We start from the raw sequence: 72,089 nt of genomic DNA on the forward strand, positions 1-72,089 counted from the left end.
GTGGGGTATTGTTAAAGTTTTGTCCGGTTTATTGCCCTGGCGAGCTTCCCCAATGTCTTCTCTTAGTAGTTTCAGGCCTTTCAGTATTTAATCCATTTTGAGTTTATTTTCATATATGGCAAGAGATGGAATCTAGTTTCATTCTTTTGCATATGAACATTCAGTTTTCCCGGCACCACTTATTGAAGAGACTGTCCTTTCCCCAGTGTATATTCTTGGAAACTTTGTCAAAAATGAGTTTACTGTAGATGTATGATTTTATTTCTAGGTTATCTATTCTGTTTCATTGGTCTATGTTTCTGTTTTTATGTCAGTACTATACTATAGTATCCTATTTTTATTGCTAAAGTTCTGTAGGATAATTTGAAGTCGGGTAATGTGATTCCTCCAGTTTTCTTATTTTGCTTAGTATAGCTTTGGCTACTCTGAGTCTTTTGTGGTTCCACACAAATTTAAGAAATGTTTCTTCTATTTCTGTGAAGAATGTCATTGGTATTTGGATAGGAATTACATTGGAACTCTTGAGTACCTAAGGTAGTAAGGAGATTTTAATAATATTGGTTCTTCCAAAACATGAATATGGAATACTTTTCCATCTTTTTTGGTGTCATCTTCAATTTATTGCATCAATGTTTTATGGTTTACATTGTAGAGGTCTTTCATTTCTTTTGTTAATTCCAAAATATCTTATTTTATTTGTACCAATTGTAAATGAGATTATTATTTTTTCAGATTGTTCATTGTTGGCATACACAAATACTACTGATTTTTGTATGCTGAGTTTGTATCTTACAACTTTACCGACTATGTTTATCAGTTCTAATAGTTTTCTTGCAATCTTTTGGTTTCTCCAACGATAAGATAATATCAACTGCAAACAAGGAAAATTTGACTTCTTCATTTCCAATTTGGATGCCTTTTATTTCTCTCTCTTATATGAATGTTCTAGCTAGGATTTCAAGTCCTATGTTGTATAACAGTGGCAAGAAGAGACATCCTTGTTGTGTTTCAAATATTTCAGGAAAGGCTTTCAGTTTTTCCACATTCAGTATAATAGCCGTAGGTCTATTTTATATAGATTTTATTATACTGAGGTATGTTCCTTCTCTACCTAGCTTTTGTGAATTTTTTTAAATCATGAAAGGATGTTGTACTTTATCAAATGCTTTTTAGCATCAATTGAAATTATCACATGGTTTTCAATTTTTGAAATCTGATTTGCATATATAGAACCATCCTTGCATCTCAGGGATAAAACCCATTTTCTCACTATTAATGATCTTTCTAATGTATTGTTGAATTTGGTTTGCTGGTGTTTTTTTTTTTTTTTTTAATTTTGCATCAATATTCATCAGAGCTACTGGTTTGTAGTTTTCTTTTTTTGATGTGTCTTTGTCTGGTTTTGGTATCAAGGTAATATTGGCCTCATAGAATGAATTTGGAAGTATTTCCTTCTCCATTATTTTTTGGAATAGTTTGAGTAGGATTGATATTAGTTCTTCTTTAAGTGTTGGGTAGAATTCAGCGATGAAGTTATAGGGTCTCAGGTTTTTCTTTACTGGGAGACTTTTTATTATGGCTTCAATCTTGTTACTTGTTATTCGTCTGTTCAGGGTTTGGATTTCTTCATGGTTCAATTTTAGTAGGTTACATGTGTCTATTTCTTCAAGATTTTACAATTTATTTGCATATATTTGCTCATAGTAGCCACTAATTATCCACTAATGGATTTCTGCAGTTTCAGTTGTAATGTCTCCTTTTTCGTATCTGATTTCATTTGTTTGGGCCTTCTCTCTCTCTCTCTCTCTCTTTTTTTTTTTTTTTTTTACTTAATCTGGCTACAGGTCAATTTTGTTTACTTTTTTGTTTTTTTTTTATTATAAAGTTTTAGGGTACATGTGCACAACGTGCAGGTTAGTTACATATGTATCCATGTGCCATGTTGGTGTGCTGCACCCATTAACTCGTCATTTAGCATTAAGTATATCTCCTAATGCTATCCCTCCCCCCTCCCCTCACCCCACAACAGTCCCCGGAGTGTGATGTTCCCCTTCCTGTGTCCAAGTGTCCTCATTGTTCAATTCCCAACTATGAGTGAGAACATGCGGTGTTTGGTTTTTTTGAACTCATCATTTTTAGAAAATATTTTTGTTTTGTTTTATAGAACTTTGTATTGTTTTCTTCCTTTCAATTTCATTTATTTTTGCTCTGATTTTTTATTTCTTTTACTAATTTTGGGATTTGTTTGTTATTGCTTTTTCAGTTCTTTAAGATGCATTATTAAGTTGTTTTTGAAGAGTTCTTTTTTATGTAGATATTTATAACTATAATATTTCCTCTTAGTAATGCTTCTTTGTAGCCCATACATTTTGGTATGTGATGTTTCCATTATCATGTGTTTCACTAGATATTTTAAATTTCCTTCTTTATTTCTTCATTGACCCACTGGTCATTCAGGAGCATATTGTTTAATTTCTACGTGTTTGTATTCTTATCAAAATTCCTCATTATTGATTGCTAGTTTTATTCCATTGTGGTCAGAGAAGATGCTTAATTGATAGCATTTCAACTTTTTTGAATGTTTTTTAAAACTTGTTTTGTGACCTAACATATGTTCTGTCTTTTGGAATAATCCATGTGCTGAGAAAAAGAATGTGTATTCTGCAATTGTTGCATGAAAGCTTTAAATACTTATTAGGTATGTTTGTCCTATAGTGCACATTAAGTCTGCTTTTTGTTGTTGTTAATTTTCTGTCTAGATGACCTGTCCAATGCTGAAAGTGTGGTGTTGAAGTCTCCAGCTATTATCTTGGGGTCTGCCTGTCTCTTTAACAATATTTGATTTATATATCTGAGTGCTCCAGTGTTGGGAACATGCATATTTACAATTGTTATATCTTCTTTCTAAGTTAACCCCTTTATTGTTATGTGGTACCCTTATTTCTCTCTTTTTGTAGATTCTGATATAGGTATACCTACTTCTGCTCTTTTTCAGTGTTTACTGGTATGGAATATATTTTTACATTCCTTTATTTTTATCATTTGAAGATCATTATTAGTGAATTGTATTTCTTGCTGGCAACAGATCACTGGGTCTTTTTTTTATAATCCATTCAACCACTCTACATCATTTAATTGGAAAATTTAGTTCATTTACAATCAATGTCATCATTGGTAAGTAAGAATGTATTCCTTTCATTTTGTTATTTGTTTTCTGGTCCTTTGGGGGCATTCTCTTCCTTTTATTTTCTTTCTTCCTGTCTTCCATTTAGTGAAGGTGGTATTTCTCTGGTGATATGATTGAATTCCTTGCTTTTCATTTTTTGCAAAAATATTGTATGTGTTTTGATTTGAAGTTACCATAAGGCTTTTAAATACTGTCTTATAACCCATCATTTTAATCTGATAACAACTTTAAAATATTTTTATAAACAAACAAACATAAACTTAACTAATAAAAACTCTACATTGTAACAGCATCTTTTTGCTTTTTATCTTTTTCTTTTTACTATTTATATCTTATTGTGCTTTCTATGCCTTGAAAAGCTGTTCTAGTTGTTAGTTTTGATTTTTTCATTATTTAGTCTTTCTACTTGAGAGTAGTTAATGCATCACAATTACAGTGTTATAATAGTCTGTGTTTTTCTGTGTATTTATTTTTACTGGTTAGTTTTCACTTTTCAATAATTTCTGACTGCTCATTAACATCCTTTACTTTCTTAATGAATGACTCCCTTTATCATTTCTTGTGGGACAGATCTGGTGTTAATGAAACTCCTCAACTTTTTTGTTTGTTTTGGTCAGGAAAAATCTGTATTTCTCTTTTATGTTCGAAGGGACTTTTCCCTGGATATACTATTCTTGGGTAAAAGTATTTTTCCTTAAGCAACTTAAATATATCATGCCACTCTCTCCTGGCCTGTCTGTAAGCTTTCCACTGAAACCTGCTGCCAGACATATTGGAGCTCCATTGTATGTTTTTTTGTTTTTTATGTTTTGTTTTTTGTTTTGTTTTTTATCTTGCTGCTTTTAGGATTCTTTCTTTATTCTTGACCTTTGGGAGTTTGCTTAATAAATACCTTGAGGTGGTCTTCTTTGGGTTAAATCTACTTGATGTTTTATAACTTTCTTGTACTTGGGTATGGATATCTTTCTTAAAATTTAGGACTTTCTTTGTTACTATCCCTTTGAATAAACTTTCTACCTATCTCTTTCTCTACCTCCTGTTTAAGGCCATGAATCTTAGATTTTTTCCACTTGAGGCTATATTCTCAATCTTGTAGGCATGCTTTATTATTTTTTTTTGTCTTCTCTGAATGTATTTTCAAGTAGCCTGTCTTCAAGCTCACTAATTCTTTTTTCTGCTTGATCCATTCTGCTATTAAAGGACTCTAATGCATTCGTTAGTATATCCATTGCATTTTTGAGCTATTGAATTTTTGCTTGATTCTTTCTAATTATTTCAATCTCTTCCTTAAATTAATCTAGTAGAATTCTGAATACTTTCTCCATGTTATATTGAATTTCTTTTAGTTTCCTCAAAATGCTATGTTGAATTATCTGACTAAAAGATCAAGTATCTCTATTTCTCCAGGACTGGTGGTCCCTGGTAATTTGGTTCATTTGCAGAGACAGTTTTTTTCCTGGATGGTTTTTATACTTAAGGATGTTCCTCTGTGTTTAGGCATTGAAGAGTTATGTATTTATTGCAGTCTTTACAGCCCGGGTTTGTTTGTACCTGTTTTTCTTGGAAAGTCTATCTACATATTCAAAAGGACTTGGATGTTGTGAACTAAGCCTTATGTATCTGCATTACAGTTTTGGAAACACAAATATCACTCTGTAGACACACATGTTACTATATCATGCTTTAGAAAAAGAAAACGGGCTTCCATACATTGTAGATTAATTAACTCATTCAACTATTCCACAAGCCAGGTACTTTAGTTGTGGTTTTGATAGATAAGATAATTAATGATGCAAAGGATTTGAAGCTATACTAGTAGAAAGCAATAATTCTGAATTTGAAGCTCTGGTCTCATTAAACTCAAGAACTTGTAATATTCCACTATTCTATAAATGTTTTGCCAAATAGTCAATTTTTAATTATCCATATATAAATTATCAACAGCAGTCACCAGCTCATAAATCAAAACTTTCTGATATATTATTCTTTAATTTTAAGTTTATTTATATATTTTTTATGGTGGAAAAATTGGCAAAAAATTATCATTTTATGTGAGAATTGTTTGTAATATTTTTAAAATTATTTTATAAAGCTTTATTGACCACTTTTGTTGTGTCTTATAACCTGGGGAATCATTTTTATTTTCAGTTCTAGACTATGAAGAATTGATTCCAAATCTTCATAGCATATCTGGATAGAAATGAATGAAAGTCTGGCCAATTTTTGAGTCTATGCCTATAGAGTTAGATGAGACAAAGCTGCCAAGTATTACAAATCAAGTCTGGTTTTTTTATGCTTGGAAAACTGTTACTCCTCTTTCACACATTTTTCATAGTCTCTACTTAAATTAGTAGAATGTAGGTCCTATTCAGTTACATACAAATGTGTAAATTGACCAAATTTGATAATTATTTCCAAAGACTAACAAGAAGTTGTTAAAAGAAAAATAACTGTTGACAAATCATAAAACTTCATACGATCTGCCTGCAAGAATAGGTCTAAAGAGGAAAACATGGAATGTGAAGAAAAGAAAAGGAAAAACAAGAAAGATTGCTTTGGAAGCTGTCAAATGTTGTTATACAGATGTTTTTTCATAAATCTACCACAGTATGCAATTATTATATTGAAATTCTGTGCTATAATATTTCAATCACCATTAACAGTGCTCTCTATTCATTTGAATTAATAAATACTGGAATAACTCTTTTCATTGCTCTGATAAATTAAACTTTCAGTCCTTTCTGAACTGAAAGGACTATTCATCAAAAAGTCATTTAATCTTTATTCTATTTACATGACACCTTGTTAACATTATTGGCTATACAGTTCTCCAATCTTTCCATTTTCATTTCCCAAATTTCCTAGTCTTGTAAATGGTTTGTCTTCCTGCCTTAAGACATTTGTGTTTTTACCTTTAGTTGTTATGAGAGTTTTGGTATTTTAGGTTCATTTTCTGCTGAATGAAGAAATAGGATCTATATACCTCAGAAAAGGGAACATTGGTGTTTTTTGTTTTTTGTTTGTTTGTTTGTTTGTTTTTGAGACAGACTTTCGCTTTTGTTGACCAAGCTGGAGTGCAATGGCGTGATCTTGGCTCACTGCAACCTCCACCTCCTGGATTCAAGCGATTCTCCCGCCTCAGCCTCCTGAGTAGCTGGGATTACAGGTGCGCACCACCACGCCTGGCTAATTTTGTGTATTTTTAGTAGAGACGTGGTTTCACCATGTTAGCCAGGCTGGTCTCAAACTCCTGACCTCAAGCGATCTGCCTGCCTCGGCTTCTCAAAGTGCTGGGATTACATGTGTGAACCACCACGCCCAGCCAGTATTGGTATTCTTAAGTAAAAGAAACAAGTATAGAGAAGATAGATTTTGCAGGTACAAGAAAAATAAATAACATTATAAAATAGGCCTCAATAAATCAGGCCACCATATTAGAGGATTACAGGAGAAGGTCATACCCCTAGGAAATTGGAGTGATATGTGTGTGTGTGTGTGTGTGTGTGTGTGTGTGTGTGTGTGTATGTGTGAGAGAGAGAGAGAGAAGTAAAAGATGAAAGAGAGAGGAAAAAATAGATAGTTAGACATACAGAAAGACTGACTAACTGGATTTGTTTTTGATCTCTTATGTCTAGCAATATTTAATGAACTCTTTTTTTATCAATTGGTATGTATCAAATGTGAAAAAGAGAATAATAATGCACTAATAAAGTATAAAACCCCCAACTCAGTTGGGTGATCCTGTGGGAGTGGGGTTACTGAAAATAGGAAAATTAGTATGAATTTTGTGTTTGTGTTTCTTATTGGAAGAAAGCAGACATTTTTTTCTCCAAAGATAGGCAAGGCCCCAAAGTCCCTTTTTATAGTACTTTCAAACTACAAACACAGCTAATGTTATAGAATGTATCCTTTGTTCATAAAGAACATGATTAATCGGAGCAAATCCACAATGAATTGTGTTTAAATGTGCTGTGTCATCGGCATGGCCTTTTCTTTTCAATTAAAAGAATGCCACAAATTAAATCATAGCAATATTTGAATGAATTATGCATATTTTCTAATTAGGAAGAGTGGTCTACTTATTTTTATGACATTCGTGAATTTTTAAAGAATAAAAGAAAGTGGACTGAATTCACAACTTAAATGTGCAGTAGAATTGATAGGTAACAGTCCATTAAATATGCTGCCACTGTGCTTTATCTATTTAATAGCATGGAGAATTAGATCAAATTATTTTCCAGCTGCATCTTATTTGTATATATGATCCAGTTTTATGTAGCATTAAGTTTTCTTTTTTTTTTTTTTTTTTTGAGACAGAGTCTTGCTCTGTCCCCCAGGCTGGAGTGCAGAGGCACAATCTCGGCTCACTGCAAGCTCCGCCTCCCAGGTTCACGCCATTCTCCTGCCTCAGCCTCCCGAGTAGCTGGGACTACAGGCGCCCGCCAACACGCCCGGCTAACTTTTTGTATTTTTAGTAGAGATGGGGTTTCACCGTGTTTGCCAGGATGGCCTCGATCTCCTGAGCTCGTGATCCGCCCACCTCGGCCTCCCAAAGTGCTGGGATTACAGGCTTGAGCCACCGCGCCCGGCCAGCATTAAGTTTTCTTAAACAATTTATTGGTGCTTCCTAAAATTATTTCCAGCAAAAATATTTACAACTGTGTTTATATAATAGAAATTGGAAAAATATGAATTTTTAATTAGTTCTATAAAAAAAGCAGTGATTGAATCAAAGTAATCAGTAATTGATTATCCATCTCTAGGTAGGTCAACTTCAAAATTATTAAATCAAGAAATAAGAAAAATGTTGCTGTAAGTTTTCTTATGTGCCTATTTAAAATATTACTTTTTAAATGTATAAACATATATAATTATATTTATTTTTTATTGATTAGAAGTGCCAAAAACCAAAATACCTCTTCAAATGGATATTTTGTTTTAAAACTTTTGTCTTCTCTAGTAAAAGTAAAGTATCTGAAACTTGATGATGCTTAATACATTTATTATGAATTAATAATTATTTTATTAGCATTTTCAAATGTCAGAGGATGTGACTAATATTCTAATGTAATAATTTTCCAATAATATTACTTGTCCAAATGTAATAATATAAAAGGAAGGAATTCCATTTTGCCTTCACAATTAATATGGTTTTCTAAAAATTAAAAATATAGATACAATTAATCTGAAAAATTAAATTTTTCTCACTGCAAAGCACATGAACAGACAGACATTGCTTCAAATTAGTTGTGTATGTGTGTGTGTTTTGCTAATGAGAGTACTAAAAAGGGGGCCCTAAGTCTAAAGAATAAGGAGGCTTTTAAATTAAAAATAAATGAGATAATATCTATAAGTGCTTCTTATTTTGAGCCTTTTGAAAAGTCCAGGTCCTTCTAATACTTATAAAAATAGAATATTATCTGTAAACTTAAATAAAATAAAATCAAATGTATAGAATTATAAACAATCAACAGTACAATAATTGTCCAGAAATGCTCCTCCAGTCAATTTTTCATCTTTTTTTAGAAGTATATGTTGACAAAAGCAGATTACATAAAACAAGGACTTTCTTAATAGTGAGTCCTTTTATATGCAAGGACTTCTTAAAAAAGGTGTCTTAGATTCAAACTTTTGTCACTCTGAATAACTTTGAGTAATTCCAAGTAATATATATAAGGTGTACTAAGTGAAAGAATTTTACAAGTATAAAGTTCACCCTGGAAAAATATTTACAGTATATGAATAAAATACCATAGGGAGTGAAGTGCTTTATATGGATTTTCTCTTAATAATTTTTTCCATATACAACTTCTAACAAAAATTAAAACAGTGTATTGTAATTTTTAAAATACAACGACTCCCATATTAAAAAATGCCTTAAGAATTTAAAATTATGACACAATTATAATTTCAAATATATACGTAGATATGTATGCATATATGTGTATGTTTGAGTCTTTACACACATATGTAAATAATTATTTTCAAATCATTCATTAATGCAGACTCAAAAGTGAATATTCAACTTTTAAATTATATGTTATTTGTTTGAGATATTCCCTATATCTCATTAGATTTCAGAACTAATTTGAATCTTTTAGAGACCATCTTTACTACTGTAAAAGATCTAGAGATTTTGTATTAAGACAATCTGCTGGAGACATCTTTGTGTCCTGAAAGAGCTGTATACGGTTACCATCTCACAGGGACTACTTTCTATATATTTAAAGAATATATTACCTTTAAAAAAATTTTCTTTTAAAATTTTAGGTATATTAGAAGCATGGAAGGAAACAATTTGTAAACATGAATAAATTTATTTTCATATGTTTTTAGAAACTGTCACTGTCCCAAAATTCTACTTGTTCCCTCTCCAAAGAATTTTAATAAATACATTCTGCCTCTCCATTTATGTTTTTTTTTTTTCTTTTGTCTCCCTCTTAATCATTTGCTTCCTTCATAGTCACCATTGTAGTCTGAAAACTCTTGGCACATATAGAAATCCTTAGCCAGGTGAGACATTCTTAACATTTTATTTCTACTGTTTATATTTTTACTGTTAAACTTCTGACATTCTGTATACTAGCCCATCACCCAATCATATTTTTTGAATATGTTCTCTGATATTAATAACAAATGTGATAATTTTTAAAATTAAAGAGTGTCTTTTTGGGAGCAAGAGGTTTGACATACAGAAAGATATAGGTACAAAAAATAGGTGTTCAAAATTTAGAAAACCAACTAGAGAATAGAATACATGTTCAACTTTCTCTTCAATCTAAATTTTTGAAATGTATCTGTGTACAGACATTTTACATGGTAAAAATTCTCATAGACCTTCATTTATAGAAATGTAAAAAATGTGGTGATGTTAGAAAACGCTAGAAAATCTCTGTGATTATACTATATAGGATGGCAATGTTGAATAAAATAAAACAGAAGAAAACTAGGGTTCAAGAAAATGAAGTGTTCACACTGTTGAATTATCCTTTTGTTACCCTAATACTCAGAATTCGATACGTACAACCAAAGATGTCACACTAACAATGAAAACTAGTTTCCTACTAGTTGAACTGCTATTTGTTCTTATATTTAAAAATAAAAAAAAAATCTACATTTAACCCTGAAACAACACAGGGATTACAGTCATCAAATCCCCATACAGTTAAACATCCACATATAACTTTTAACTGCCCCAAAACTTAACTACTGCTAATAACCTACTGTTGACTAGAAGCCTTACTGATAATACAAACGTTAAATTAACACAAATTTTGTATTTTATATGTATTGTATGCTGTATTCTTACCATAAAGCAAACTAGAATAAAGCAAATCTTCTTTAGAAAATTATAAGAAAAAATACATTCACAGTATTGTAATGTTTTTATTCATTAATATCATAAGTTTATTCTGTCCATTTTTAAGATGTATTACCTGTCTAAAATGACAGGAATCTACAGCTGCTGACCCCAATTTATGGTACATATCAAGCAATTCAACTTTTTCTTGTATCGTCCTGACTTTTTTCTGCTTCTTGGGAACACATCTAGCATCATTAGTGGCACTTAATTTTGGTCCCATGGTGTTACTCAAGGTTTATGGTATTGCACTACACATGATTAAAAAATACACATGAGAACTGCAAGAGATCACTTTTTACTGCAAAATGTAATTTACTGGAAAGAGGAACTGCTCACGTGGCCATGATGAGAGTCACACAGCGTTTTAAGCAGATACTCGCAATGGGAGATCATCACAATAGCAACAGGAGGTGGCTGTGAAATTATTACAGAAGTACTGTATGGAGTAGAGTCAATTTTATGCTGTAATTTAATACTGTATCTTTATGTTTGTTTACATTTCTCCCAACTGTGAATGGTGCCATGGATGGTCTGAAAGTGTTTGTGTGTATATGTTTTGATAAATGTCAACTACTTATAATAGATATGTATGTATTTATGGTAAGAAAAAATAGATTGATGTCTGCATGTATTTTAGGCATTTGTGACATCTCCAACTGTTTTCTTATTTTTTCAATAGTTCTAGGCTATAGTTTGTGAGTTTTTTCAAATTTTTAAAAATCTCTAAAAAATGTTCTAATATATTTATTGCAGAAAATCCACATATAAGTGGACCTGGGCAGTTCAAATCTGTGTTGTTCAAGGATCAACTGTATATATATGTATATATATATATATACATATATATATATATACAGCTGTATATATATATACAGCTGTATATATATATACAACTATATATATACAGCTGTATATATATACAACTATATATATACAGCTGTATATATATACAACTATATATATACAGCTGTATATATATACAACTGTATATATATATATATACAACTTTAAAAAAGGACAGATAACATTGTATGTTTTATTGTATACAGCATGATGGTTTTGAAGTACATATACATCGTGAGATAGTTAAATCTAGCCAATTAACAAGTGTCTTACCTTCGCATAGTTATCATTTTTGTGGTAAGAGTACATAGCATTCACTTTCTTTACATTTTTTGAGAATACAACATATAATCATTAACTAGAGTCAAGTTGCTTTACAATTGATATTTTGAAATTTTTTTCTTCTGTTTAACAATAATTATGTATCATTTTTCTTTTTATATTGTTATTATACTTTCAGTTCTGGGATACATGTGCAGAACGTGCAGGTTTGTTACATAGGTATACATAGGTATACATGTGCCACGGTGGTTTACTGCAGCCATAAACCCATCATCTACATTAGGTATTTCTCATAATGCTATCCTTCCCCTTCCCCCAATCCTCTGCCAGGCCCCAGTGTGTGACGTTCCCCTCCCTGTGTCCATGTATTCTCATTGGTCAACTGCCACTTACGAGTGAGAACATGCGGTGTTTGGTTTTCTGTTTCTGTGTAAGTTTTCTGAGGATGATGGTTTTGAGCTTCATCCATGTCCCTGCAAAGGATATGAACTCATCCTTTCTAATGGCTGCATAGTATTCCATTGTGTATATATGCCACATTTCTTTTTTTTTTTTTTGAGACGGAGTCTCGCTCTGTCACCCAGGCTGGAGTGCAGTGGCACAATCTCGGCTCACTGCAAGCTCCGCCTCCCGGGTTCACGCCATTCTCCTGCCTCAGCCTCTCCGAGTAGCTGGGACTACAGGCGCCCGCCACCACGCCCAGCTAATTTTTTGTATTTTTAGTAGAGACAGAGTTTCACCGTGGTCTCGATCTCCTGACCTCGTGATCTGCCCGTCTCGGCCTCCCAAAGTGCTGGGATTACAAGTGTGAGCCACCGCGCCCGGCCACCACATTTCTTTTAATCCAGTCTATCATTGATGGGCATTTGGGTTGATTCCAAGTTTTTGCTATTGTGAATAGTGCTGCAATAGACATACATGTGCATGTATCTTTATAGAATGAGTTATACTTCTTTGTATGTATAATCAGTAATGGGATTGCTGAGTCAAATGGTATTCCTGGTTCTAGGTCCTTGAGGAATCACCACACTGTCTTCCACAATGGTTGAACTAATTTAAACTCCCACCAACACTGTAAAAGCATTCCTATTTCTCCAGATCCTCTCCAGCTTTTGTTGTTTCCTGACTTTTTAATGATCGCCATTCTAACTGATGTGAGTTGGTATCTCATTGTGCTTTTGATGTGAATTTCTCTAATGACCAGGGATGTTGAGCTTTTTTGCATATGTTTGTTGGCCGAATAAATGTCTTCTTTTGAGAAGTGTCTGTTAATATAACCTTTCCCTCTTTTTGGTGGGTTGTCTTTTTTCTTGTAAATTTGTTTAAGTTCCTTCTAGATTCTGGATATGAGCCGTTTGTCAGATGTATAGTTTGCAAAAATTTACTCCCATTCTGTAGGTTGCCTGTTCAGTCTGATGATAATTTCTTCTGTTGTGAAGAAGCTCTTTAGTTTAATTAGATCCCATTTGTCAATTTTGGCTTTTGTGGCCATTGCTATTGGTGTTTTAGTCATGAAGTCTTTGACCATGCCTATGTCCTGAATGGTATCGCCTAGGTTTTCTTTTAGGGTTTTTAAGGTTTTAGGTCTTATGTTTAAGTCTTTAATCTATGTTGAGTAATTTTTGTAAGGAAGGGGTCCAGTTTCACTTTTCTGCATATGGCTAACCAGTTTTCCCAGCACCATTTATTAAATAGAGAATGCTTTCTCTTTTGCTTTTCTCAGGTTTGTCAAAGATCAGATTGTTGTAAATGTGTGGCATTACTTCTGAGGCCTCTGTTCTGTTCCATTGTCCTATATATCTGTTTTGGTAAAAATACCACACTGTTTTGGTACAAATATCACACTGTTTTGGTTACTGTAGCCTTGTAGTATATTTTGAAGTCAGGTAGTGTGATGCCTCCAGCTTTGTTCTTTTTGCTTAGGATCATCTTGGTTTATGGGCTCTTTCTTGGTTCCATATGAAATTTAAAGTAGTTTATTTTTTCTAATTCTGAAGAAGGTCAATGGTAGCTTGATGGGAATAGTATTGAATCTATATATTACTTTGGGCAGTATGGCCATTTTCATAATGTTGATTCTTCCTATCCATGAGCATGGAATGTTTCTCCATATGTTTGTGTCCTCATTAACTTGAGCAGTGGTTTGTACTTCACTTTGAGGAGGTCCTTCACATTCCTTATAAGTTATATTCCCAGATATTTTATTCTGTTTGTAGCAGTTGTGGATGGGAGTTTATTCATGATTCAGCTCTCTATTATTGGTGTATAGGAATGCATGTGATTTTTGCACATTGATTTTGTATCCTGAGATGTGGCTGAAGTTGCTTATCAGCTTAAGGAGTTTATGGGCTAAGACGATGGGGTTTTCTAAATATACAATCAGGTCATCTGCAAACAGAGACAATTTGACTTCCTCTCTTCCTATTTGAATATCTGTTATTTCTTTCTCTTGCTTGATTGCCCTGGCGAGAACTTCCAATACTATGTTCAATAGTAGTGGTGAGAGAGGACATGGTTGTCTTGTCCCAGTTTTCAAAAGGAATGCTTCCAGCTTTTGCCCATTCAGTACGATGTTGGCTGTGAGTTTGTCATAAATAGCTCTTATTATTTTGAGATACGTTCCATCAATACCTAGTTTATTGAGTGTTTTACCATGAAAGGGTGTTGAATTTTATCAAAGGCCTTTTCCAAAGGCCTTTTCTGCATCTATTGACATAATCATGTGGTTTTTGTCATTGGTGCTGTTTATGTGATGGATTACATTTATTGATTTGTGTATGTTGAACCAGCCTTGCATCCCAGGGATGAAGCCATCTTAATTGTGGTGGATAAGCTTTTTGATGTGCTGCTGGATTTGGTTTGCCAGTATTTTATTGAGGATTTTCGCATCGATGTTCTTCAGGGATATAGGCCTGAAATGTTCTTTTTTTGTTGTGTCTCTGCCAGGTTTTGGTATTAGGATGACTCTGGCATCATAAAATGAGTTAGTGAGGAGTTCCTCTTTTTATATTGTTTGGAATAGTTTCAGAAGGTATGGTTCCAGCTCCTCCTTGTACCTCTGGTAGAATTCAGCTGTGAATCTGTCTGGTCCTGGGCTTTTTTTTTGGTTGGTAGGCTATTAATTACTGCCTCTATTTCAGAACTTCTTGTCTTCTGCTAGCTTTTAAATTTGTTTGCTCTTGCGTCTCTAGATTTTGTAATTGTGATGTTAGGGTGTTGATATTAGATCTTTCCTGCTTTCTCCTGTGGGAATTTAGTGCCATCAATTTCCCTTTAAACACTGCTTTAGCTGTGTTCCAGAGATTTTGGTACACTGTGTCTTTGTTCCCATTGGTTTCAAATAACTTATTTATTTCTGCCTTAATTTTGTTATTTACTCAGTAGTCATTCAGGAGCAGGTTGTACGGTTTCCACTTAGTTGTGTGGTTTTGAGTGAGTTTCTTAATCTTGGGTTCTAATTTGATTGCACTGTGGTCTGAGAGACTGTTTGTTATGATTTCTTTTCCTTTACATTTGCTGAGGAATGTTTTACTTCCAATTATGTGGTCAATTTTAAAATAACTGCTATGTGGTGCTGAGAAGAATGTATATTCTGTTGATTTGGGGTGTAGAGTTCTGTAGAAGTCTTCCAGGTCCACTTGGTCCAGAGCTGAGTTCAAGTCCTTAATATCCTTGCTAATTTTCTGTCTCATTGATCTGTGTAATATTGACAGTAGGGTGCTAAAGTCTCCAACTACTTTTGTGTGGAAGTCTAAGTCTATTTGTAGGTCTCTAAGAACTTGCTTTATGAATCTGGGTGCATATATATGTAGGATAGTTAGCTCTTCTTGTTGCAATGATCCCTTCACCATTATGTATCACCTTCTTTGTCTTTTTTTTGATCTTTTTTGGTTTAAAGTCTGTTTTATCAGAGACTAGGATTGCAACCTCTGCTTTTTTTTTCTTTCCAGTTGATTGGTAAATATTTCTCCATCCCTTTATTTTAAGCCTATGTGTGTCTTTGCATGTGAGATGGGTCTCCTGAATACAGCACATTTATGGGTCTTGACTCTTTATCCAATTTGCTGGTCTGTGTCTTTTAACTGGAACACTTAGCCCATTTATATTTAAAGTTAATATTGTTATGTGTGAATTTGATCCTGTCTTCATGATGCTAGCTGGTTATTTTGCACATTGGTTGATGCAATTTCTTCATAGCATTATTGGTCTTTATATTTTGGTATGTTTTTGCAGTAGCTGGTACCAGTTTTTCCTTTCCGTATTTAGTGCTTCCTTCAGAAGCTCTTGTAAGGCAGGCCTGGTGGTTACAAAATCCCTCAGCATTTGTTTGTCTGGGAAGGATTTTATTTCTCCTTCATTTATAAAGCTCAGTTTGGCTGGATATGAAATACTAGGTTGAAAATTCTTTTCTTTAAGAATGTTGAATATTGGCCTCCACTCTCTTCTGGCTGTAGGGCTTCTTCAGAGAGATCTGCTGTTAGTCTGGTGGGCTTCCCTTTATGGGTAACTTGACCTTTCTCTCTGGCTGCCCTTAACATTTTTTCCTTTGTTTAAACCTTGGTGTAGCTGACAATTATGTGTCTTGGGGTTGCTCTTATTCTTTTAATCAATGTCTTCCCATCTCCTTCTCCTTTCTAACCATCGCAACTTTCAGTAAACACCAGTCTAATGTCTACTTTCATGTCATTAACTTTTAAGATTCTACATATGAATGATATCATGCAGTATTTATCTTTCTGCATCTGGCTTATTTCATTTAAAATGCCCTCCAGGTTCATTTGTGTTGTAAGAAATGGCAGTATTTCATCCCTTTTTACAGCTGAGTAATATTTCTTTTTGTGTCGGTATGTGTATTTATGTACACATACATGCACACGTGCATATATACATATCACATTTTCCTTATCCATTCATCCATTGAAGGACACATAGATTGATTCTATGTGTTACTTATTGTGCTGTTATAAACAAAGGAGTGTAGATATCTCATACATATGTGTATGTCTTTCCGTGTGTGTGTGCATGTGTGTGTGTGTCTTCTTAAAAAACATATCTAATAATCAAATCTTTTATACTTCACCATATTGCTGATAGCTTTTGATAACTGGATACATTTTTGACATAGGTTTCTACTTTGTAGTCTATTATGATTATTTCAACTTGATTATATTTTATAACTAGTTCAATTCTTCTTGTAGGAAATAAGATAAATAGCCACATGTTTGTTTTTTAACCTTCTCTGAAGTCTGTGTGAAGCATGTAGGCATGGTACAAAGATCAAAGCAGATAGGCTTAGGTGACTCCTATATAAGTTGTGTGTAATATTTCTACCACCTCGTTGAAATTATTTGATATATTGATTTTAGGGTTATTTATGACTGCCAAATTTAACTCCTAGAAAAGATGAAATTGGTACTTAACTTAGAGGCTTTCTGCCTTGATGTCAACCCTGGCTATACTACAAACTAATATGTGAAATTGACTTTGAATCAGCTTTAAGATCTTGGTACATAAACTAACTTTTTCATGATTCTCTTTTCATATACTAAGTGATAGGGTTGAATGAGATAATATTTAATTTTGCATGATATTAAAGCCACCAATTTTTTAGTGAAATGGGAGTTCACCAAGCACCAATTCTCCCATCTGTGTCTGTTGTCTTTCTTCCTAATGTTCAGAAATTGTTTGGTTTACCCTGAGAACAAGAAAAATACAAGGATATCCCCTCTCACCACTCCTATTCAACACAGTACTGGAAGTCCTAGCAAGAGCAATCAGACAAGAGAAAGAGATAAAAAGCGTACAAATAAGAAGAGGGCAAACAATCTCTCATTGACGATATGATGATATACACAGAAAACCCTAAAGAGTCCACCAAAAGACTCCTAGAACTAATAAACAGATTCAGTATTTTCAGGATAAAAAAATCAATGTACAAAATTTAGTGGCTTTTTTATACACCAATAATATTTTAGCTGAGAACCAAATCAGGAATACAATTCCACTTAAAGTAGCCACAAAGAAAATAAAATACCTAGGAATTTATCTAATATAGGAGGTGAAAGATCTCTGCAAAGAGAACTACAAAATGCTGAGGAAATCAGAGATCACACAAATAAATGGAAAAATATTTTATGCTCATGGATTGGAAAAAGCAATATTTAAAATATTGTTAAAATATTTTAATATTTTGTTAATTATTGTTAAAAATATTATTGTTAAATATTGTTAAAAAATAATAATGTTAAAAAATTGTTAAAATAGCCATACTGTCCAAAGCAATTTAAAGATTCAACACTATCACTATCAAAATATGAACCTTATTTTTCACAGAATTAGAAAAAAAAACTATTCTAAATTGTATTTAGAAGAAAAAAAGTGCCGGAATAGCCAAAGCAATCCTCAGCAATAAAAGTAAGGCTAGAGGCATTACATTACCTGACTTCAAAATACACTGAAATGCTACAGTACCAAAATAGCATGATACTGGAGCAAAAACTGACACACAGACAAGTGGAACAAATAGAGAACTCAGAAATAAACCTACAAGTCTACAGCCACCTGATGATTGAAAAAATTAACAAAAATAAGCAATGGGGAAAGGATTCCTTTTTCAATAAATGGTGCTGGGATAACTGTCTAGCCCTGTGTAGATTAAAAGAAACTGAACTGTACCTCTCACCTTATACAAAACTTAAGATGGATTAAAGATTTAAACATAAGAGACAAAACTGTAAGAATTTTAGAAGAAAATCTAGGAAATACCCTTCAACATAGTCTTTGGCAAGGAATTTATGGCTAAATACCCAAAAGCAATTGCAACGAAAACAAAAACTGATAAATGGGTTCTAATTAAATTGAAGAACTTCTCCGCAGTAAAAACAAAATAACAGCAACAACAACAAAAACAACAATTACCAACAGGGTAAACAGACAGCCTACAGAATGAAAGAAAATATTCACAAACTACACATCTGACAAAGGTCTAATATCCAATATCTACAAGGAACTTAAACAAATCAACAAGCAGAAAAACAAAACAAAAACAAATCAAGTAAAAATGGGCAAAGGACATGAACAGACACTTTTTAAAAGAAGACATACAAGTGGCCAACAAACATGAAAAAAATGTTCAATATCACTAACCAGAGAAATGCAAATCAAAATCAATATGAGATACCATCTCACACCAATCAAAATAATGATTTTTAAAAAGTTGAAAAACTACAGATGCTGGTGAGGCTGTGGAGAAAAGGAAACGCATATATTGTTGGTGGGAAAATAAACTAGTTAAGGCACTGTGTAAAGCAGTTTGGAGATTTCTCAAAGGACTTAAAACAGAACTACCTTTTAACTCAGCAATTCCACTACTGGATACATACATCAAGGAAAATAATTCATTCTATTAAAAAGATGCATGTACCTGCACGTTCATTGCAGCACTAATCACAATAACAAAGACACAAAATAAATCTAGGCACCCATCCATGTGGATTAAAGAAAACTCAGTACATATACACAATGGAATACTATTCAGTGATAAAAAAGAACAAAATTATGTCCTTTGCAGCAACCTGGATGGAGTTGCAGGCCATTGTCCTAAGCAAACTAATGCAATAACAGAAGACCAAATACCTCGTGTTCTCACTTACAAGTGGGAGCTACACACTGAATAAATTGAACATAAGGATGGGAAGAATAGACACTGGACACAACTAGACAGGGGAGGAAGGAGGAGGGGAAGAGCTGAAGAACCACCTGCTGGGTACTATGCTTACTACCTGTGTGACAGGATTGTTGGGAATCCAAGCCTTAGGGTCACATGATTTACCCATGTAACAAACCTGCATGTGTACCCTTTAATCTATAAAAAAGTTGAAATTATATAACAATTATTTTACTTAGAGTGGCTTTTTATAGGTGTTATGACTGTAAATTATATGCTGAAGAAGGCTTGAATCTGGACTCAGAAGTTAAAACTCATTTGGCTTTTGCTGAAATCTATTTCAATATTGCAATAATCTTCTGACATTGTTTTAGAAAAGTACAAATAGTAAAAGTAAACTGGGTTAAAAATTTATATTGTATACCCAAATGTGCAACAAAAACATAATTTCCTTTTTTAATATAGTTTATCTGCTCCCTGTCATAAACTGTTCTCAACAAAGTGCCAAAAAATTCTCATACCAGTTTCTTTCGGCTTAAATAAAGTTTTTGAAGAGATGGATCCTTAAAGGGGATATTTTTTTCTCTCTGTTTTCTTCTCCTTAAGTATGGTGAAAGGGGAAGAATTTGGTTATGATAGAAAGGGAAAGGAAAAAGGAAAAGGAAAAAAGAAAAGTCAGTTTTGGCTTTGCACTTGAAAGCTTCCAGGTATAGCACATATGTGTTTTTTCTCTGAGCAACTGTATTTCTATATCCTTACCATATTCCTTATTCTACTGATTGACTTCATTGCCTGGTGGGAACTTCAAATACTAGAAGTTGTAACTCAAGGTTCTCAGGAGAAGCTGGCTTGGAATTTCAGTGATACTAGAAGCCTGATGCTTAGATCTGTATGCCCACTCCTGACTATTGCCTAGAAGAGTTTGACATTTTTAGAAGGAAAATATGAATAAAACAGAGATCAACATTTTAATATAGTATTTTAATGTATTAAGTTTATATTAGAAAAACTGTTTAATTAAATTAGAGATTGTATGTGATTGCTAAGTAATATTTACTTATTAATATATCTGTATTAATATATATATTTCAGGCCTCTTTATTTCCTGAGACACAACAATATTGAAATTAGGCCAATGAGTAATAACCCTACAATACTCTGTTAATGTTTAAGTCAAAGAAAGAGTCCCACGTCTCTCACTTTAAATCAAAAACTAGATATGAGTAAGCTTAGAAAGGAAGGCATGCTGACAGCTGAGGTAGGCAGAAAGCTAGGCCTCTTGAGCCAGACAGCCAACTAGTGAATGCAAAGAAAAACTTCTTGATGGAAATCAAAAATGCTACTAAAGTAAAAATATCTATATTAAGAAAGTGAAATAGCCATTGATAGGGAAAAACTTTCATTGTCTGAATAGAAGATCAAATGGGTCAGAACATTTCCTTAAACTAAAGCCTACTCCAGAGGAAACGCTTAAGTCTCTTTAATTCTATGAAGGCCAAAGAAGTGAGGAAGCTGCAGAAAGTGTGAAGAAGATAGCGGATGTGGTCTCCTAACATCAATGTGTAAGGTGAAGTAGGAAGTGCAAATGCAGAAGCTGCAGCAAGGTATCCAGAAGAGCTAGTTAAGACCATTGATGAAGGTGGTTTCACTAAATGATAGATTTTCAATGTAAACAAAACAGCCTTCTATTGGATGAAGATGTCGTCTAGGACTTTCATAGCTAGAGAGGAGAAATTTCCGCTTTCAAAACTTCAAAGGAGAGGCTAACTCTCTCATTAGGGGCTAAGGCAGCTGGTGACTTTAAATTGAAGCAAATGATTATTTGACATTCAAAAAAACCTAGTGCCCTTAAGAATTATGCTAAATCTACTCTGCTTTGTTTTATCATTGCCAAATCAAAACTGAAATGACAGCACATCTGTTTATAGCATTATTTCCTATTTTAAAATCACTGTTGAGATGTTATCAAAATAATTGTTTTCAAAATTGTACTGTTCAGTGGCAATGCACCTAGTTACACAAGAGCTCTGATGTAGATGTATAAGGAGATTAACATTGTTTTTATGCCTGCTAATACAATATTCATGAATCAAGGATTAATTTTGGTTTTCAAGTCTTATTATCTAAGAAATACATTTTGTACAGCTATTGCTTCCACAGACAGTGATTCCTCTGATGGATCTGGGCAAACTAAGTTGAAAATCTTCTGGAAAGGATTCACCATTCTAAGTGCCATTAAGAATATTTGCAATTCATGGAATGAGGTCACAATATGAACATTAACAGGAAATTGGAAGAAGTTGTTTCCTACCCTCATCGATGGTTTTGAGTGGCTCAAGTTTTCAGTGGAGAAAGTAACTGTAGATGTGGTTGAAATTGCAAGTAAACTTGCAAGTTGAAATTACAAGTGGAATCTGCAAATGAGACTGAAATTCCACAATCTAATGACAAAACTTTAATTTTTGCGTTTTATGGATAAGCAAAGAAAGTGATTTCTCAATATAGAATCTATTCCTGTTGAATATGCAAACATTGTTGAAATGACAACACAGGATTTAGACTATTCTACACATAGTTAATAAAGCAGAAGCAGAGTTTGAGAGGATTTTCTCCAATTTTTTTCTTTTTGACAGTTCTCACTCTGTTGTCCGGGCTGAAGTGCAGTTCACGATCTCTGCTCACTGCAACCTCCACCTCCTGGGTTCAAGCAATTCTCAGGCTTCAGCTTCCTTAGTAGCTGGGATTACAGATGCATGCCACCACACCCGCCTAAGTTTTGTATTTTTAGTAGAGTTGGGGTTTCACCATGTTGGCCAGGCTGGTCTCGAACTCCTGACTTCAGATGATCTACCTGCCTTGGCCTCTCAAAGTGCTGGGATTCCAGGCATGAGCCACCATGCATGGCCCATTGACTCCAATTTTGAAAGAAGTTCTACTATGGGTAAAATGCTATCAAACACCATGGCATCTCTGATGTAGATGTACAAGATGCTACAGATAATTTTTGTTTTGGTAAGAGAAGTGCAAATTTGATGTGGCAAACTTCATTATTGTCTTATTTTAAGAAATTGCTTCAGTAACCTCAACCTTCAGCAACCACCACCCTGATCAGTTGGAAGTCGTTAACATCAAGGCAAGATTCTCCACCAGCAAAACAATTAAAACTCACTGAAGGCTCAGATGACTGTAAATATTTTTTAGCAATAAAGTATTTTTAAATTAAGGTATATAGATTGTTTCTTAGATGTAATGTTATTGCACACTACAGTATACTGTAGACATAATATTTACATGCATTGGGAAAAGAAAAAAATTGTGTGACTCACTTTAGTGAGATATTTGTTTTATTTTTATTTTATTTTATTTATTCATTTATTTTGAGACAAAGTCTCGCTCTGTTGCCCAGGCAGAAGTGCAGTGGCGTGATCGCGATCTCGGCTCACTGCAACCTCCACCTCCTGGGTTCAAGCGATTCTCGTGCCTCAGCCTCCAGAGTAGCTAGGATTACAGGTTCCTGCCACCACGCCCAGGTAATTTTTGTATTTTAGTAGAGATGGGGTTTCACCATGTTGACCAGGCTGGTCTCAAACTCCTGACCTCAGGTGATCCACCCGCCTCAGCCTCCCAAAGTGCTGGGATTATAGGCGTGAGCCACCGCACCCGGCCGATATTTGCTTTATTATGGTGATCTGGAACTGAATCTACGATATCCCCAAGGTGTTCCTTAATGTATGCTTTTTATTTGTGTAAGTTCTCCTTCAATAACTCAGGGAATTTGTTACAAGACCTGCTGTGGATGTTCATGTTTTTTTCATATAAAATGTCATAATATTTTCATAAAACCTACACACATCTTCCTGTATACTTCGAATAATCTCTAGATTACTTACAGTATCTAATAAGTACCTAACTATGTAAATAGTTGTTATACTGTATTAATTCTAAATTTGTATTGTTTTTTATTTATTTACTTTATTTTTTGTCTCAATAGGTTCTTGGAGAACAGGTGGTTTGGGGTTACATGAGTAAGTTCGTTAGTGGTGATTTCTGAGATTTTGTAGTACACATCACCCAAGCAGTGTACACTGTACCCAATGTGCAGTCTTTTATTTCTCACCAACCTCTCACAATTTCCCGAGACCTCAAAGTCAATTGTATCATTATTATGCCTTTGTCTTCCCATAGCTTAGCTCCTACTTATGAGTGAGAACATACGATGTTTGATTTTTCCATTCCTGAGTTACTTTTCATAAAATTATAGTCTAATTTCATCCAAGTTGTGGCAAATTCCATTATTTTGTTTCCTTTCATGGCTGAGGTATATCATGTCTGTTAACTCTGCTAGTTATTTCTTTTGCTGTGCAGAAGCTTTTTAGTTTAATTAAGTCCAAGCTATTTATCTTTGCTTTTGTTGCATTTGCTTTTGGGTTCTTGGTCATGAAGTCTCTACCTAAGCCAATGTCTAGAAAGATTTTTCCCATGTTATTGTCTAGAATTTTTATGGTTTTAGGTAAGGTTTAAGTCTTTGATCCATCTTGAGTTGATTTTTGTATAGGTGAGAGTTGAAGATCCAGTTTCATTCTTTTACATGTGGCTTTCCAATAAAGACAGCACCATTCAGCACAGTTTGAATAAAGTGTCCTTTCCCCACTTTATGTTTTTGTTTGCTTTGTCAAAAATCAGTTGGCTGTAAGTATTTGGCTTCATTTCTGGGTTCTCTATTCTGTTCCAGTGGTCTATGTGCCTATTTTTATACTGGTACCATGCTGTTTTGGTGAATATAGCCTTATAGTATAGTTTGAAGTCAGGTAATATGATGCCTTCATATTTGTCCTTTTTTGCTTAGTCCTGCTTTGGCTATGCGAGCCCTTTTTTGGTTCCACATGAACATGAAGATTGATTTTTTTCTAGTTCTGTGAAGAATAATGGTGGTATTTTGATGGGAATTGCATTGAATTTGTAGACTGCTTTTGACTGTATGGTCATTTTCACAATATTGATTTTACCCATCCATGACAGGGGAGTGTCTGCAAGGAGCCCTGTGATGTGATCTGTCTGCAAGTCTTTCAGCCATAGATACCAGCACTTCCTCCAATGGAGGGAGCAGGGGAGTGGAGTGGACTCTCTTAGGGTCCTTGGTTGTATTTTTGTTTAGGGTGCTGGTTTTGTGTTGATTGGCCTCCAGCCAGTATGTCACACTTTTAAGAGCACATCAGCTGCGCTGCGGTTGTATAGAAAGGAATAGGTGGTGGCTGGGGCTACAGAGCTCCCAAGAGATTATGTCCTTTGTCTTTGGCAGGCAGGGAGGGTAGAGAAAGAACCTCAGGTGGGGGCAGGGATAGGCCTGTCTGAGCTCAGACTCTCCCTGGGCAGGGCTTGCTGCTGGCGGGGGATTGGGGTGTGGTTCTCAGGCCAATGAACTTATGTTCCCAGGGGGATTTTGGCTGCTTTTGCCGAGTCACACAGGTCTCCAGGGAATTAGGGGAAAGCTGGCAATCACAGCCCTCACCCCACTCCCATGCAGCCTGCAGTCCTAAAGGCCCGGTCTTACTACCACTGTGCCCCGACAACGGCAAGGAGTCTATTTCAAGGCAGCCGGTGACCATGGCTAAGAACTTGCCCCAGACCACCAGCCTCCATGCTGAGAAAGTAAGCATACTCACAATTTTTTTGGCATCTTAGTGAGCTAGCATTGGTGATCTAGTTCCTTTAAAGGGTCTGTGGATTCTCTCAGCTTTCCTCGTATGTTGTTGTGGTATTTACTGGAGCAAAACTTCATGATGTGAGTCACCACACACTGCTCTGTCTGCCTGAGCGGGAGCTGCAAGCTAGTCCTACCTCCTATCCCTCCATCTTATTCCATTTTTTTTTAAGTTTTTGTACTGTTATTTTTTATTGTTTTCTTTCTGAATTTTTAAATCAGCAGTTGGCTGAATCTGCAGATACGAAACCCTAGATAAGGAAGGCCAATTGTGTGTGTATGTGTGTGTGTATGTGTGTGTGTAGTGGTCTGGAACGGCATTTGTACTATCTCCAATGTATGACTGAATGTATGCTTTATATTTGTGTAAATTTTCCTTCAGTATCTTATATATATGTATATGTGTTTGTATGTATATATGAATATACATATATACACATACACATACGCATTTTTTTTTTTTTTTTTTTTTTTTTTTTTTGAGAGGGAGTCTCGCTCTGTCGCCCAGGCTAGAGTGCAGTGGCGCAATCTCGGCTCACTGCAAGCTCCGCCTCCCAGGTTCACGCCATTCTCCTGCCTCAGCCTCTCCGAGTAGCTGGGAATACAGGCGCCCGCCACCACGCCCAGATAATTTTTTGTATTTTTAGTAGAGACGGGGTTTCACCGTGGTCTCGATCTCCTGACCTCGTGATCCGCCTGCCTCGGCCTCCCAAAGTGCTGGGATTACAAGCGTGAGCCACCGCGCCCGGCCACATATGCATTTTTTAAATACTGTATTCGATTTTCAAAACTTTCTGGAAACAAATTACTGTTTTTGCCTTGGGAGGCAGAGTGCAGGTAGATACTCCTGTGCTATCAGCTCACAAGAGAAACTAAATTACTACCAATGGAAATTTTTGTTCTTACTAAACCAAAATATCTGTCTTCTGATATTGAGAGATAAATTACTGCTGGAGAGTCAATCTAAGACTGGCTTTTAAAAGAGAAAATTAAGTGCTAGTAAGCATGTCAGACTGTACTTTTATGATGTAAAATGATTTGATCCTGACTTAAAAGTAACTGTTATATGGATTATGTTTAAAGTGGGGCAGCAAGGTCTGCATCTAAACTATATTATTTTTTCTTTCATTTTAAAATGATGACAGAAATGCTCAAAGTGATTTCTCACGTAATCACCTATTTTATACATGTGTTATTTATCAGTATCTGTGTATGCCAAAAGTGTGTAAAAGTCTGTCATTATTCATGATACCATGAGAACTAGTGAATAAAGAACAATTTAATCAATTTGCTATTAACATATAGTACATGAAGTTTAGAAGAGGATTATAAAAGAGTTAAATTGATAACATAAATCAAGTAAAAATAGTAAACTGCCTTTGAAAAAAAGGTAAATTGCCTATGAAAATGCCCAATGTTTTTTCAACACATTCTGTGGGGAATTTGGCTAATTTGTTCTAGATAGATATATGATATATATAAAAAGTAAAAAGTGAAGAGAATGATAATTGAAATAAATATAAGGTTAAAAACTTTAAAAAAATTAAAAACACATATTTTAACTGCTCCAGGGAACAACATGGTATACTAGTAATACAATACAACTAAATCTATGTTCGAAATGCTCACTGGCTACAACTTTAACCAATTTATATACCTGAGTGACATGGTAGAAATTTGAAACAAGGGCAGGTGTTGTAACTGGGGAAAAATTATTTCTTGAAACAGCTATGTGTTAATCAATTCTTCTTTGCTATAATGGAATACCTGAGTCTGGGTAATTTATAAAGAGTTTTAATTGGCTCATGGTTCTGCAGGCTATATAGGAAGCATGACACTGGCATCTCCTTAGCTTCTGGTTAGGCGTCGGGGAGCTTTCACTCATGATGGAAGGTGAAGCAGGAGCAGACTCATCACGTGGTGAGAGATGGAGTGAGAGGTGGGGAGCAGCAGTGAGAATAAGGTACTAGGCTCCTTTTTAAACAACCAGATCTTGTGTGATTTCAATACTATGTGGAGGGCACCAAGCCATTCATACAGGATCCAGTCTCATGACCCAAACACCTCCCACCAGGCCCCACCTCCAACACTGGGGATTACATTTCACTATGAGATTTGGAGGGAACAAACATTCAAACCACGTCAAACTATACAATTTGAAATAAAAGGGTATAAACACTGAGGACGCAAAGGCGTAAGAATGATACGATGAACTTTGGGGACTAGGAGGGAAGAGTAGGAGAGGGGCAAGGGATAAAAGACTACAAATGGGTGCAGTGAATTCTGCTGTGGTGATGGGTGCAAAAAAATTCTCACAAGTCACACAAGTAGAGAATTTATTCATGTAATCAAACACCACCTGTACCACAATAACCTATGAAAAAGGAAAAAAAGAGTATACACACATAAATAATGTTGTTACATTAATTAATCTATATCACAGGTCATGGTTATGTCTAATTACAAATGTAATACATTGATATGTCTTTATATTTTCATCTATATTATCTATCCCTTCATATTTATTGCTTCTACACTATATATCTGCTGTATTGTCTTTTCAAACTAGTTTCTTTCTTATAAAAATGTACCTGTCATTATAGTATGTTTTCCTTATTATCTTAAGTATTAAAGATTAGTATTAATGTTAATTGATATTATTTTTAATTCATAAATTACATATTTTTCTATTTGATGGATATATTTTTGCCAAAACATTTATTAGCATTTTGTCATTACTTTATCTCTTAAATTGATCTCATGTATTTAACTTAAATATAAAATTCATCAATATGAATGTATCTAGGTATAATTTTAATGATCATTTTCTTAATTTGTAAGCTATTGCATATTTTATTTCTGTCTTGAATTTTAAATGGCAAGAAATTAGATGAAGAATTTCCTGTATTATACACTGATATTTTCTTATGTTTATTAATTGTTTTCTTCACTGCAAATTTTTGGCTTAGGATCATTTTATTTTGTTGTAAAGTATAACCTTTAGGCGTTCTTTCAGTGAGAAGATTTTGGTGGTGAATATTCGGTTTTTATTTGTTAAAGTATCTTTTAACCTTTGCTTTTGGAAGACTGTTTAACAACAAACCCAGTATTAGGTTGACAAGTATTTTGTTATAATTTAAACATAGTTTCACACTCTTCTAGTTTTTCTTATTATTGTTCAGAAGCCCAGCATCTACTTATTATTTCATTTTTCGTCCACTAAGTAGAAAATTATGCACTTTGCATTTGTTTAAGGGCTAGCCTATAATTTAAGTCAAGCATTGTTAATGTTTGCATTTGTACATTTAAATTAATTTTTTTGTTCCCTTTTTAGATAACACAATCATCTTAGGTCAGTATAAACATATTATTCCAACTTTTTTGTTACTTTTATGTTTTAAATTATATTGTTTTCTTTACACATGTAAGATTATTACTACTATATGTGAACTGGATAGTATTTGTCAATGAATAAACCCCTTTCTTTGATCTTTTTTTCTCCTATCTCAGGTTTTCCATATGGAATGATATTCCTTTTCTCTAATGATTATTCTTTTACACTTCTGTTTAAGCTTCCAAAAATTGGAAAGAAAATAGCTATCAAATATACAGAAGGAACAAAATGTATGTAAAATTTTCACAAAAAATAAACATTGCCTTTAAACACATAAAAATGCTTAAACCTAATTTGTAATAAAACAAAATAATATGCTTACAAAATATTTTCCACCTGTCTAATTATCAATAAATGAAATGTTTGACAACATACTCTGTTGTCGGGGTTCTAAATAAGGATACATTTTCAAATATTTGGCGATGGGAATGCAAAATGGTACAATTCTATGGAAGATATTTTGCAATACCTAATAAAGTTACACATTCAGTGATTTTTTTAAAATTTAGAAATCTTATTGATAATAATCTATCAAATAGATACAATGTTAACGTAAAATAATAAAATGCAACTTTACTTGTTATAATGCAAAATCTGAAAACATAGCAAAGATATAGATGTAAAAATCCTGTTTTATATTTTTCACATTAAAATCATGTACATATATTACATAATTCACAAGCAAAATAGAATAATCATTAAATTAAAAAATAATTAAATGAAACCTAGCTGTGTATAGATTTGGTGAACTAATCTCACAAAGAAGAATTAAATCTGTGAATGAAAACACAGCATTTTGACCCTATTCCCAGTGATGTATAGCTTAGAGTTAAAAAGAATTGCAAATAAATTTTAATTTAATGTAATAATCTCAATTAATATTAATATGACGGTGGAAATATATACATGTATATGTGTGGGTAAATAAAAGACAGATGAAATGAATAAATAATTTACCTTCTGTAATTATCATTAGGATTCAATTTTGTAAGTGGAAAAGACATATTAATATAAAATCCAAAACATCAAAGACACCTTTACAATCTTGTTTTAAATTCATGTTATTAAAGAATACGTACTTCGGGTCGGGCGCGGTGGCTCACTCCTGTAATCCCAGCACTTTGGGAGGCCAGGGTGGGCAGATCACGAGGTCAGGAGATCAAGACCATCCTGGCTAACATGGTGAAACCCTGTCTCTAAAAATACAAAAAATTAGGCGGGCGTGGTGGTGGCCGCCTGTAGTCCCAGCTGCTCGGGAGGCTGAGGCAGGAGAATGGCGTGAACCCGGGAGGCAGATATTGCAAGCTTGCAGTGAGCCGAGATTGCGCCACTGCACTCCAGCCTGGGCAACAGAGCGAGACTCCATCTCAAAAAAAAAAAAAAAAGAATATGTACTTCCAATTTTCTTTATTGAAATGCTTAGAAGCCATGTCAAGCCAGTAAAAATAAGCCCTCCATACATCCTAATAATAGTTTCTAAATAGAATTCTGAAAGTCTCATTTGTTATCTCTCCAAATATTATCTCCAGCCATATGTTATATTTTTCTTTCTTCTCTGAAACTGTGATTGTAAGTATAAATCTTCTTCCCCCTTGGTGCTACTTAACCTTTTTCACTAAGCTAAGTAAGCTCAGTGCATCACTTGAGTCTCATTGGTCAGTGTAGGTAATATGAATTTGAAGTGCATATCCATGTAGTGACCAACCTACGTATGTAAAGTAACAAATATTTATTTTGTATTGTTCATATTGCACTAATTATTGAGACAACTTTTCATGAAATCTTCTGAAGACGAGGATAAAGTGGATTTAATTTTGCATCACTGTTAAATGGTGAATAGCACTTTTACTTCCTGTTCTTATTGAAAGTATGTCTTACATTGAATTCTGCAAAATGTGACTTGTCCTAAACATTATCTTCTTTCCTGCATGTTCCTCATATATGTAAACACGAATCTCTAATTAACTTTATTCATAAATTATCCTCAAAAGCCATTTTAGTATTCTATTTATTGCTCTAGGTTCTTTCTATATTTTGTTCAAATAATTTTGCACTATATTGTCAGCATTCAAATATTTTTAAAGATTTGTTGCAGTATTTCCCAAATATTTTAAAATACTTTTAGCTGGAGTCGTTAACATACTAGACTATCACATTACTGGAATTAGTACTACAGGTAAAGCTATATGCAAAACATCCTTATAGTACCCTTTGAGATTTTAATATTAATTACACTTTTTTAAAATATTCTATCCGGATCCAAATTACAACGTTTACAGCACAGACAAAAATCCTTGTCCTAAGAAGTTTAATTGTAATAAGTATAAAAAGTACATAATAAATAAGTAAACTATTTCATATATTGGAAAATGATAAGCACTAAGAAGAGAAATAAGAAAGGAAAGGATAAGAAAAACATCAGGGAGAATGGTCTTGAAGTTTAGATAGAGATCTCAGTGGCTGGAAGAGCATGAGTGAGAAAGAAAATAGGACAAGGCATCAGAAAGTTAATAGGAAGCATAAATGCAGGGATTTTTTGCCATTGTAAGGACTGGAGGATTTTGAATAAAAATGAAACATTATTTGACTCATATTTAGCAGAAACACTCTGGATGCTGTATTAAGAATAGACGGTGGATGGCAAAGGTGGATGCAAAGATAGCAGTTAGGAGGTTAATACTGTATTCTTGGCAAGATTTGATGATAATTGTATCAGGTTTGTAGGTGTTGAGGTAAAGAAAATTGGTTGATGGAGCCATTTGCTTAAAAGCCAAACATAAAAGATATGTGTTAGAATCAGAGTTTTCTGAATTTCTTTTGTATACTGTATTATTTCCATAATTTGTCCATAATTCAGAATCTATATATCTAAAAGCACAAGTGTTATCTCTCCCTCAATAATTATAACTTTCTAATTAAGGCCCTGTCAGTGGCAGTACATTTCTCTCTTATCCAGGCTTGTAACTCTATACTCTTCCTTGTTCTCACATCTAAGTAATGATTAGTTCTGTTGATTCTACCTTCTAAGATGTTTCTGATGTCAGTTTCTTCTTTTTATACCCAACCTCTAAGTCAAAGTTTTTGGTTTTATCAGGACCTTCATACACTTTTTATAAACCCCAGATTAACCATTCAAAGTATGTTTTTTTTCCTAAACTGTCACATCAAATTCTCTGAATACCACTCTGATTATTTACTTTTTTCATTTTTTCTCATTACCTAAATCTAATTTCTTTCAAAATGTACAGAAGGTCTGAAGGTTTTAATTTGTAAGACTAGCTAAAATTCACCAACTATGTGGGTCATAGGGCAAAGGGGAAAGAAAATGCTTAGGACTTAGCATTACATACTAAATTTATATCTAATCTATTTGTATTATCTATATCTATATTATCTATCTATCTATCTCTATCTATCTATCATCTATCTATCTATCTATCTATCTATCTATCTATCATCTATCATCATCATCTATCTTCCATCTATTAAATCAGTGGCTAGTTCCCACCACTGATTAAATTAAATATTTTCCTAAATGATGTGCCTATAATTGTTTAGGTTCACTGGTCCCTGAATGGAGACTATTTTTTATATCATCTCAAATTTATGGAAATATGATTCAGCTTTTCCACGGTAGGTAAAATTCATCTCCCTAAATCATGGTTTTAAACAAAAATTCCAAAGTACCCTAAATAAAACAAGGCTATTGTTTTGAGGGTGCTCTGAGATTACTTACATTACAAAAAAAATGAATTTAATGCTTGCAAAATTTTGCCTTTTCCTTCTTAAATTATATTCATTTTATATTGTCAACATTTTAATAATTCATATTCAGGGCTCTAAATAAAATAAATTTATTTAGAAAGAATATGAAATCTCATTGTATCTGGGCTTTTGTTTTACCCCTACTTATAATCAATAGGTTTTGTCTAAATTAAAAGAACTATAGTCTGGTAGAGCTGTCATACAAAGTAGCTCAGACGAATTTCTATATGAAATTCCTACTGAATAGCATAAACTAAAAAATTAATTTTCTTACAGTTCTGGTTTCTTCTGAGGCTTCCCCTTCCAATTACATGTGGTCTTTCCTCTGTGCATGCACAATCCCAAAGTCTCTCATGTGTCCCCCAATTTTCTCTTCTTATAAGGACAACACTGAGATTGAATTGGGGCCCACCTTGATGGCCTCATTTTAACTTAGTCACCTCTTAAAGACCTCATTTACAAATACAGTCACACTTTAAGATACTGGGAGTTATGCTTCAATATGTTTTTTTTGTGGTGGACACAATTTAACCCATAACACCTCCATAGATTACTTTGATTTTTTGACCTTTGTTCAGTAGTAAGATGTCATTTATAGACTCATCTTTATTAACACAGTTTCTCACACACTTAAAATGCCTTACCCCTGCCGGCTGGGCACAGTGGCTTGCGCCTGTAATCCCAGCACTTTGGGAGGCTGAGGCAGGCAGATCACCTGAGGTCAGGAGTTCGAGACCAGCCTGACCAATACGGTGAAACCCCAACTCTGGTAAAAATACAAAAACTAGCCAGGCGTGCTGGCATGTGTCTGTAATATCCCAGCTACTCGGAAGGCTGAGTCAGGAGAATTGCCTGAATCCATGCAGCTGATTTCGTCTCAAAAAAAAAAAAAAAAATTCTACTCCTGCTTAATTTATTTCATATCTTTCAGCTATGTAGTGTCATGTTATGAAAACACACTGACAAATGTAAACTGATTTATAGAGTACAAGGTTAAATAAAGAACAACTAAAATTATCCAGAAAAGTAAAGTCTAGAATGATAAAAATAATGCAACTCAAATGTTTCCCATTCATTTAATTCAAGCTTTATGTCTTAAATATTTTTATGTGACAAAATCATGTACTTGTTGATCATAAAAAAAAAAGAGACAAACTTCCAATCTCTTCAACTTTCTAAAATTGTTCTGGACAATTAAGCCCTAGAAAACCCAGAAACAAGGCTAGAATGTGGAATACTAAATTTGTGTATCTAAATTAACAATTCTGTGCATAGTAATTTGCAAATAAGCTTATTTCTTTTTGACTGAAAACTTGATGGTTGAAAATTTGTCTGCTTATCCTTGCAGAAAACCAAACAGACCTTCCATCTAAATCATATACACGATGTGTTTTGTTTTTTTAAGATCCGTGTGTCTGTGACACAACTCAACTCTTCATATTAAATTTAAATAGTGGAAAGAAATGTATAGAGTTCTAAACATTTGCTGTTTTGTACCTATACATATTGTGTAGCATATACACATGCATACACATGAACATACATATGTCATATGTATATATATATACACAGATTCCCATAATATTTAGACAACCCAAAATGCAATAAATCCTAAAATATTGGATAGTATACAGACAATGAATGCATGATGATGGCCTGGGATTGAATGCCATACAGCAAGGTGCAACTATATTTAAGCATATATTTTAAAGAATAATTTCCCTACAGAGATTATTAAGTTGGTGCAAAAGTAAATGCAGTCAAGTAATTAATTCAAGTAATGGCAAAACTCTCAATTACTTTTCCACCAACTTAATATTTCCTACTCAAGTAAAAGCACAACACAAGATTAATTTTGGCTGGGCGTGGTGGAGCATGCTTATAATCCCAGAGCTTTGGGAGGCCATGTCAGGATGATCACTTGAGGTTAGGAGTTCAAAACTAGTCTAGTTCAAGACTAGATTAGTTTGAGACTGTGTAGCTGGGCAACATAGCAAGACCCCATCCCTTTATAAAAGAAAAAGTAAAAGATTAATTTTGAAATTTTTAGAATTTTTTCTGAATATCAACATGAACATCATATATAGAATGATAAATGACATAAATATACATAACTAAAATTGATTAACTCTAAAAAATATATATTTTAAACTGTGTCCAGACTAAAATGAGATTGAAACACCCTTCTTTGTAAATACTTCATTATTTAAGCGCAACTTTTCTGTTGAATAGTTTTATTCTGAAGTATTTTACTAAAACTTATATCCTATTCTAAATTTTTTACGCATTTTACATTTCATTGTTTTCATATGAAGTCCAATTCAACATACCGCTTCCAAAATGTATATGGATAATCCAAAACCAAAGAATTTTAAAGGTACTCTATAAGAAAAATAACAAGATGTCAAATTATAATGGTGGTGGTAGTGGTTTGATAATGGTGCAGGAAATGACATATTGTGGTATTGCCATAGGATAGTAATAAGATAAAGCCAGGTGGATCAGAATAAAGCATGGACAGGAAGAGCACAGATTTTAGAATCAGATATACTTCAACAGGATACTGTATCACTCAGTTGGAGGTACATGAACTAGTGAAAAATAACTCTTCTTGAGAAAATTAAAAATTACTTTACATCTTGGTATCTCATTTTTGCCCTACATGAGAAAAATAATATGCTATGGAATAAATGTTTACATTCCTCCCCAAAGCTATATGGTGAAGCCCTGATCCCCAGTGTGACGCCATTTGAAGGTGTGACCTTCGGGAGGTAACGAGGTCATGCCGGTGGAGTTCTCCTAAATGGGAATAGTGCTTATAAAGAAGAAACAGGAGCTATGTGAGAATACAGCAAGAAGGCTGCTGCCGACAAACCAGGAAATCAGAAAGTGGGATCTCATCAGAAACTGAATCTGCTGACACCTTGATCTTGTACTTCTCAGCCTCCAGAACTGTGAGAAATAAATGTGTGTTGTTGAAGCCACCCAGATAATGGTATTTATTTTATAGCAGCCTTAGCTGATTAGGACAATGGCAGCTATACCTTGAAGGTATTTGAGAATTAAATGAAGTAAAGCTGTTAGAACCCCACATTACATTTACCACATTTTCTACACTACTTGGTCTATATTATATTGATCAATTATTCTATGATATGTTGGTCAATCCTAGACTGCAGAAGGTCAACAACCAAATATGTGATAGAGTCCCTGATAGACCATCCAGGATGCATGGTCCTGCAAGGAAACCACAGTCACAAAAGCCCAGTCAAGATCAGTTAAGCTGGGCTAGATTAGCATAATTACTGCCAACCTATACATTTATGAGTAATAATATATTCTAGTTTTTAAATCACTAAATTGTGGGTGGCTTAAATAGTTTTGCTCCACATTTTTGTGTTTCTCTTAAGGTTGTGATCTTCCCTTGACACACATAAGCCATGAGATCTTTTCCCTCTTAATGTTAGGCAGACCCAAATTCAAAATTCCATGCCGTCTTTCTCTAGTCCCTACCATTTTCTTCCCTTGTGTTTAAAAGGTATAGTCCCTGCCAGGCCGGGCTCAGTGGCTCACGCCTGTAATCCCAGCATTTTGGGAAGAGGAGGCAGGCAGATCACGAGGTCAGAAGATCGAGACCATCCTGGCTAACACGGCGAAACCTCATCTCTACTAAAAATACACACAAAAAAATTAGTCAGGCCAGGTGGCGGGTGCCTGTAGTCCCAGCTACTCGGGAGGCTGAGGCAGGAGAATGGCGTGAACCGGGGAGGCGGAGCTTGCAATGAGCCGAGATTGCGCCACTGCACTCCAGCCTGGGTGACAGAGCGAGACTCCGTCTCAAAAAAAAAAAAGTATAGTCCCTGCCAAATCAGATGGGAGACAGTCACTGAGACTGAATTTTATTACTTTTCCCTTCCTTCTTTATTCCTTTCTGAGTTTCACAAAGAGATTTTCTCCTTTTAGCTTGATGTCTAAATATTTACAGAGTGCTAGCTATTATTTCTTATCTTTATTCAGAAGAGATATCAATAAGTTCCAACTCCAAGTATGGTCCACACTCTAATCATTAACCTTTTTGCTTTACTCCATTGCGTCATTGTTACATTTTAAACGGTTTTATAATTAATAAAATTATCAGGATCAGATCTACGTAAATAAGAACAAACATCAGTTCAAAAAATCAAACATTATACAGAGTAGAATGGGTTAAAACAGGAATTCTCATTCTGTGCACACAATAATGCTATTACTGCTTTTCAAAAAGATTTTTCAATAATTTACAACATTGAAATTACTAATTCCATAAGGCTCAGGGATTATATTTATGTTCCATGTATATCCTGGAGATCTTCCTACATGTATACATAAAAATGTGTACAAAATTGCATCATTTTTGAAATAGTAAACACTAAACAAATAAAATATACATGTCTAACCAAAGGAGAATGAATACGTTGTGCATAGTCTTACAATGAAATACTATAAAATGTTTCAAATTAACACGTTAGAAATATTTCAAATATAAAGACAAAGTTTACTTAAACTGTAAACTTGAAGAAAAATTGACATGGCTAGTATAATGCAATATGTATCCAATTTAAAACTGATCAGAAATACAGGAAATTTTATTTATAGAGAAATTATCAAAATAGACATAAGAATAATGTCACTGAATTAAGGTGATGAAAGCATATAAACAATGGACAGATAAACGGAGTTGGAACAGTCTGCAATTTTATCAGGTATATTTATTTATCTATATTTATTAAAAAGCTAGAGCAAACACCATAAAATATTAAAATCCCATGTTTGCATGTATAGCACTGAAGTGCTTGTGAAATATTTCCCATTTTTCATAAAATTGTTTTCAAAAATGACTCATGAGATTAAGTATCTGTTTACTTATTTAATGGCTATAAGGATTTCCTCTTATGGATATTGCTTTCTTATATCTTTGAAATTGTTTTGTGTCTTTGTACTGTTTTGGTCCCACTGTGTGAAAACGTTACATTATTTATGCTTGCCGTGTGTATATTTAAATATATTATCTCATTTTTTTCTAGTTCTTTTCTCTTATTATTTCATATAAGGGGTATTGCTGGTGGCTGAATTTACAATTGGGTCATTGAATGACAGAATATACTAGGGATTTTGATTAAAGTTGAAGGAGAATTATCAACCCCCAAAGAAGCTTTGGAACTTTGTATTTTCCTTCTCTGGAAACCGAGTATTGACATTTTTATTTGAAGGGCAGTTGATTATTCTGCTCAACAATGATGTTATTTTATATTGAAGTTTAAATATAATAGTACCATAGTAGTGTATATGAATGATGATAAGCTGCAGAGTTGGACTCTGCTGATTACTTAACTGTTGTCACTGAGTTCTAAGCTCATCTTTCTATAGTCTGTGTTATAATACTTCCGCAGATTTTGTACACTGCATTCCCACAATCGCTGGCTAACTAGCCTCTAGTTAAGTAAGTTCTGACAATAAAACACACTGATGGGAGATTACAAGGTGTTATGATCAGAATATGTCCCTCCAAATTTCAAGTTGGAACAGAATACCCGATGTTATAGTATTAATTGGTGAGGCATTTTTGATGGGAAGTGATTGTCACAAGGGTTCTGTCTTCATGAATGGGATTAGTGTTCTTATAAAAGAGATTGAAAGGAACTACCTTGTCCTCTTTCACCATGTGAGGATGCAGCAATAAGGCACCATCTCTAAAACAGAGAGCACCGACCAGACACCAAATCTGCTGATGTCTGGATCTTGGTCTTCCCAGTCTCTAGAACGGTAAGAAATAAATTTCTATTGTTTATAAATTACCCAGTGTATGGTATTTACATATAGCAACCCAAACAGACTAAAATACAAGGCAGAGGAAGGAAGAAAGAAGTCTCTTCCTGCTTTGAACTCAGATTGGCTTCTTTCCAGTGGTATCAAACTGTTATAGCTCTTGTTCCAGCTTTAAGGACACTTCCAGAATCAACTTTGTCATACCTACTCAAAGTCACCAACAGTGACCATACTGCACCTCCTCCATTGTTTGCATCTTGCTAGTCAAATTACATACTGAGTTCTATCTATGTCTTGCTTATGGACATGTACCAAGCTGCACACACTCAAGCAGTCAGAACAGGGTGTTTGGTGCCCTTCCACCGTGGTTTCTGTACCAGTGACAAGGCTTTTGGCCTGGAATTCCAAACTCAGCTCCCAGATGCAAGGTAACACCTCTCAGAGGTCTAAACACAAACCCCATAATGATGACATTCCCACTCCAAGATTTTGATACCTCATTAATTTGCTACTGTAAAGATAATCAGTTGTCAGGGATTCTCAACTCTTCCTTAGGCTTGCACATGTTTAATAATAAGAGACCTAATTTCAATAAGGAATAACCATAAATGGTTATGAGATAACATTTAATACTGGCCAAGTGGTGGGAATATTTCTAAATGTTTTACAAATATTGACTTAAATGTTATCCATTATAATATTTAAAGTAAGTAATGAATATTCCCATTTTGCAGAAGCAGAAAAAGTTGTTAGTGAAACACTTTATAAATGATGAAGTCAAATTTAGAATATTGTATGTCTGACTACAGTGACCACACTCTTCACTCTGCACTTTCTCACACTCTCAGTCTTCTTTTGGAGTGTGTCTGAAATAACTCAATGTAGTATTTTCTCCTGGCACTAATAATCAAAATGACTGCAAGGCATTTTCAATTTAGAATTAAGGAATTTCACTTAGAGCAGTGAGGTAACATGTACACAAATTCACTGAATGGGCACAAAACAATGTATTTAAATGCTATCATTAATTTTGTTCTTAAAAAAGTAACTATATATACTCATATTACTGGGAAATATGTCATATGACAAGATACCTAAAATAACTACATAATTCTATAAAAATTCTTGTTTAATTTTTAAATTTATTTAAGATTGAATTAAGACACATCCATGGAAAAAATTAAGGATGATGATGAGCATGGTTTCTTAGGGTTATTGTAGTTTGTGAAGACCTAGTCAAGTAAAATCTACTAAGTAATACCATATGATTCCTATGTTTCTTAATATAGAAATATTAAGGATATCAGAAGAGCAGCAATATAAGATGTAATATGAGACAGAGAGCCTTACGAATTTTAGTGGATATATATATATATATATATATATATACTATAAATTACTAGCATATTAAAAACAGACAGAAAAGGACAATAATAAAACAATGTAATTTAACATTTTATCAACAAAACCCACTAGATCAAATAAAATATTTATAGTAAGTTGGTGAAGTCGAAAATTTTAAAAGTAAAAATCAGCCTTTGTACTAATTATTTAGTGGCAGAGCCTATGGCTATATGTTACTTTTGTTCATTTCAATAACTTGTTTTTGAATGCTAGATAACAGATACTATGTTTCTCATAATTCAGAAAATTAATTCTAAAAGTTGATCCATCTCTTAAGTGTTTAGATTAATTTCAAAGACGTGCATATAAACCTAAAATGTTAATAAATTGTGCCAAATACTAAGATGCAAAAAATGTTTACTGATGATATGGAAGCTCAGAAGAAAATCATAAACTATTGGTATATTTAGAGAAGTTTCTGGATGAAACGAATCTTCCAGAATATAAAATATTTTTGCTCTCTTGATTAAATAGCAAAACTAAAGGCATAGAAAGTTTGCTTCTAGGAAATTAGATTGAATCTGATATTTTGTGCAAATGATTTATCTGTAGTGGAGAAATTTAATAGTTAAACATTTCAAAATCTAACCATAACTAGAAGGAAAAGATAATAATTTGGGGGAGTAAAGGCATGAGTAAGAGGGTAGCAGCTTGTGTCCAATTTTGCCTCACAGGAGGAACTAAATGGACTTTTGAATGATGAATGAAAGTATTCATGAATAAATGAGTTGCATCACCAATGCCTTTTGACAGTAACAGAAATACATTATCTGAGTTGTAAGCCAATGATTTTTGATGAAACATATAGATCTTTGCTGGAATAAACTATTTTAATTCTGTCAATAATGTGAAGTATTTTGGATTTCTAGACTACTACCCAAGGTCAGAAATGGTATCATATCAGCTAAAAATTTGGTAGAAAATAATCAAAATACAAATAATTATTGTAGTCTATAAAAAGAGGAGAATTAGCCTACCTTTTTGTCACTTGTTAAGAAAGATCATTTGCTAAGATCGTTTGCTAACTGCCACTTATTGGAACTCCCATCTTGGTCAAGTCCTCAAACACTTTCAACCCTCTTGTTCAATCTTGGTAAATCACAAATAAGGCTATCTCCCTCTCGAGATATAACAATTCCATAAATCTCTGTTAAATTGAAGGTAATAGTGTGGGGCATCTAAAATAAAACATCTCACAGCTTGAATCTATACATAATCACATACACTCACAGACAAGAATAATTTTTTGATATCTTTGAATGTTGGAGGAGCCCATGAACCAGTTATCTACTCAAGAGGATGCCCCAAACGTTTGTCTAAATTGAAGGGCAATGTGACCAACTACCTTTCCAATATCTCTACTTAGATACTTAATAGGCATTGAAAACCTAAAAATTAGTTTTTTTTCTTGACTCTGTGCCTACCAATGTATTTTTCACCTCTGAACAGGTGTCACAATTCATGGAGTTGCCCAGGTTGGACATAAGAATTATCTTTGAAGCCTTCTTTTATCTCACACCATGCATCCTATCATCAATTCTTATAGATTTTATCTTCAAAATATATCCTCAGACTAACAACTCCTACTTCCACCACTACCACCCTAGAAGACGTCACTACCATTTTGCAAGTATATTAGTTCAATAGCTGTCTTACTAGAATCCTGTCCAATGTTTTCTCTCTAAGATCTTGTATCCACAAGGCAGAAACTAATCATACAATAAAGCCTGGTTCACATCACTCTCCTAATACAAACATTCTAATTTCATCATACATAAAAGAAAAACAAAGCTGATGGCCTTACTATGACTTCCACAATTCTACATGATATGCCTCCTACTATCTCTCTTCATTTTTATCCTTTGTGACCCACTATTTTCTTTTTTTAAGTTAATTTATTATTATTTTTTTAATTATACTTTTAAGTTCTAGGGTACATGTGCACAACGGGCAGGTTTGTTACATAGGTATACACGTGCCATGTTGGTTTGCTGCACCCATTAACTCGTCATCTACATTAGGTATTTCTCCTAATGCTATCTCTCCCCTAGACCCCCACCCCGCACAGGCCCCGGTGGGTGATGTTCTCTGCCCTGTGTCCAAGTGTTCTCATTGTTCAATTCACACCTATGATTGAGAACATGCGGTGTTTGGTTTTCTGTCCTTGTGATAGTTTGCTGAGAATTATGATTTCCAGCTTCATCCATGTCCCTGTAAAGGACATGCACTCATCCTTTTTTATGGCTTCATAGTATTCCACGATGTATATGTACCACATTTTCTTAATCCAGTCTATCACTGATGGACATTTGGGTTGGTTCCAAGTCTTTGCTATTGTGAATAGTGCCACAATAAACATACGTATGCATATGTCTTTATAGTAGCATGATTTATAATCCTTTGGATATATACCCAGTAATGGGATTGCTGGGTCAAATGGTATTTCTAGTTTTAGATCCTTGAGGAATCGCCACAGTGTCTTCCACAATGGTTGAACTAGTTTACAGTCCCACCAACAGCGTAAAAGTTTTCCTATTTCTCCACATCCTCTCCAGCACCTGTTGTTTCCTGACTTTTTAATGATTGCCATTCTAGCTGGCATGAGATGGTATCTCACTGTGGTTTGATTTGCATTTCTCTGATGACCAGTGATGATGAGCATTTTTTCCTGTGTCTGTTGCCTGCATAAATGTCTTCTTTTGAGAAGTGTCTGTTCATATCCTTTGCCCACTTTTTGATGGTTTTTCTTGTAAATTTGTTTAAGTTCTTTGTAGATTCTGAATAATAGCCCTTTGTGAGATGCGTAGATTGCAAAAATTTTCACCCATTCTGTAGGTTGCCTGTTCACTCTGATGGTAGTTTCTTTTGCTGTGCAGAAGCTCTTTAGTAATTACATCCTATTTGTCTATTTTGGCTTTTGTTGCCATTGCTTTTGGTGTTTTAGTCATGAAGTCCTTGCTCATGACTATGTCTTGAATCATAATGCCTAGGTTTTCTTCTAGGGTTTTTATGGTTTTAGGTCTAACATTTAAATCTTTAATCCATTTTGAGTTAATTTTTGTATAAGGTGTAAGGAAGGGATCCAGATTCAGCTTTCTACCTACGGCTAGCCAGTTTTCCCAGCACCATTTATTAAATAAGGAATCTTTTCCTCATTTCTTGTTTTGTCAGGTTTGTCAAAGATCAGATGGTTATAGATGTGTGGTGTTATTTCAGAGGCCTCTGTTCTGTTTCATTGGTCTATATATCTGTTTTGTACCAGTTCCATGCTGTTTTGGTTACTATAGCCTTGTAGCATAGTTTGAAGTCAGGTAGCTGTGTTCTTTTTGCTTAGGATTGTCTTGACTATGCAGGTTCTTTTTTGGTTCCATATCAACTTTAAAGTGATTTTTTTCTAGTTCTGTGAAGAAAGTCATTGGTAGCTTGATGGAGTTGGCATTGAATCTATAAATTACCTTGGGCAGTATGGCCATTTTCACAATATTGATTCTTCCTATCCATGAGCATGGAATGTTCCTCCATTTATTTGTGTCCTCTTTTATTTTGCTGACCAGTGGTTTGTAGTTCTCCTTGAAGAAGTCCTTCACATCCCTTGTAAGTTGGATTCCTAGGTATTTTATTCTCTTTTTAGCAATTGACTAACACTATTTTCTTGGTTCCTCTTCAAATAAATACATGAATGTTTTTACTTCATAGCATTTTTATAGGATGTTCTATTTTATTAGAGAAATTTAACCTTAGTTATTATATGGGTTATTTTTTTCTATCTTCTGTCTCATGGAAGTATTTTCTAACAACTTTAACTAAAATAAGAAAAAGAATCCCTCATCACTTTAACATTTTAATCTGTATTCTGTTTTTCCTCCTGATTTGTTTTCCCATAGATTTTGTCACTTTCTCATATTCTGTATAATTTACTTATTCATGTTTTTATTTGATTTTACTTCCTGTTAATAGAATGTAAGCTCAATTAAGGCAGAGATGTTTGCCTGTTTTGTTTGACACTGTATTCCCAGTAGCTAGAATACTATTAGGCACATAATAGATGCCTAATAAATATTGTTGAAGAAATTACTAAAGCACCAGTAAATAATAAAGAGGATCTAATGTAATTTTAATATCCCCCGATTTTTTAAAAAAGAATCTCTATATTGAATGGGTACACAAAAATACAAACAAAAGATAGTAGAACAAGACAATCTGTCCTTAAAATATGAAAACTATACTTTAATTCAGGATATATTTTTCCATGAGCTTTCTTTGATGGTACCATTGGAAACTAACTTTGGCCAACCAGGTGATGTTTGGGGAACTACAGCAAAAAGACATAGCACAAGACTGTAGGTTTATTTCAAATTGAAGATGCAAGAGTGCATGTGTGTAAGTCAACTTATTTTGGACATAGCAAGGTCTGGACAATTAATATTGACAAGGACCTCTGATACTTGCCACAGGATCAATAACAACTTGATTAAATTTTTTTTAAAGTGCATTCATGATTTTCTATGAAATTGTGTTGACTAGTTATATAAGAAATTTAGAAGATATGTTACTCTAAAAAGAAACCAAGTTAGTACTATATTAGTACTGATTTGGTAAATATTTTTAGAATTTAAGAGATGTTACATAGCTATATTATAACTATGGCTTGCCAAAATAAACAACAAAGTAAAGTGATTTATAATCAATCTATGAATGACGATGATTAAAAAACATAAATGTAAACACAATATCACCTAAAAATCACGATTTTTTTTGGGGGGGGAAATACCTAATAAATACAGATATCTGAAAGTATTTGGGGCTGCTCTATCAAAAGAAAGAGGCAAAAAATATAAGGGCGAATAGATTCTTCACTCCCGAGCTGGATTTAAGACCACTGGTGGGTGCCATGAAGCATTTCAAATTAGTAATAGAAAATAAATAATGAACTAGAAATAGTGCTAAATATATAATTAATCTCTACCATGGAATTTCAAATAGTTTTATTTGATCTTCAAAAATCCTGCTTTTTTGGCAAGACAGTTAAATTTATTTCAGAGAAGTCAGTTGATTCCTCAAGCATATAAATCTAGAAAATGTTGGAGATAATACTCAAATTCATTTCCTCTTACTACTGATTAATGCTTTTTTTTCTAATGAGTGTCCAATTACTTTTAGTATAGTGGTGCTGCCTACTGCTGGAAATATTCAAAAAAGACTTTATTTTAAGAAAATTATAGTGTTGCTGGATTATAATATAGATGGAACTAAATACAAATTAAGTTTTATGTGGATGTACCTTTTTTTTTTTTAGATGGAGTCACGCTCTGTTGCCAGCCTGGAATGCAGTGGCCATGATCTCAGCTCATGGCAAACTCTGCCTCCTGGGTTCGAGCAATTCTCCTGCCTCAGGCTCCCAAATAGCTGGGATTACAAGCGCGCACCACCACGCCAAGCTAATTTTTGTATTTTTAGTAGAGACAAGGTTTCACCATGTTGGCCAGGATGGTCTCTACCTCTTGACCTCACGATCCACCCGTCTCAGCCTCCCAAAGTGCTGGGATTACAGGTGTGAGCAACCATGCCTGGCCGGGTGTATCTTTAATTAATTGGATAATTTTAACTAATCATTCACCTAAATACAATGTTTTTTAAAAATATAATATTCGCAATACATGTACTTTAGATATGACTAAATATTAATTAAATAAGATCCCTAAATCACATATAAAAATATATTCTCAAATTTTTGTTACTATCTCAGAGTTAAAATTTTATAAGCCACGTGTTATGAATAAATAAAAACAAAATGAGGACACTATTTCACTCAATTCGAATAAAACACTCTTATTTTTAAAAGAAAAAAATAAAAATTGCACTATGTTTTGTTATTTAAGTTATTCTTTAATGTATTTATAAATTAATATGCCTATGCAAATATCTGCACAATCATTGCCTGGCCTACTCAATGTGGTTAATAAAGTTCAATTTAATTGGACAGCCTTTCCCTTTTGTTTAGGTCAACATTTTAAATAGACTTATTGCACATTTGAAAGAAACATAATGCCTAATCACCATTATTAATAAGGAATAGGTTTTCTTCAATTTACATGTATTTGAATAGACTATCTCAAAGCTTGGGGCTAAATTTTTATTTTCACTTATATAACAAAATAGTTAATTGATTTGCTCTAACTTAAGAAACTAGTAAATGTTGTAAATGACTCAAATTGAAAGATCAAGACACTAACCTGCTATATGATGGTTAATAATTAGCATAAATACACCAGCATAATCATGCCCACGTTTTATACCCAGTATTTCCTCAGATTAGTTGCTGCCAGTACTGCTATGCCTTAAAAGAATTATATGCAGCCATAAAAAAGAGAGAGTTCATGTCCTTTGCAGGGACATGGATGAAGCTGGAAACCATCATTCACAGCAAGCTAACACAGGAACAGGAAACCAAACACCAGATGTTCTAACTCACAAGTGGGAGTTGAACAATGAGAACACATGGACATAGGGAGGGGAACATCACATACCAGGGCCTGTTAGCGGGTGGGAGGGTAGGGGAAGTATAGCATTAGAAGAAACACCTAATGTAGGTGACTGGTTGAGGTTGCAGCAAACCACCATGGCACGGGTATACCTATGTAACAAACTGCACGTTCTGCACATGTATCTCAGAACTTAAAGTATAATAAAAAAAAAGGTTTATAAATATTACCCATTTCTCCGTGGCCAAATGGACAAAATATCTTGGTATCAAACTGCCAAGTTTAATTGTGTCATTATTTTCTAGATATATGTGTACGGATGACACAGAGTATTGCAAAAGAAAAGGGAAATCATACTTGAAGGCACTAGTCACATTCAATCATTGGTACAAAGTAGATCCTTAAAGTAAACATAACATTCTTTCTACTAATACTGTTGGACTGAAACAAAATGCAGATAATATACTTTGTATCACCAATATGCTATATGTGCTTTCACAGTAAAAATTATGGGGAACCAGTTGCTAAACTTCACATATGTTAGATTTTAGGAAAATGTTTGCAGATATAACCTTTTAAACTCAAAATAAATATTAATTTAAAAATACAGAAAGAATTAACAACTCAAGACAAACACAAAGACCTTTTGCCCCTGTTTTATACTGTCAGTGTGTGATTTCCTAACCAATCTTAGTTTGAAATTTAAATCACCAATGATGGTTCTTTAAATTGTTTCATTTCCAAATGATTGTCATGAGCAATAAATATACAGCCAAATTTTACACTATTAGTTATTGCCTGCTATTGTTGACATCTTCATTTTATTTCCAGGATATTGTACTCTTAATTCTTTCTACTGCATTAGTTTGCTTTCTTCACTGTCTCCATCTGTCTGATCTATGAATATCAGAAAGTCCAGATTTCAGCCCTTGGGCCATGTCTCTTTTTGCTCTACATTCATTTCTTTGGATACTTCCTAAGTTAGAATTGAAAGGCATGTCTTGCTTAATGTACACCAAACTAAAATTTTGATATTTACCCCGATCCTGCCATTCCACAGCTTTCCCTACCTTAGTAAATGATAAGTTTGAGATCATCCTTTACTTTTCTCTTTGCTCACATCCTGAATCTAGTCTATTGCAAAACCTATTAACTCAGATTCCAATTTATATCTTGATTTGACCATTTCTTACAACCTCCAATATTACCACATCGGAACAGTTGAACTATTACCACATTGGAACACTTGAATATTACCACATTGGAACACTTCAATTATTTCAAAAGCCTTCAAAAACCACCACTCTATATATTTCCAAATGGGTCATCAGAATAATACTATTAAAATGTAAGTCGCACAACACTATTATTACCTTTTAATTTGGCAATCTGTTTCGATATTATTCAGATTAAAAGTAAAATTATATAGCTTTTGCTAAAATTAATGGCTGATAAGAACCACATCTAAAAACCCTTTAGAAACAATGAAAAAACAGAAGGCAGTGCTGAATGAAAATACTTGCCAGCCTGACACTCTATTACCAAAAAATTCTTCAAAATTAAAAATGCATTTTCAGACAAACACAGACAGAATCCATCAGTAGTAAAATTTCTTTAAAGCATTTAATCAGATAGAAGGAAAATGAACCATGAGAAAAACGTGGAGATGTAGAAAGGAATGAAGGGCAAACGTGGATCTATCTAAAGAAATATCAATATGAAATAATGATCATTACTTATTTGAGAATTGAAAACATATTGTAAAATTAAAGAATATGAAGACAACTCACAAAATGTGAGAGGATTAAATGAACCTAAATATTAAATGTAACAAATTTGGTTCTAAATATGTTGATGAAATTTGAATATGGCTAACCAATATTATTTACTGTGAATTGGCAACAAATTTTCCTGAAAAAAGTGGGAAGATAAAATAAAAATATTCTGTTTATGCTGCCATATACTGTTTTTCAGAGTTCATTTGGGAAATTTAAATTTTGACATTGAAATAAAGAAAAAACTCATAATAATTGATAGCTGTTTTAAAATAATATGTTCACATATTTTTATTATGTTATCCTTGCTTTTCCAAGCTACTACAAGTGTCTTTAATCAGAAATGTATTTTGTTCACACTATACCGAAAGACATACACTAAGGTGTAGAATACACATTCTTCTCCTCAGCAGGTATTTCATTCTCCAGGATAGACCATACTTTAGGCCACAAAACAAATCTTAAAAACTATCAAAAAATTGAAACCACATCAAATGTCTTCTCTGACCACAATGAAATAAAACTAGAAGTCAATAACAAGGGGAACTTTGGAAACTATCAAAACACATGAAATTTAGTCAGTATGCCCCTGAAAGACCAGTGGATCAATGAAAAAGTTAAGAAGAAAAATTTAAAAATTCACGAAAAAAAGTGATGAAAACACAACATACCAAAACCTATGGGAAACAACTAAAGTACTACTAAGAGAAAAGCTTGTACCAGTAGGTGCCTACATCAAAAACATAGAAAACCTTCAAATAAAAACCTAACAGTACATCATAAAGAACTAGAAAGGCAAGAGCAAACTAAAATTAGTAGAAGACACTAATAAATAAAATCAGAGATAAAAAGGAAACATTACATCTAACAGCACAGAAATTCAAAGGGCTATTATAGACTACTATAAGCAACTATATGCCAATAAATTGGAAAATCTAGAAGAAATTGATAAATTTCTAGACACATGCAACATACCAAGATTGAACCATGAAGAAATCCAAAACCTCAATACCAGTAACAAACAATGAGATTGAAGCTTTAATAAAAAGTCTCCAAAGTTTACCAAAGAAAAGCCTAGGAACCAATGGCTTCACTGCTGAGTTTTACTGAATATTTAAAGAACTAATACCAGTCATACAGAAACTCTTCTGAAAAATGCAGGAGGAGAAAATACTTCCAAATTTATTCTACAAGGCCAGTATTACTCCGATTTCAAAACCAGATAAAGAAATTTCAAAAGAAAATAAAATAAAACAAGTGGTCAATATCCCTGATAAACATTGATGTAAAAATTTTCAACAAATATATTGAAATACTAAAAAAAAATTAAACAACACATAGAAAAGATCAATCATCAGGACCGAGTAAGACTTATCTCCAAAATTTAATATAATACTAGCTATGTGTCTGTCATATATGGTTTCTTTACGTTGATAATTTTAATTCCCTATCCAGTTTTTTAAGGTGTTTATCTTTAAGTGATGTTGAATATCATCAATAGCTTTGTCAGTATCAATTGAAAAGATCACATGGTTTTTGTCCCTCATTCTGTTGATATGCTATATCATATTGATTTCCATATGTTGAAAACCCTTGAACAACAGCCAATGGATGAAATGTGTGGGAAACCTCTATTGAGTCATTTGGTTTATAGTGCAGATTAATTCTGATGTTTCTTTCTTGACTTTCTGAATGATCTCTCCAATGCTGAAAGTGAGGTTTTTGGCCATTACTATATCAGTGTTTATCTGTCTCTTTAGCTCTAATATCTTCTTTATATATGTGGGTACTCCAGAGTTGAGTGTATACATATTTAAAACTGTTATAATGTCTTGCTGAATGGACCCCTTTATCAATGACATTCTTTGTTTCTTCTCACTGTGTTGGTCTTGAAACCTATTTTTTTCTGATATAAGAGTAGCTACTCCTGTTCTTTTGAGGTTTCCATTGGCATGGGATATTTTTTCCATCCTTCTATTTTCAGTTTATGTGTGTCTTATAGGTGAACTGTGTTTCTTGTAGCCCAAAGATCATTGGGTCTTACTTTTTGTCCCTTCAGTCACTCTATGTCTTTTGATTGGAGAGTTTAATCTATCTACATTCAATCTTATTATTAAAAAAATAAGGACTTATTCCTGCCATTTTTTATTTGTTTTCTGGTTGTTTTGTGATCTTCTCTACTTTCCTTTCTTCCTGTTTTCTTTTTTATGAAGGTGAGTTTCTCTGGTGTTATCGTTTATTTTATTGCATTTTATTGTTTGCCCATATGTTGTGGGTTTCTTGGTTTGAGACTACCATTATCCTTGGTAATACTATCTTATAACCCATTATTTTGAATTGACAACAACTAATCACTGATCGCATAAATACACAAAGTCTAAACAAGCAACAAGAAAATGAATAAAACTTCAACATTTTAACTTTTTCCCTGGGCTTTTTAATTTTCTGTTGTTTGTCTTTATATCTTATTACACAATCTCTATTTTGAAAAATTGTTGTAGTTACTATTTTTGATAGGTTCATCTCTTCTTGCTGCTTTTAGGATCCTTTCTTTATCCTTGATCTTTAAGAGTTTAATTATTAAGCGCCTTCTGGTAGTCTTCTGGATTAAATCTGCTTGGTGTTCTATAATTTTCTTATTCTTTAATATTATATCTTTCTCTATGTTTGGGGAGATCTCTGCTATTATTCCATTGAATAAACTTTCTATTTTTTTTTTTTTTTTTTTGATATGGAGTCTCTGTCTTGCCCAGACTGTAGTGCAATGATGTGATCTTGGCTCAATGGTTTCTGCCTCCAGGGTTCAAGCGATTCTTTTTCCTCAGCCTCCTGAGTAGCTCGAATTACAGGCTTGCATCGCCACGCCCGACTAATTTTTTGTATTTTTAGTAGAGACGGGGTTTGCCATGTTGGCCAGGCTAGTCTCGAACCCATGACCTCAGGTGATCGACCCACCTCAACCTCCCAAAGTACTGGGATTACAGGCATGAACCACTGCACCTGGCCTTAAGTTTAATAAACTTTCTACCCCTTTCTCTTTCTCCAGTTTTGACTGTTTATTTTCAAATAGCCTGTCTTCAGGCTCACCAATTCTTTCTTCTGCTTGATGTCTTCTGCTATTAAAGGACTCCGTTTATTCTTCAGTATGCCAATTGCATTTTACAGCTCCAGAATTTCTGCTTCATTATTTTTAATTATTTAAATCTCTTTATTAAATTTATCTTATAGAATCCTGATCTTCTCCGTGTTTTCTTGAATTTCTTTGAGTTTCCTCAACACAGCTACTTTGTATTCTTCTGAAAAGTCATGTATCTCTGTTTCTCCAGGATTGCTCCCTCCCTAGTGCCCTATTTAGTTAATTTTGTTAGATCATGTTTTCCGGGAGGGTGTTGATGCTAGTAGATGTTCTTCTGTGTCTGTGCATCAAGACTTAGATATTTATTGTAACCTTCATGCTCTGGGCCTATTTGTAGCCATCCTTCTTGGGAAGTCTTTCCAGATATTTGAAAGGACTTGAGTGTTGTGATCAAAGCTCTTTCTGCTATGGAGGTCATCCCAAGCTCAGTAATACTGTCATTCTTGCAAACTCAGAGGTACCATCTTGACAGTATTGTACAAGATCCAAAAGAATTCTCTGAATTACTAGGTAGTGGTTCTTGTTCTATTCTCTTACTTTCCACCGAACATTTGGAGTCTCTTTCTTTGTTCTGAGCTACCTAAAGATGGGGGTTGAGTGATACAAACCCCCCCGTGTCCACCACCACTGTGACTGCACTGGGTCAGAACTGAAGCCAGCACAGCAATGGGTCTTGCGCAAGCCTGCCGTAACCACTCCCTGGCTACTGCTTATGTTTCCTCAAGGTCCTGGGTGTCTACAATGAGCAGTGACAAAGCCAATCAGGTCTGTTTACTTTCCTTCAGGGCAGCGGGTTCCCTCAGGCCATGGGGTGGGCCCAGAACTGTTGTCTGGGATCCAGGGACTGGAGTAAAAAATCTTAAATCTTAGAAATTTACCTGGTATTCTATTGTATTGCTGCTGAGCTGGCACTCAAACATCAAAACACAGTTCTTTCCACTATTCCCACCTGTTTTCAAAGGCAGAGGAGCCTCATCCCATAGCCACCACCACCCCCAGCTACAAGGAGTACGGCCAGACTACTAGCCAATATTCCCTTAAGGCCCAAGTGCTCCTAAGTCAGCTTATAGTAAATGCTGCCTGGCCTGGGACTGAACCTTCAGGGTAGTGGGCTCCTCTCTGGCCCATGGCCAGTCCAGAATCCCATCCAAAAGTCAAGTTTTTTCAATCAGGAACCCTAAGAGTCAACCTGGTGCCCTACATCCCTGTGGCAGTGTTGGTTCCTAAGGTGCAAGACAAAGTCTCTTTTACTCTTCCTCTGCTTTTCTTAAGCACAAGGGCATTTTGCCTTGTACCCAACACAGCTGATAATGGGCTGAGTCTCACCTAAAACCACTACATCTCAGAGGATCACTCAAGGCTCTCAGTGTAGTACCTGGATATTGCTGCTGGTTATTCAGGACCCATGTACTCTTCAGTTAGCCGGTGATGGATGCTGCTAGGACTGGGTCTTTTCCTTCAAGGCAGCAGCTTCCCTTTTGGCCCAGGGTGCATTTAGAAATGTTGCCTGGGAGCTAGGGCCTGGAATGGAGGCCTTAGAACTCTGATTGGTGTGCTGTTCTGCTGTGGTTGAGATGGTTTCCAAGATGCAAGACAAGGTCCTCCTCACTTTCCCCTCTCCTTTCTTCAAGAGGAGAAATAAGTCTCTTTTGGAGCCTCAAGCTGTGCAGCCTGGGGTTAGATGAGAGGTGATGCCAGCACTCCCTTGACTGCCCCAGCTTGTGTCCCTGTAGGTCACATGTGCCCTCACCCCCGCACCAGTTCACTGTCTCTGAGCCTAGTTCAGCCTAAGACTAGCCTAAGAGTTGCAGTCCTTATGACCTAGACTGATTTTCAAGTTTGCTTAGAGACTGAGATCAATTAAGCCCTTGGTTGGAGGTTTGCAGGCCCTCAAATTTGAACCACCTGGATGAGTGATTCCCATCTGGCTAGGGCTGAATTAAATGCCTCTGTGGGTGGGTGTCAGCTGAGGCTTGCCTTGTATTTCTGCTCCAAAAAGACAACACTGAGTTCAATGCCTCACAATTGCTGGGTTCTCCCTCCCCAGCACCCAGAAATGTTCTCTGCATTACATGGCTGCTTCTAGGCATGGGAGAAGAAAGAATGGCCTCTGCAATTCAGGACTATTTTTTTCTATCTCTTATTTCCTCTTTCAGTGATATAAAATTAAAACAAGCTACTGTGAGTACTCACCTGATTTTTGGTTCTTATGAAATGTGTGTGTGTGTGTGTGTGTGTGTATTGATAGTTGTTAACTTAGTGTTCATGTGGAGGTTGTGAAGGTGAGATGATCAGTGGAGCTTTCTATTCCGCCATCTTGCTCTGTCTCCTCCCGGGGGACTCTCCTTGCTGTGATGTTTACATCAGGTATTGTGATTGCTCACCTGGTTTTTGGTTCTTATGAAGGTGCTGTCTTCTGTGGATAATTGTCATTTTTGATGTTCCTGTGGAGGGGACAATCACTGGAGAGCTCCATTTGGTTATCTTGTCCCATCTCCTTCAGGATTATTTACTCTTAGAAATAATTAAATTGAAATTTTACATTTTTTATTGTAAGAATGATTCTATAGAAGGAGCAAACACAGAAGGTCTCTCAGCTCAAATTTAGTTTGAATGAAGAAGCTAATGATGTCACACACACATTGTGAGTAAAAGGATAGATTGAGTAGTTACATAACTACTTTGAGAGTTTGATGAGAAAATGACAGGTTTTTCAAACTGGTCTGAAAATCGCTTGAGAGAGCAAATAAAGGAGGCTGTCTTGGAATTTTGCTTTGGTTAGGCGATGGGGACCCAAGGTGCAAGTTCCTGCATATAGGAAGGGGCTTATTGTGAATCTACAACTGGTGTCATGAAGGGAGCACTGAGACTTTCTTATCAGCTTGACCTTATGTGAAGCAGAATGGTAAATGAAGCAATGGGACTTAAAGCAAACAGTCAACATACAAAAAAACGGAGTGAAATCCTTTATTACACATAGCTAGAAAAAATTGCAAATCAAACCATACTTGCAAAAATATTTAAATTCCCAGTTTATTATTTTACCATGTGATCTTACAAAATTCTTAGCTCCTTTAATCTCATCCCCTCAGTCAGTAATATGGAACTAATAATGCCTCTGTAGCAGTTTTCATGAGGGCAAATTAAACTTCCCATGTAGAAAAGTGCCACTTATCAAGTAATACATGTTACTTCAATTATATTTTCTGTTAAATGTTGCCAAGAGAATTTTTTAAAGCAATTCAGCATCATTTAGATCCTTATGGCAGAGATGGCTAGTTATTACCAATCCTAGTCCTCTTCCAAACCAATGAAACCTTTCATTTAATGAATTCAGTGAACAAATATGTATGGCACACGTTTTATTTACTATGAAATATTTTTGCTCTTGCAGTATTGGAATTTAGTGATAAAAATATTTTTTAAGTCTCTTCCCTTATAGAACTTACTTACTAGGGTAGTAGACCAACAACTAATATATATATATAAATACATATATCACATGTCATCATATATATAACATATGTCTATCATATAAATGTGTTTGTGTATATGTATATATGTATACATATATGTATATATACAAACACACATATGTATACTATAGTTTATTGAAATGAATTATTTAGTATATTAGAAATTAATAAGTGTTATGAAAAAATATTAAAGTTAACAAGAAATGCTAAAGTGTTGTGGGGATGAGGTTTTAGTGCTGAATAACATAAACAAAGCAGTCCTGATTGAAAAAGTAATACCTGAGCAAAGACGTGACAGATCCAGGTGGATAACTAGGCTAAAGCATGCAATTCAAGTAGAGGGGCAGGTGAATAAATGTCCTAAATTGAAGGTATGTCAGAACAGCAAGGAAGTTAGTATGTTTGGAGTCCTCAGGCAAGCAGTAAAAGAGAGATATGTCAATGAGGGGCAGCTTAGAAAGGGTATTTGGCTTTAATTCTTAGTGCAATGAAGAGCCACATTGGAGTTTTGAGTAGAAGAGTTAAATTATCAGAATTACACTTTAGAAGTTCTACTCAGTTAATATGTTGAGAATAGCTTGCAGAGTGACAAGGTTCAAAGAAGAAAAAACGGATAGAAGACAATTGCAATAGTTCAATTCAAAGATGGTTCTGGCTCAGACATAGGTGTAGCACTGAAGGTGATGAGCAATAATTACATTTGGAGTATATTTCGAAGGAAAGATTAAAAAGAATTTAACCTGAATTAGAAAAGATTAAAGAAAGTTTCCCTGGTTCAATGACTGAGTTACTGAAATATAGAATAGATGAATTATGTTTTGGGGGAAAAAAAAGATTGACATAATCACTTCTGAATATGTAGAGTCTAAAATATTTACTGGACAACAAAGTACAGCTTTAATGTAGGAGTTGGGTATAGCAAGCTGGTGCTCCAGAGAGAACTCTAAGTTAGAGATGTAAATATAATGTTTTTGGCATATAGATAGTATGTGCATCCTTGAGACAGCATGAGATCCCTAAGCTGTGCCTGTCAATAAAAAAGGAAACAAAGCCAAGATCTGGGGCACACCAACTTTAAGAGTAAACAGGAAAGTGATGCTTACATTTTTAGCTGAATATGTGGTCACTCAGGATAAAATCTTCCTGCAGCTTGATGTGAAAATGATCAAATACTGGTTAAAGGAATTTAATTAGAAGGGTTATTTGACACCTTCAGTGAAGGCCCTGCAACAGACATAAAAATCTTTTTAATTTTCTATTTTCTGCTCTTCCAGCTTGCTACCAAAGATAAGGTATGACAGCTGTACCTTTAGACAGTGGACCTGTGGGGCAGCATGGACTTTGGAAATGGGCAGTTGAATACCAGAGAATGCCTGGATTTTCAGGGACTTTTTGAAATTGTACTGTCATACTAGCTCTGGACTGCCTTCTTCGAGATTTTTATATAAGATATAAATATTTTGTCTTATTTTATATAAGATATAAATATTTTGTCTTGCTTCAGCCCACGTAATTTTGTATCTTCATTATTTCCAGCTGAAATTAGTACTAAGCGATAGATTTCCATTACAGAAACAGATGGTAATATACCCCTTATTTTTATTCTTATAATTAGGAATAAAATATTCTCCTTCTGGTTAGATCAATTTAGATTGTGTAGTACTATCTGAAATATTATTATGAAAAATATTTCTATTTTTGTTTTTTCTTCCATGTGTAAAATGAATAGCTATTCCTTATTTAATAGCAAATGATATTAAAAAATGTGTATGATAGTGTTGAAGCAATCATGGCGCACCCATAGAGTAGACAAGTTGCCAAAGGTTTTTGACAACATAAATTTTAGAAAGGCATTATAAACAGAATCCATGCATGAGTATATATTTTAAAATGACAAACCTTTTTAGTGTTGCTTTTCTAAAATATTTAACAGTAAAATTTGGGGAAATACCCTTTTTCTCATCTTATAGAAAATTCAATAAGGCAGCCTTAAGGCAGCCTTATTATCTCTTGGAACTATTAAGCTGAGTAAAAGTTTAAAACAACATGTAGGAGTTTTAGTGGATAAAGTTTGAAAATGTACTGAGACGGTTATTTTTTAATACATGTTTTGGCTATATTAACATTAGCATGAAATCATTCTAGGTAATTTAAAAAAAAGTTGCCATTGAGACTATGATATTTGAGACTTCTTTTTTCTTGAATAGAATGAACAAGCTGCTAAGTGTGTTTAAGTTTTTTGTTAAACCCTCGGCAAAATAAAATCATGGCTTTGCCCGTAAAAAGCACTGATGAATAAATGTCTGTTTTTCTTCAAAGACCGTGCTTGTTGTAAATGAGAATCCAGATACACAATTACCTGTGATTCAGGAAGGCAGCTGCAAATATATGACACCACTGATGCCTCTGCAGAAGAAAAAAAAAGAAGATGCTATGATTTTTATTTAGACTCCTTTCAATGAAGAGATGAGACCCAATAGGAAGAAAAGTCACTAGACAATTAATAAACATTACATTTCATCTTTCTGCTTTACTTTTATTGCCTCGTCCTTTATAGTTTTATGGGTTTGTTCTTGCCATCCTAATCTTTCCCTCCTGTAATTTGGGGTTGATTTAAAATCAGCTTTCCTGCAGCTTTTTTAACCCAGGGAGTTCTCTATTAATAGTGTGCTTGCCTAGCATTTTTCCTATATCCTTTATGGCTCTATTTAAGAGTTAAAAAACTGGGTTATAAAATTGAAATACGTTAATACAAAAATGAAGAAAAGAATTTGTCTTAGTATATTAAGAAGATTAAGCAATGGTAAGAGAGTTCTAGATCATCTAGACTTTAGCTTTTGCTTGTTGGGGCTGCTCCCACATCTCCATAAAGACACTAGATGACAGCCCTTCTGCAAGGTCAGGTTATTCTGTCACTGCAAGTGAAAAGCATGGAAGAGATTTATTAGGCAGCAATGTGCATCTGTGTGTTTTCTCTTTCTCCAATATAAATACCTAGGAGATGCTTGAAGCAGTGTTTAAAAGGAGTTGTAATGATTTATAAATGATGATAAATATGAATTGATTTCAAAGTGATGGGCTTTTAACACTTAAAAATTTTACCATGGAGGTTGCCTTTTGTTACTTAGCTCTTTTAAGCTTAAATATATAACACATTATGCAAAACTGATATTCAGGGGAATTGATTAAAACAACAGAAATATAAGAATAAAATATAAAGATAGAATAGTATTTTATTGAAAAAACATAATAAAAATTAACATGTATATACTTTTTTTTTTAGATGAAGATTTACTCTCATCACCCATGCTAGAGTTCAATGGCCCGATCTTGGCTCACTGCAACCTCCACCTCCCAGGTTCAAGTGATTCTACTGTCTCAGCCTTTGCAGAGCTGGGATTATAAGTGCCCGCCACCAAGCCTGGTTAATTTTCATATTTTTAGTAGAGACGGGTTTTTCACCATGTTGGCCAGGCTGGTTTTGAACTCCTGACCTAAAGTGATCCACCTGCCTTGGCCTCCCAAGGTGCTAGGATTATAGGCGTGAGTCACCGGACCTGGCCACATACACACACTATTTATCCACGTAGATTTATTTTACATATAAAAATTTAATTGTTGAATAAAGGGCATATTTAATTTTGATAAATTACAGATTATTATTACCTTTTTTTATGTAAGGTAGATCGTTAGTCCGAAAAAACTTCACATTTTTAATATCAGAAAGCTATACATATCTATATGATCTTGCTTATTATTTTGGCATTGGATGTCTCGTGCATAACCAAAAATAATAAATATTTTAAGATTTTATGAAGTATGTATCCTTATTTAAATTTCTCTAGGAGTTAAAAAGGAAGTAGAATATAACACCAATTTTTGAATGTGTATTATTTAACTAGATAGGCAAATTTAATAGTAATAAATTATTGATTTCAGATATAACTAGAAGTTAGATGAATTATAAACCTTATAAAACACAAAGCTTATGAAATTCCACAATTCTGGCACTTATTTTCTAACCTCAGTTTCCATATTTATAGAATGGAAATTATAATCATAGTCTCTACCTATCAGAGTTACTGTAAAAATTAAATGGAATTTTGTGTAAATATATTAGTATATCTCCTAGCACATAGCAAAGTAAATATTTACTATTAGATAATGATTTATTTCTTCTCACTTCTTTTATATTTAAAATAAATGTATTGCCTCCAATGTGTCAGATACTATTTTCAACAAGAAAGGGAAAGTTCTTACCTAGACCAAGTTCTTACTTATACAGTGGTTACATTGCTGTGAAGAGAAAGGGAAAGAGAGAATATTAAAGAAAGTATTAATGTCTTTATATTTAATTTATATGTATCTCTCTGGACCCTGACAAAGAATAATACATTAATTTTCAGGAAGGTAAAGAAGGGTAAATTTATTAGAAACAGTTACACTGGTGCTTTGTGGAATGGAGTTGTTAGAACATGTTTTCATTCACAGTAAGTAAACACATTATTTTGATCTATACACTTTAGTATTTCAGTAAGAAGTTTAGTTAAGATATCCATGTTTTATTTAAATACTTCCTCACTGGATTATCATTTTGATATATATCTGTATTGTTTCTATGTCTATAACACTATTTTAAATCTAGTGAAAATGGATAAAACATTCTGATTAACTTTAAAATATTTAAATAAAGCATAATATACATAAGAAGATGCCTAAAATGTGATAACTAAATAAAAACATACACATTTTGCTTTACTTTTTCAGATTGCCCATTTATAGTGCTTAAAAATCTCATTTTTATAATATCATGTGCATCATAGGCCATGTGGGCCATGATGGTACAATAGTGTGTTCAATTGTCAAAGGTCCCTAATGGGAATGGGGTCCATGTTAAAGATTGCAAAGATCAGGAATTAAATGATGTCTCATTTGCCTATTTCTACTTTTAAATTTGCAGGTTCTTCCTACAGAACTGGTGATTAAGATGTTAAAGGTGGGCTTGTGGTAACGTGGATGCCACACTGGCCTCATTTTCAACTGACAAGTAAACTTTGTTTTTTTGGTCAGTAAAGTATTCAGTTTAGTGTTAATCTTCTCTTTTTGCATAGAATGATATGTGTGTTTAATTTCTAGTTCTTTTTCTATAAAGACAACATTCCAGAAGGTATTTGGAAGTGTATAGTGGATACAATTTTCTAATTTTTAATTCTATATAAATTTAATAAAAACTTCTAAATTTAGTTTAGTTTAGAGGAGTTATAGACATACTTAAAGAACCAATTTTCTTACATTGGGAGGGTGAAAGAATAGAGGAGAATAACTCAATACAGAGAGAGAGAGTCACAAGGCTTTAGATAGTATCAGCAAATGATAGGATGAGAGAAATAATGTCAAAGAACCATGGTAGTGATTAAATCAGTTATGATACATTTTATTTATTATTACATAGAAAAGCGTCAAACTCACTAACTCTATAGGAGTAGAGGTTCCATCGTACAGGATCAAATAAAACTACATTTAAAATGTGGGTGTCTATTGGAGAAATGAAATGGAATACAAATTACCTACTCAATTAAATCTATCTAATTGGAAAGGATAATCAAATCAATCTAAAATTTATATTCATGTAATTATACTATTTAAAAGTAAGCATTCTGATTACTGTTTTACCTTATTTTCTAAAACACTGAATATAGAACACAGAAGAGCATTTGAACTTCTCATTTTGCTTAGATACTAATTATATTTATCAGAAATTGTGGGACAGGTGTGCTGGCTCATGCCTGTAATCCCAGCACTTGGAGAGGCTGAGGCAGGAGGATTGCTTAAGCCTAGGAGTTCAAGACTAGCCTAGGCAACATAGCAAGACCCCCATCTCCAAAAAAAGAAAGAAAAAGAAATTGGGAAAAGTATTGGAACAATCCACTCGCAATCAAGATGTTGTAATAATTACATGTGATTGTATAGAATGGAAATGTAACTTCAACTCTCTGAGACGTGGATATGAGTATGGCCTACTGAATTTTTCAGTGAAGTAGTGATTTGAAGACATGTTAATACTACAATTAAAGAAAGAACCATGACTCTGTAGTCTCTTTTATTATATATCTGGAGATTACAGAATTGAGCAAAGTAGCCTCTACCATAAGAACTTCAGTCGTGTGAACTCCACAAGCAATCATTATAAGGCCTTCTTTCTTCATAGGTCAACTTTTTTCTCTCACTTTCTCTTGTGTAATTGCTTGGCAAAATGTAATCAATAAATTACATAAAAGAATTATGTATATAAAATAGTTACATGAAAAATTAACTTTTATTCTAGCTCCGCACTTAAACAGTGCAAACAGGAAGGAAATACCTCACAACCATGCTGACTGAACTTATCATAAATAAAGAATAATGTTAAGTTAAGCTTTAATGCTGCCTACCAATCATACTGCACTCCCCTAGCCCATGTACTCATTCTCTTGCCCACCCTTCTGGGTAATTAGTGCCTATTTCTACCCTTCCACAAACTTCCAATAAACTCTCTAATTTTCTGAACTGTAATATTGGAATATTTTATATCAATTTTTTTAACTTCTTGTTTTCTCTATCTGTATTCATGGTATTTTGGCATATCTCTTTCAAACAACTAACAAGATCCTGATACAGCATAGAATAGTAAGAGAGGAGTCAAATGTGTCTGCACGAGTCAAATAGTGGCATGAATAGATTCATCTTGATTAATGTACTTGGAAGCAAGTATTGACTAGGATAAGGAGTGTCGCTGTAATCATCATTAATTGTTTGACCAGAAATCAAATAGCAGCATCAACATTTGATCAAATGCAAATGTGGAGTGTGATTACAACTAAGAAACAATGTCATCTTCACCTCAGGAAATGCCAGCCAGGGATGACAATGAAAGGCGGCCAGTTAAGATTTAAATTTATGCCAGTTAAGAAAAAATAAACCGTTAATTGAAAAAATAAACCTTTAATTTTCAGAGAAAAAGAATCTCTGAATTGCTTGCTCAAAATTTTATAGCGTTGGCCAGCATTAAGTTATAGTCATTGGTGGACTGGAGAATCACGATATAATTTACAGCAAAACAAAGACAGTTGATACTCCTGCACACTTGAGTGTATAGATAAAAAGTATTCTTTGTACATATGTTATAGCCAAGAAGACTTTTTGCTGCAAACATGTCCATTAGCTCTTCTCTACTATTTTCTCTTAGTTGATAAAACACATCTTCCCCCCTCAAAAAAAAAAAAAAAAAAACTATGATGGTCGGAGAAAGAATATGCCATATTTTGCAACGTCCCCTCATGTACTTAATATCAGAAATTCATCATTATAAAATAGATTCACAGTGAAATATTTCAATAAAATATCACAGCTTAATAATGTTTCATACTTATGAGTTAAAGAAATAACATTGATTTTGCTATATCTTAAGTTTAAAGTACTGAAAGTTTATGATTATATAAATGTGGTATAATGCATATCTAATTAACAGATTTGATAGCTATTTATTAAATCCATATTGGATAATAAAATAATAATTAAATATAAAAATAAGTATATACAAACTATATTAGTGAAACACATTCTAAATTATATTCACATATTGACAAATGCATACCTATCATGGACATTTCTAGACAGCTAAAGCACATTCAGAATATCCGCAAAATGTGCCACAATTTTAATACCCTGGCAACTAACATTTAAAATAATAAATAGTGAAATAAAAATGATATTACAAGTTGGCATCTTTGACTCGAGAATTGCCCACTGCTTTTGCATTTTTTTCTATGTGCTTTCTTAAGGCGTTTTGGTTAAGATGGCTCAAAGTGGATACTTTACCTGAGAGTACGTAATTTTAATACAACATTCAAAGATAAGACAATTTTCTAAAGACTTTCTTTTTTCTGTATTACATACTGAAAATAAACTGATAGTTATCAGTTGTCATGCAACATTGCCAGAATATTTGCTACATTCTTTGATATAAGGATTTCATAAAAATGTATCCTATAAAGAATTAACAAAATGTTACTTTTTGTATAAAATAAATATATGATTAAATAATGTTTTAGTTACAGCTATTTATCCAAACACAATGTGAATTATTCAACAATAAGTATGGGATATCATGTATTTATCATAGTAAACTATTTTTATTTATATAGTATTGTTCTCATTCAAACATTAAATACAAAGCATATTCCTAAAATTAAGTGCACATATTGGACTTCTGCTATTGAAAATAAATTTTTAATTTAATTTAATTTTTTTACTGTTTTGTCCCACGAGCTTGCTTATATATTTAAAAAGAAAGTGTTCCCCTTAGTTTTTTGAAAAATAAATTAGCCTCTGTAGATGTTGTGATTATACACCAGCAACTCATGATAATAAATTAAAGATTCAAAAATAGTATTTACATGTAAAAGTAATTACAATAATTAATTTAAATGCAAAAGGTATCATTTGTCTTAGCTTTTCTCTAAGTACTGCCTCAAAATCACTTATGAACCACAATAAATAGAAGAAGTACCATTAATGTCTCAAAAGTATTCTTGTATTCCGAATTAAAAATCTTAATTGCTCCAAGACCAAATGGTTAAGATAAAAATTAAATTCACCTGTGAAGCCTAAACTCCAAATATAAAATGAGAAATTACACAGAAAAATTGTGAACAATAAGATTATTCTGCTCAATTTCTACTATTATCTAAGCAATTTTTATTATTTATCTGACTAATTTTTTCAGATGTTTGAATAAATTAGTAGCAGGGTATTACTTTAATAGAAAAAAATATACGTAATTCGTATAAGTACCCAGATGTTTAATGAGTATGTCAAAATCTGGTATATTTGTTATAGAGTAATACTACCTAATATTTATCAAGAGCATAATATATACTCCATTTACCTCCAGGCTCTTTGCATACTAATGTATCAAGGATTAAATTAATTTCGTCCTCTAAACAACTCGTTAAAGTAGGCAGTACTTTTATTCAACTTGACAATTTAGAAAACTGAGAAGGATCACTAAACTGACTGTGGATTCGTTGGTATAATGTTTGTGTGGCAATGCTCGTCTGCACGAGTAGGGATGAAAAGAAGTATGTATATATAATAGTTGTCCTTTCACATGTGGTTTTCATAAAAACCCTACTCTTCTAATTTATGGTTAAAAGTGGTACTTGTAACTAAGACTATCATTTTTAAATAATGACTATGACCTATTTTTTTGTTCTAGAAAAAGATAACATAATTGCTTGAAATTATTATACTGATTTCCTGACATTCTAATTTAAATCTCTGTAATTTTATTCCCCAGAAGTCCATATTACATGCTACCATCACACTGCCATTGTTTCCAGTACTAAAAATATATTATTGCATCTTTCTGGAAGTAATACCTTTCTATTAATAAGCTGTCTAATATCTTAGATGCTACAAGTGATGATTACAGAATTGTATGGAATGTTCATATCATAGGCAATGTAAGTGTCATTGAAGAAGCCCTAAAAAATTGGATGCACCATCCGGGCGCGGTGGCTCATGTCTGTAATTCCAGCACTTTGGGAGGCCGAGGTGGGCGGATCACGAAGTCAGGAGATGGAGACCATCCTGGCTAACACGGTGAAACCCTGTCTCTACTAAAAATACAAAAAATTAGCCGGGCATGGTGGTGGGTGCCTGTAGTCTCAGCTACTCGGGAGGCTGAGGCAGGATAGTGGCGTGAACCCAGAAGGTGGAGCTTGCAGTGAGCCGAGATCCAGCCTGGGCGACAGAGCCAGGCTAGGTCTCAAAAAAAAAAAAAAAAAAAAAAAATTGGATGCACCATTAATATAACTTCCCTACACATACAGAAGACTCAGATAATAATTATGTATTGTATACTGTATTATGCTGTGTATATATATATATATAATTTGTCAATATTTAACCTGATAATCTTGGGGAAATCAAGCATTTCTTTTAGAATTAAGTTTATTGTTTTATTAACATATATTCTTACCAGGTAGCAAAATGATTCTTCTATTCTGAGATTTTAAAGATTTTTTTTAAACTAGGAATTGATGTTAAATATTACCAAATGCTTGCTATTGAAATGAGTAGAGTTTACACATTTATTTTCTTGTTGAGATATATAATTTTCCTAATGGTAAATTATTTTTAGGTTTTTTTTTTTTTTTTTTTTTTTTTTTTTTGAGACGGAGTCTCACTCTGTCGCCCAGGCTGGAGTGCAGTGGCACAGTCTCTGCTCACTGCAAGCTCCGCCTCCCGGGTTCCCGCCATTCTCCTGCCTCAGCCTCTCCGAGTAGCTGGGACTACAGGCGCCCGCCACCACGCCCGGCTAATTTTTTTTTTTTTTGTATTTTTAGTAGAGACGGGGTTTCACTGTGGTCTCGATCTCCTGACCTCTTGATCTGCCCGCCTCGGCCTCCCAAAGTGCTGGGATTACAAGCGTGAGCCACCGCGCCCGGCCTATTTTTAGGTTTTAAGAATGCTGAAAGTAACAATTTAAAAAATGTTATTGTTTCATTTTGATAAATGCACCATGTTTATGTATATTAACATTAAAGAAAGCAGAGTGATAGAAATTTAGGTACTCTCTGTTTCATCTTTCCAGTGCTTCTATGATCCTACTTTTTTTGTTGTTGTTGTTAAAATGTCCCTTCACATTTAGGACCAGATGTATATCTTATAGCCACAATATCATTACTGAAGAGAACTTAGTTAATCAATATAAGATCTATTGTCAATGTACTCCTCTATCATGCTAAGTTGTATTTTTTAAATTTTTAAATTTTAAATGTTGTGGGTCCTTAGTAGGTGTCTATATTTATAGGGTACATGAGACGTTTTGATACAGGCATACAATGTAAAACTATCACATTGTGGAGGATGGGGTAGAAATTTCCTGAAGCATTTATCCTTTGTGTTATAAACTATCCAATTACAATCTTTTAATAATTTTAAAATGTACAATCAAGTTATTACTGATTATAGTGACCCTGTTGTACTATAAAATAGCAGGTCTTATTCATTCTTTCTAATTATTTTTTGGACCCATTAACAATCCCCACCTCCCCATCTGTTAACCATCCCTCTACTATTTTCAAGAATTTTATTAGTTTTAATGGCAAAAACTGCAATTACTTTTCCACTATCTTAATATTGTTTCGATTTTTTATCGTTCATTGTTTATTTTATTATTTATTGTTTGATTTTAGATTGTTTTGATTTTGAAATCCCACAAAATGTTACGGCATATAATGTTTGTCTTTTTGTGCCTGACTTATTTCACTTATTGTAATGATCTCCATATCCATTCGTGTTGCTGCAAATGACAAAATTTTATTATTTACGATGGCCAAACAGCACTCCATTGTGTATAAGTACCACATTTTCTTTATCCACTCATCTCCAGATGGACAATTATGTTGTTTGCAAATCTTACTATTGTCAAATGTTCTGCAACAAACATGAAAAAGTGTAGATATGTCTAAGATATACTGATTTCCTTTATTTTGCGCATATATTCAGGAGAGGGATTCCTGGATTATATGTTAGCTCTATCTTTAGTTTTTTAAAGAACATCCAGACTGTTCCCCATAGTGCTAATACTAATTTACATTCCCACCAAGAGTGTACAGGATTCCCTTTTCTTCACATCCTCGCCACCATTTGTTAATGACTGTCTTTTGGATATAAGCCATTTTAGCTGGGATGAGAGGATGGTGAGCACCTTTTCATATACCTGTTTGCCATTTTATGTCTTCCTTTGGACGATGTCTATTAAAGTGTTTTGCACAATTTTAATCAATTTTTCAGATTTTTTCCCTATAAAGTTGTTTGAACCCTTTACATATTCTGGTTATCAATCCCTTGTCTGTTGGGTAGTTTGCCAATATTTTCTCCCATTTTGGGGGCTGTCTCTTCACATTGTTGACAGTTTTCTTTGCTGTGCAGATTTTTAATTTGATGTTATCTCATTTGTCCATTTTTGCAGTGTTTGCCTGTGCTTGTGGGTTACTGCACAATAATTCTTTTTTTCCAGACCAATGTCCTAGAGATTTTTCCCATTTTCTTGTGGTACTTTCAGACTTTGAGAACTTAGTTTTAAGCCTCTAATCCATTTTTATTTGACTTTGGTATATGGTAAGAGATACAGGTCTGTTTCAGTGTTCTGCATATGAATATGTAGTTTTCCCAGTATCATTTATTGAAAAGATTACATTGTCACCAATGTATGCTTGTGGTACCTTTGTTAAAAATGAGTTCACCTGGCCAGGGATGGTGGCTCATGCCTGTAATCCCAACAATTTGGGAGGCCAAGATGAATCACCCAAGGTCAGGACTTCGAGACCAGTCTGGCCAATATGGTGAAACCCTATCTCTACTAAACATAGAAAATTAGCTGTGCATGGTGGCAGGTGCCTGCACTCCCAGCTACTCAGGAGGCTGAGGCAGGAGAATCACTTGAACTGGGAAGGCAGAGGTTGTAGTGAGGCAAGATTGCACCATTGCACTCTAGCTTGGGCAACAAAAGTAAAAGTCCATCGCAAAAAAAAAAAATAAAGGGTTTACTGTATGGATTTCTTTCTGTGTGTTTGTTTTTATGCCAGTGCCATACTGTTTTGATTACTATAGCTCTGTACTATAATTTGAAATCTGGTAATGTGATTCCTCCAGTTTTACTCTTTTTGCTTAGGATAGCTTTAGCTATTCTGGATCTTTTGTGGTTCTATATAAATTTAGTTGTTTTTTTTTTTATATTTCTGTGAAGAAAGCCATTGGTATTTTGATAGGGAATAAATTGAATCTTTGCATTGCTTTGAGTGGTATGGACATTTTAATAATAGTAATTTCTCTAATCCAAGAACATGGAATTTTTTTTATTTTAAGGATCTTTTTCCATTTCTTTCATTAGTTTTTTTTATAGTTTTCATTGTATAGATCTTTTACTTCTTTGGTTAATTCATAAGTACTTATTTTATTTGTGGCTATTGTAAATAAGATTACATTTTGACTTCTTTTTTAGATTATTCACTGTTAGCATACAAAAGTGCTACTGACATTCATATGTTGATTTTGTATTCTGCAACTTTACTGAATTTGTGTATCTTTTCTAACAGTTTTCTAGTGGAGACTTTTTTTCCAAATATAAGATCATATCATCTGCATACAAGGATTATTTGACTTCTTCCTTTCCAATTTTGATGCCTTCTATTTCTTTCTTATGTCTGATAGCTCTAGCCAGAACTTCCAGTTCTATGTTGAATAACAGTTGTGACACTGTGCATTATTTTCATGGAACAGATCTTAAAGGAAAGACATTTTTTCCCCATTCAGTGAGATAATAACTGTGTATTTGTTGAATATGGCTTTTATTATGTTGAGGTATGCTCATTGTATCCCCAAGTTTTTGAGGAATTGTATCATAAAATAATTCTGAATTTTATTAAGTGCTTTTTCAGCATCAATTTAAATGATCTTATGGTTTTTGTCCTCATTCTGTTGATATGATGTGTCACATTAATTGATTTGCATATGTTGAATCATCCTTGCATCCCAGTAATAAATCTTTCTTGGTCATGACAAATGATCTTTCTAAAGTATTTTTTGTTGCATTCAGTTTGCTAGTATTTTGTTGAGGAGTTTTGCATCAATATTCCTCAGAGTTATAGACCTGTAGTTCGTTTGTTCTTTCTTTCTTTTCTTTTTTTTTTTGATGTGTTTTTGTCTTTATTATTTATTTTTTTTTGTATCAGGGCCTTGTAGAATGAGGTTGAAAACATGCCTTCCTCCTCTATGTTTTAGAATAGTTTGAGTAGCATTAGTTCTACTTTAAATGTTTGGTAGAATTCAACAGGGAAACTATCAGCTCCCAGACTTTTTTTTTTTTTTTTCTATTTTTACTAGGAGACTTTTTATTATCACTTCAATCTTGTTACTTCTTATTGGTCTCTTCAGGTTTTTCATTTCTTCTTAGTTTAATCTGTATAGGTTGTATGTATCTAGGAATTTTTCAATTTCTTTTAGATTTTCCAACTTATTAACATATAGTAGCCACTAAAAATGATCATTTGAATTTCTGCAGTATCAGTTGTCATGTCTCCTTTTTTTCATTTCTGATTTTATTTATTTGTATTTTCTATGTTGTTTTCTTAGTCTGGCTAAATGAATGTTAATTTTATTTAACTTTTCAAAAAAACTTTTTGTTTCATTGACCATTTGTATTGTATTCTTCATTTCAATTTCATTTATTTCTGCTCTGAATTTTTTAATTTCTTTTCTTCTATTAATTTTGGGTTTGGTTTGCTCTTATTTTTCCATTTAAGTTGTGTTGTTATATTATTTATTTGAAGTTCTTTCACTTGTTTGATGTAGGCATTTAGTACTATAAACTTTTTCTGAGTACTGCTTTTGCTGTATTCCATAAGTTTTGGTGTGTTGTGTTTTCATTATCATTTGTTTCAATAATTTTTTCAGTTTTCTTAATTTCTTCATTGACCCACTGGTCATTCAGAAGGATAATGTTTAATTTCCATGTGTTTGTTTGTATTTTTCCCAACATTTCTCTTGTTACTGATTGCTAGTTTTATTCCATTGTTGTTAGAGAAGATGCTTAATAGTATTTCAATTTTTTGAATGTTTTAAGACTTGTTTTGTGACCTAACATATAGTCTATCCTTGAGAATGATCCATATGCTAAAGAAAAGAATGTATATTCTGCAGCTGTTGGATGAAATGTACTGTAAATATCTATTAGATCTATTTGGTCAATAGTGCAGAATAAGTCCAATGTTTCTTTGTCGGTCGTTGTCTGGAATATCCGTCTAATGTTGCAAGTGTTGAAGCCTTGAGCTACCAAGAGATAAGGCCTATCTCTCTCTGCAGCTCTAATAATATTTGCTTTATACATCTGAGTGTTCCAGTGTTGGGTGCATATCTATTTAAAATTGTTATAACCTCTTGCTGAGTTGACTCCTTTATCATTTTATAATGATCTTTGTCTCATAGTTTTTTATCTTGAAGTCTAATTTTTCTGATATAAGTATAGCTATTGATATTCTGTTTTGGTTTTCATTGGCATGGAATGTATTTTTCCATCCCATTATTTTTAGTCTATATATGTCTTTATAAGTGAAGTGTGTGTGTGTGGGTCCGTGTTTTTCTAGTGAACAGATTAATAGGTCTTATTTTTTCATCCATGCAGCCATTCTATATTTTTATTGGTGAATTCAGTCCACTTACATTCAATGTTATTATTGATAAGTAAGGACTTACTCTGGTTATTTTGTTATTTGCTTTCTTTTTTTTTTGTAGTGTTTTCTTCCTTTTTTCTTTCCTTCCTGTCGCCCTTTCAGTGAAGGCGATTTTCTCTGGTGATGTGATTTACTTTCTTGCTTTTCACTTTTTGTGTCTCATTGTATGTCTTTTGGTTTGAGATTACCATGAGGGATTGAAAATACCATCGTGTAGTGCATTATTTTCACCCGATGACAACATAACACTATTTGCATAAACAAACAAACAAATGAAAAGAAAACTAATAAAAACAGTACCACTTAAGTTTGCCTCCTTGCTTTTTAACTTTTTGTTGTTTCTATTTATATCTTATTGTAGTGTCCATGTCTTGAAAAGTTCCTGTAGTATTATTTTTGATTAGTTCATCATTTGGTCTTTGTACTTATTGTAAGAGTAGTTTACACTCCACAGTTACAGTGTTATGATATTCTATGTTTTTCCATGTGCTTACCTGTGATTTTTGTACCTTTACATGATTACTTAGCTGCCCATTAATGTCTTTTTCTTTCTGATTGAAGTACTAACTTTAGCATTTCTTATAGGACAGGTCTAGTGTTGATGAAATCCCTCAGCTTTTGTTTGTCTTGGAAAGTCTTCATTTATTCTTCGTGATTGAAAGATTTTTTTTGGTCAGGTATTCTATTCTAGGAGGAAAAGTTTTGTTTCTTCAGCACTTTAAATGTGTCACGTCCCTCTCTCCTGGCCTATAAGGTTTCCACTGAAAAGTCTGCTGCCAGACATGTTGGGCCTCCATTGTATGTTATTTTTTTTCTTTTCCTGCTTCAGGATCTTTTATTTATCCTTGATTTTTTTGAGGAGTTTAATTATTAAACACCTCAAGGTAGTCTTTTGTTTGGTATTCTATAACCTTCTTGTATGTGGATATTGATATCTATATCTATGTTTGGTAAATTCTGTTACTGCCCACTTTGAATAAACTTTCTACCCCAATCTCTTTCTTTATCTGTCCTTTAACACTTAGATTTGCCTTTTTGAGGCTATTTTCTATATGCTATGGACATACTTTATTGTTTTTTATTATTTCTTCTTTTGTCTCCTCTTATTGTATATTTTCAAATATCTTTTCTTCAAGTTCACTAATTCTTTCTTCTGCTGTTATGAGACTCTGTTGCATTCTTCAGCATGTCAACTGAATTTTTTAGCTCCAGAATTTCTACTTGCTTCTTTTCAATTATTTCAATCTCTTTGTTAAATTTATCTAATAGAATTCTGAATTTCTTCTGTGTTATCTTGAATTTCTTTTAGTTTTCTTAACACAGATTTTGAATTCTCTGTCTGTCTGAAAGATCACTTACCTCTATTTTTCCAGGATCGGTCCACAGTGCATTATTTAGTTCATTTGCTAAGGTCATGTTTTCTGTGATGGTGTAGAAGCTAGTAGATGTTCTCTGGGTCCTGAAGAGTTAGGTAGGTATTTATTGTAGCCTGCATAGTCTGAGATTATTTGTACCCATTCTTCTAGGGAAGGCTTTCCAGATACTTGAAAGGACTTAGGTATTGTGATCTAAATTGTATCTGCTTTAAGAGACACGTCAAGCCCAGTAATGCTGTTGTTCTTGCAGACTCATAGAGGTAATGCCTTGATGATCTTAGACAAGATCTGGGAGAATTATCTGGATTACCAGGGAGAGATTCTTGTTCTCTTCCGTTACTTTCTCCCAAGCAAACAAATTCTCTCTCTGTTCTCAGACATGTGGAACTGGTGGTGGAGTGACACAAGCACTCCTTTGGCCACCACCACTACGACTGCACTGAATGAGAGCTGAAGCTAGCACAGCGCTGAGTCTCACCCAGGGCCTGCTGTAGGCACTTGTGGCTACTGCCTATGTTTTCTCAAGGCCATGGGGTTCTACTTGGTGGCAAGTCTAGCCAAGTTTGTGTTCTTCTCTTCAGGGTGGCGACTTCTCCCAGACCTCATGTAGGTCTAGAGGTACCATACAGGATTCAGGTACTAGAGTCAAAAACCTTAAAAGTCTACCTGGTATTTCATTGTTCTTTGGCTGTGCTGTGGTTCAAGCCACAGTATGCACTATGCCCTACTCTACCCTCTCCTTTGCAAAGAAAGAGGAGCCTTACCCATAGCCACCACCAACACAAGCCACAAAGAGTATTGCCAGACTATGCCATTTTTTCCTTAATGCCCAAGGACTCTTACGTCAGCTTGTGGTGAATGCTGTCTGTGCTAGGACTCACCCTTCAGAGCAGTGGGCTCCTCTATGGCTCAGGGAAGGTCCAAAAATGCCATCCAAGAGTCAAGTCCTGGAGTCTGGTACCCCAAGAGCCTATTTATTGCTCTGCCACTCTGTGGCCATGCTGGTACCTAAGGTGCAAGGCAATGTCCCCTTAACTTTCCCCTCTGCTTTTCCCAAGCATAAAGACTTTCATCCCACCGCCCCCACAGCTGGTAATATACAGTCTCACCTGAAGCCAGGAAGTCTCAAGGCTCATCCAAAGCCCTTGACATTGTA

The sequence above is a fragment of the Symphalangus syndactylus genome, chromosome 12 (genome assembly GCF_028878055.3).
Source record: "Symphalangus syndactylus isolate Jambi chromosome 12, NHGRI_mSymSyn1-v2.1_pri, whole genome shotgun sequence".
NCBI lineage: Eukaryota > Metazoa > Chordata > Mammalia > Primates > Hylobatidae > Symphalangus > Symphalangus syndactylus.